Source organism: Sparus aurata, chromosome 18 (assembly GCF_900880675.1).
Source record: "Sparus aurata chromosome 18, fSpaAur1.1, whole genome shotgun sequence".
NCBI classification, from domain to species: Eukaryota; Metazoa; Chordata; class Actinopteri; order Spariformes; family Sparidae; genus Sparus; species Sparus aurata.
The window spans coordinates 33,073,208-33,143,393 of record NC_044204.1 but is presented as its reverse complement, the minus strand read 5'-3'; the positions used below and the strand labels follow the sequence as shown (position 1 = coordinate 33,143,393).

General features: G+C 40.2%; 8 protein-coding genes across 8 annotated transcripts in view; 5 read left to right on the top strand and 3 right to left on the bottom strand.

The window, feature by feature from the left end:
* Window positions 1–2,169: 2,169 nt before the first annotated feature.
* Window positions 2,170–5,298, bottom strand: LOC115568676 (uncharacterized). Its single transcript, XM_030396182.1, has 4 exons — window positions 5,239–5,298; window positions 4,786–5,115; window positions 4,323–4,679; window positions 2,170–2,174 (listed from the first exon to the last, which is right to left on the bottom strand). The coding sequence occupies exons 1-4, from the start codon at window positions 5,279–5,281 to the stop codon at window positions 2,170–2,172; spliced, it is 735 nt and encodes a 244-aa protein (XP_030252042.1). The 5' UTR covers window positions 5,282–5,298.
* A 9,024-nt stretch (window positions 5,299–14,322) lies between these two features.
* LOC115568675 (signal-regulatory protein beta-2-like) lies at window positions 14,323–15,335 on the top strand. Its single transcript, XM_030396181.1, has 3 exons — window positions 14,323–14,365; window positions 14,491–14,826; window positions 14,935–15,335. Exons 1-3 carry the CDS (start codon window positions 14,323–14,325, stop codon window positions 15,333–15,335), a joined length of 780 nt encoding a protein of 259 aa, XP_030252041.1.
* Window positions 15,336–22,635: 7,300 nt separating this feature from the next.
* Window positions 22,636–23,725, bottom strand: LOC115568674 (uncharacterized). Its single transcript, XM_030396180.1, has 3 exons — window positions 23,672–23,725; window positions 23,219–23,548; window positions 22,636–23,075 (listed from the first exon to the last, which is right to left on the bottom strand). The coding sequence occupies exons 1-3, from the start codon at window positions 23,712–23,714 to the stop codon at window positions 22,636–22,638; spliced, it is 813 nt and encodes a 270-aa protein (XP_030252040.1). The 5' UTR covers window positions 23,715–23,725.
* A 4,231-nt stretch (window positions 23,726–27,956) lies between these two features.
* LOC115568673 (uncharacterized) lies at window positions 27,957–29,826 on the bottom strand. Its single transcript, XM_030396179.1, has 4 exons — window positions 29,817–29,826; window positions 28,947–29,276; window positions 28,132–28,491; window positions 27,957–27,970 (listed from the first exon to the last, which is right to left on the bottom strand). The coding sequence occupies exons 1-4, from the start codon at window positions 29,824–29,826 to the stop codon at window positions 27,957–27,959; spliced, it is 714 nt and encodes a 237-aa protein (XP_030252039.1).
* Window positions 29,827–37,385: 7,559 nt separating this feature from the next.
* On the top strand, window positions 37,386–38,982 carry LOC115568734 (uncharacterized). Its single transcript, XM_030396295.1, has 5 exons — window positions 37,386–37,686; window positions 37,787–38,146; window positions 38,356–38,403; window positions 38,505–38,551; window positions 38,639–38,982. The coding sequence occupies exons 1-5, from the start codon at window positions 37,482–37,484 to the stop codon at window positions 38,774–38,776; spliced, it is 798 nt and encodes a 265-aa protein (XP_030252155.1). The 5' UTR covers window positions 37,386–37,481; the 3' UTR covers window positions 38,777–38,982.
* Window positions 38,983–41,367: 2,385 nt separating this feature from the next.
* LOC115568732 (uncharacterized) lies at window positions 41,368–43,141 on the top strand. Its single transcript, XM_030396293.1, has 5 exons — window positions 41,368–41,680; window positions 41,781–42,140; window positions 42,282–42,398; window positions 42,500–42,546; window positions 42,635–43,141. Exons 1-5 carry the CDS (start codon window positions 41,497–41,499, stop codon window positions 42,770–42,772), a joined length of 846 nt encoding a protein of 281 aa, XP_030252153.1. The 5' UTR covers window positions 41,368–41,496; the 3' UTR covers window positions 42,773–43,141.
* A 6,442-nt stretch (window positions 43,142–49,583) lies between these two features.
* LOC115568672 (uncharacterized) lies at window positions 49,584–51,865 on the top strand. The gene is made up of 6 exons (XM_030396177.1): window positions 49,584–49,593; window positions 50,072–50,398; window positions 50,499–50,858; window positions 51,068–51,115; window positions 51,217–51,263; window positions 51,351–51,865. The coding sequence occupies exons 1-6, from the start codon at window positions 49,584–49,586 to the stop codon at window positions 51,486–51,488; spliced, it is 930 nt and encodes a 309-aa protein (XP_030252037.1). The 3' UTR covers window positions 51,489–51,865.
* Window positions 51,866–67,528: 15,663 nt separating this feature from the next.
* LOC115568671 (uncharacterized) overlaps window positions 67,529–70,186 on the top strand; it is a 3,345-nt gene continuing 687 nt past the window's right edge. Inside the window, exons 1-5 of the mRNA XM_030396176.1 lie at window positions 67,529–67,553; window positions 69,014–69,343; window positions 69,488–69,844; window positions 69,934–70,059; window positions 70,161–70,186. The exon at window positions 70,161–70,186 is cut by the window's right edge and continues 21 nt beyond it. Of these exons, the coding sequence (XP_030252036.1) occupies window positions 67,529–67,553; window positions 69,014–69,343; window positions 69,488–69,844; window positions 69,934–70,059; window positions 70,161–70,186 (864 nt within the window). The remainder of the gene's footprint in view (window positions 67,554–69,013; window positions 69,344–69,487; window positions 69,845–69,933; window positions 70,060–70,160) is intronic.

Here is a 70,186-nt window from a genome sequence, read left to right as displayed (position 1 = left end):
TTGAAAATGAGAACTGTATAATAAAATGTACAGCAGACAACAATAATAGAAAATAACAAAGAAAACAACAAGTAAATAAATAAAAAGGATTGAGTGAATTTCACCAAATTAAAGAGTAATTGCTCTGTAGATTGATAATATTCTATAGACTTTCAATGTGAATCCAGTGAAGTTAGCTTTTCCCAAATAGAACAATGTGTAAGTAATGTATCCTTACCTTTGCAATTGTCTCTGGAGTAAATGAGGACAGCTATCACAATCAGACTTAAAGCCAAAGCAGCACTAAGCAGGAACACAATCTTGTTGGCCCACATGTTGAGTGCTGAAAAATAAAAAAATGACAAATAATAAAAACATTAAAAAAAAGTGTAAAATCATCATAAAATGTGAGGACAGCTATTTGTCAAAGTATATCTTATCAGACTTCAAAGTGAACATGCACTGATGCTGACTTCACCAGTATATGAAAATGTTCTCCAGGTACCTTCAGTGTCGGGTTCTGTTCCATTTCCAAATATCTCCTCACATGTGGTCACAGCACAGTCACAAGTCGCTGCATCAGAGGAGCTGATGTTACAGAAGAAGCCATAGATACATTTCTTTGTGGAGAGTCCTTCTGGATTTTCTTGAATATTAAAACTTGGATCAACATCTGATCCGTCTCTGAAACAGCACACACTGTGTCCTCCTGGACATGTTTTGTCATCAGAGTCAGAGAGGACTGAACACTGCAGAGTCACTGAGTCTCCTGGACGGACCGGGTCAGAAGGAGGAACTGCAGTGGTTTCAGGTTCTGATCCTGAGGAATTGAAAATAGATAAAAATAAAAAAACGTACAAAACAAAAATGAAGCTGTTGGTTTTTCTTTTTTTTACTCTCTAACCCTTTCTGTGATGTATTTACCTTGAACTTTCAGGTCCATTCCTTTTAAAAATGTAAAGTTTTTGTTTTCTAATTTTAAACAGTAGTAAACTCCAGTATCACTCTGAGTTGCATTTGTGATGCGCAGGACAAAAGTTCCAGGATCTTCTGTGGTTCGGATGCGAGGATCAAAACTTGTAGAGCTAAATGTTTTATAGAATTCAGGAGGTTTTCCAGAAACAGGTCTGATCCAGAACACGGTATCTAACGGTCCACAGCGACATATCAGAGCCACGTTCTCTCCAACAGCAACAGTCTTTGTCTCAAAGCTCCGCTCCACTGTGCATCCTGAAAAGAGGTTACTTTAAATCAGCAAAAGATAAAGAATGATGTACGCCCTTTTCTAAATACGTCTAAGAGGATGCACAACACTTTAAATGCATATCTGGAGTAAATCTGATACTTCTACTTATACTCACCCACTCCGCTGAGCATCAGCAGTAAATGAAGTAGAATCATTTTCTGCTTATTCCTCTCGAGACTGCAGTCGAATCAGGTGAATTTAAAAGAAGATTCACTTTAATATAATCATATCAGGTGGGAGGCAACAGTGTCAGAGCAATCTGATTGGCTCCCGTTACGTTGGCGTGTCGCTGTACCACCACAGAGGATATAAATATCAACCATCTTTCCAACCTGAACACACGACACAACCCCAGCTGCAAGCTTCTGTTTCATGCTGGGTTTCTATAAGTGACACTGAAACTAGACACAAGGAATGATTTCACCATGTTTTCCACTTCATCTGACGCTCACTTTTGTTCAGCTGTTTAAGAAACACACACACGTCACTAAATGAAATGTAGTTTTAACTTGTTTGGTTTGGTTGTCAGGAGAAAAGAGACACAACACAACACAACACAACACGTTTCTGTGTTGCCCTCAGTCGACCATATTTATTGAGGATGTAGCTCAATTAACAGCAACACTAAAATAGACGAGAGGTGCCAATATTTAGTGATTTATGGGGTGTGATATTGTGTTAACTTGGATGTTGATTAACTTAGTACACTAAAGTGACGAGGCCTGAGTTTCAGCCGAAGTAGGTGTGAAGTTACTGCATATTTTAGATGAGAGACCAACATTTATGAGTTCGATATTCTTAAGAAGGACTCAGGACAATTTCCAGCTGTGCCTATTTGTGACAATAACCTGATATTTTTCATGGGGAGTTGTGCTATCTCCAGCAACGTTTACATTTTAAGCCGGACTATTATATCTTCCTAACCATAACCAAGTGTTTGTGCCTTAACCTAACCAGAGCACAGCGTTGTGACAGGAGAGAAACAGAAAATGGAAAACAACAAACTTGTTTGGTTTAAGTTCTCTGTGGTTTTCACAGAAACATACTTGTATGTAGGAAATGAAATGTGGCTCGATTCTCTGTGGTTTGTTTCAACACAAAACTCTCTGTGTTCAGAGGGCATCAGTGTGATTAGGGAGTGTTCACATGTAACATCTTATCCCAAACTGACAACATATTGACCAGAGGTAGCTGTCTATCAGTCAGACTGTTTACATTCCCAAAAAATATTGATAAGTGTTTCTGTAGAAGAGCTCCAGCTTTTCAGTTGCCTTGGTAATTAACAGCGTTACTAGCCAGTATTTCTGTAAGAGGACATGTTGTCAAGATGTCTGTGGACATTTATATCGTCTTCTATCAGGAACTAACTTCATCTGAACTCAATACAAATACTACATGAAGTGTACACACACTATGCTGTGTTATCCATGTGAAACTGTGAAGGTCAGAAACTTCATAACATTTTGTAAAAGTTAAATACTGGCTGGATTTCAGTGATTCTGGCAAGAGATAGGAAATCAGCAGAATAACCCAAACTTGTTTTACACAGTCTGTTATATTTATTGAAACAGTTTGTTACATATTGTGTTTCCAAGCGCACAAGAACAAGAAAAAGAATAACGACAACAATCAGAAAACAGAACAACAGTCTGATCCAGGATCACTGGCTGGTCCTGAGTACACTGGATCATTTCTGTGCATCCATGCTAACTTTATGCACAATCTTGTACAATTTTACATCTAAAATGTTTCCCACTCTCAATAATACCCTGAACACTGTCCATTTTAACGGAAGGTCTCTGTACTCAGATTGCAATTTAAAGGATAATTCCACCACTTTTACACATTAAAGTGTGTTTACAGGTCTTGGGGAGTGCTATTGCATATGTTCAGAAAAGTAGATTGAGTCTTTGTGGCTCCAGAGGAAGCTGCATGTAATCTGATACATTGCGCCCAGTGACGTCACTCAGTGGCTGTTGCATTTTGGATAATGTTGCCGCCAGGTTTTGAAAAGGAAGAAGAAGAATGAGTTGAATTAAAGAGGCGTTACCCCTCGTTACATTTGTATTGATTTAGATCATTTATTTTAAACTGTCTTTAATGAGTTCAACAGAGTGAAACACTTACATTGCCACTGAGTGATATTAGTGAAGGCAATTTATCTGGTAACATTTCTCTGGAGCTTCAAAAAGCCTTATATGACTTTTCTCACATATGCAGTCCAGATTAAACATGACATGCAACAAAGGCTCCCTGCTGATATCTTCACCGTTACATCCCCAGTTACCCTGTGATGTAACTTTTAACTGTGCACTGAGGCAGTAAGGTGTAATGTGTATATAAGCTTTACCTAATAGTCACTACTAGCTACTGTATATAAACCTGCTGAGCTCTAAATGGACTGACATCAACCAAACACGTCATTTTAAGTCACTGATCCAACCCAAAGGCCTTGACAGCAGTGTAGATCCTCTCTGTCTCTGCTGCTTCTGCATGCTTCATCACACCTCTGTCAGTTTTCATCACAGTGAAAACAACCGCAGAATAAAGTCTCATGTCATCATCTCTCTGTAAAAAGACACCAGAAGTAAAAAAAAAAAACAACAATCACAACTGTTTTAATAATGTTAATCCATCATTTAAATTCCTCACCTGTTGACGTTTTTGACCACCGCTGATTTTCTGCCCGGCAACAGCAGCTGGATTTTGGAAACAGATAATATATATATTCAACAATAAATAAGGATGGATCTTTAATGTTATAGTGTTGTATAGAGAACTGTGAGTAGCTTCTATTACCGTTGTAAAGGTAAATGAGGAAGGCTATAACAACCAGACCAGCCAAGACAGCACACAGCAGATAAACAACTGCATCAGCCATAATGGGTCCTGAAACATTATCAAAATTAAAAAAAAACATAGAAAATTACCAAACGGGGAAATTTGATTGTGTTTCATGTTGCATGGATGTTCCCATTAATTATTTAAAATATAAGAAAAACAAAACTCAATGGTTAATTTTCATATATTTTATTTGACTTACTGTATAACTTGATACTTAAATGTTCAAATGTCCTAAACAACAAAACAAACATACCTTCAATGTCCACTTTAGCTCCATTTCCAAACAGAATCTCTCCACATGTGGCCACAGCGCAGTAATAAGTCCCGGCATCAGAAGAGCTGAAGTTCTTAGAGAAGCTGTAGACACATTTCTGTGGAGATCGAGCCTCGAGACTCGTCTCACATTCAGCACCACTGTTTCCATGAGAGTAAATAAAAGTGGGATCAGATTCTTCTGATCCGGCTCTGAACCAGAACACACTGTGATCTCTGGGACACGGTTTGTTCTGGGAGTCAGAGAGGACTGAACACTGCAGAGTCACTGAGTCTCCTGGATGGACTGGACCAGATGGAGGGAGTTGAATGACGGTGGTGACATCAGGTTCTGGTCCTGGAAAATAAAGATGTTTTACTCACTTTAATGAAAATAAAAGTATTTAAATATGTTAATTAATAGTTTAAGAAAACTGTGACGTCTTTGTCACCTTGAATTTTACCTTGAATTCTTAGAAATGTTCCTTCCATAAATGTCATGTCAAGTTGCTTTTGTTTTAAACAGTAGTAAAGTCCAGTATCACTTAACTGTGCTTCACTAATATGCAGAAGAAATGTTCCATCGCCTTGTTTTGCTGTAATACGAGGAGTTTTGTTCACACCATCATAATCAAAGCTATAAGTTCCTCCCAACAACTCAGGCATGTTTCCAGAAACCAGCCGGATCCAAAACAATTGTGTTGAGAGCCAAGAGTCGTGACGGGCACAGGTCAGAGTCACATCATCTCCAACATCAACAGTCTTCATCTCAAAGTTCAGATCGTCTGTGCATCCTGAGGATAAAATGAAATAGAGCAGTGATCAACAACAGATAGATTCAGATGCTCCCTGCTCTAAACTGATGTGTGAATGTAATAAACCTAAACTGCATGTGGAGAAAAGACTTGACTACTTACGTCCGACTCTGAGCATCAGCAGTGAATAAAACACAATCAGCATTTTGTTGTTGATTCCCTTGAGACAGCAGTTAAATCAGATCGTATTAGAGGAAGATTCATCTTAATGTAACGGCATCGAGGGGGAGGGAATCATTTCAGAGCAGTCTGATTGGCTCCTCGTTACGGTGTAGTTTCAGTGAACCACCACAGTGGAAATGATATCGACCACTTTTCCAACCTTGAAACACAAACAGAACTAACAGCAAGCTTCTGTTTAGAGTTTCGTGGTGGGTTTTGTTGGACTTTGACTTTTAATCTGACACTGACTATACTGATGAAGATGTTGAGGAAACACACTCCCATCACCCTAAATGACATGTATTAAGAGAGTTTTCTGACCACAAGGACAAAGATTGCTTAAATGACACACTTTGGTGTAAAGGTGAGGATGTACATGAAGGTCCACCCACACAGGCGTTTTCACACACGTTGTTTATAATTAGACCTTTGACAGAACTGTGTGAGCATTGACAACCTGCATTTAGCTGACATACCTTCACTCTTCCTTTGCTGGTATACGTATTTATGATCCTCGACAGGACGTTCCGGTTTAATGACATCAATGTGTCTTCATCCAACTTCAGACACGTGTGTTGTTGGGCAGGACCGGGCCTTTAAATAAGGGTGCTACATAAATGACACAGTGCAGTAGTTCAGGAACATTAATCGTGGATGTATCACACCATAATGTGTAACTTGCAAACTCACTTTTGCACTCACCTGCCCCTGAAAGCACCACGGCCTCATTCTGTGTTCAAGTCAGAAATAACAAACGAGCAATGTTTGATTACATTTTTCAAAATAAAAGTACCAAAACTACTAAGTTAGCTTACCAGAAATAATGGTTTGCCTTAAAAGAACAATTTCAACCATCATTAAATGAAGCTCTGGCCAAAGTTGAGACAGGAAGATTTAACTACCATGATGTCATTCACTCAGACACAGTGGAGAACACAGACTTATTTTTTTTGTAGTTTTGGTCACAGACGGCTCTCACATTCATAGATTTCTTGATTATGCGAGGCGTCGTAATACGCATGATTAAACTTCATGTCCACGTTGCACACCTGTGCCTGTGCTCGAGCATGAGCAACCATATTATTTCCAACCTAGCCAGGGTCAAGAAAGTGTACCATGCTTGAGAGAAAGATGTACTCAGCCGTTTCTTTCGGTGATCCACAAAGATCCAGGAGCTATTTTTAAGAAATTCAGATGCTTTACATCATCATCTGCCTGTCACTCACATAGGCAGGAAGAGCACAGCGTCCATCCTCTACACTCGCTTCACTTCTCTTCAGAGGGTGAAAGTCAGCAGCAGAGCGACACTCTAACAGTGTCACAGAAACACATTCAGCTGAAGGCGACTGAGAGTTTCTGAACTATGTTAAACCACAACATAACACACTCCAACACAACACCACACACTGACACACACAATCTTTCTATCTATAGGGTCTGCAGTGTATTTGTTGGACCGGTGTGTTGTGGTCTGTGGTCTTCATCAGGGTCAGTACTGTCAATCTCATAGGTTTTTATAAGAAAAGCTCCAACTGTAAAATAGAGTTTCAAACAGAAGCTCTTCATGTTTGTTTTTCAGCTACGTACTTTCCGAAAACAGACACACAAGAACACACATTCACAGTCACCGCTGAGAAACAAACGCTGCGTGGAAACTGAAGCGTTGTTGTGGTCGGGCTTCAAACTGAGGTGAGACTCTTCTGCCTCTCTCACTCACTATTTCAGCCTCATGAAAGTGGCCTGTAACACTTTAGTGCATTCCTTTTATGGCCAGTGTTTGATATCACAACAACTTTAAAAAGGGGCAGTTACAAGAAGCAGGACGTTTGGAGACACTCCTACCAGGTCACGCTATGTCACCATCGCCTTCAACTCAGTTTTTGGGCCTCCTGATTGGTAGTTCTTGTCAGAGGGGGGAGGTGCTAATCACTCACTGGTACCAACCCTGATCTGTTCAACAAGACTTCTTAAATGAAAGAGAACTTACATGAAGTCTGCCTGATTATCCACAAACAGGTTTCACATGTGTGCTGAAGTCTAAAGTGAATGACAGGAATCAATGAACTCGTATAATGATCATATGTTTCAATACAACTGATATGTACTGTTGTAAATCTGTATTGTTGCGGCTTTAAAAACCCGATTTAGAATCAATAGTTGTACCGTAATGAGCACATTAACCAACAAATAAAACCAAAACTTGTCTTTTGTTCAACTAAAATTAGCCTTCTGAAACCTGTCTCAGCTCCTCCCTCGCTACGTATCCTGTTGAGGCCCGTAGTCAGGTTCTGTTCTGAGTAAACAGCCTTGGTGGTCGGTCAAACGCTCGACCGCAGCCTGTAGCTGTCAGTGCAGCTTGTTGCATGTGGCTTTGCTCGTTCTCACGACACGACGTGCAGAAGAGCTTCACAAAGTGTTGCAGCAACAGAACAAAGGAGGAGTTCATAAAGTTTAGAGGTTTTTCACTCAAGTTAATCATGCAGTGTATTTTCTTATCAGTGCATTTCTCTGAGGAAAGATTCATTGTGACTAAAATAAAAAAAGTTTCCATAAGTGTTTGTCTACAGTTGTGGTGAAAAGACACACAGCAGTTCACTGTCAAAACCTCAAAATGTCGGTCTGACATGTCAGTTAGACTCCAGCACTGCAACACAATGATATATTGATTATGTGTTTTTAAAAAATAATGTGTTACATTTACTGGATTTAGAAGCTGGTATAAATAACTGACACTTTGTTGTAGACAGAGTTTAACTAAGTTTATTAATAGTATCTCTTAACTCAGCTGCTCACTAAACTCTGTGACTTTTTAAGGGAGACTGATTCAACTCATCTTGATGTTTCAGTCTGAATCTCTGACATGTGTCTTTTACACACAAACACTATCATATATCTTGCAGGATAGTGAAGTTGAAGCAGCTAGTGAACGTTGCAGCACTTGATTTGACCACAAGGAAAGTGAAAAGCTGAAAGAGGAGGAGAGAGACGCCGCAAGAGTGTTTGTACTCTGTTGTTAGAGCAGCTCACCACAACCAGCACCACCTTTCTCTACAGGCAGAGTCAGCTGCTCTGCAACTGTGTTCAGAGGACCTCAGTTTGATTAGGGAGTGTTCACAGGTGACGTGTTATCCCCAACAGACAACATATTGACAGAGGTAGCTGTGTATCAGTCAGACTGTGTATATCCCCCAAAAATATTGACTAATGTTTTTGTGGGTGAGCTCGTTTTTGTTCAAGTTAAATACCGGCTGGATTTCACTGATCTGAGACAGAAATCTGCAGAATAACTAAAACTTGTTTGACACAATAACAGATGGAGTCAGTAGTTTGGCACTAGAAAGCACAGAGTTTTGTATTTATTGAAACAGCTTGTTACATATTAGTAGAACTGATCAGAAATCAGTGTTCTTCTCTAATTTCTGATCAGATCCTCTGATATCTGAGCCATGAAACATGTCAGTGCCTTCACTGATACATTGGAGCCTCTGGAGACCCCGAACAGCATAAGAAGGTAAATACAATGATCGGAAGAGTTCAACCACACATTAAATATATTTCTATATACAATATCTATTTCAACTTGTTTCTACAGTTATATGTGTATAATATGTATATAAGCTTTACCTAATAGCCACTACTAGCTACTGTATATAAACCCACTGAGCTCTAAATGGACTGACATCAACCAAACACGTCATTTTAAGTCACTGATCCAACCCAAAGGCCTTGACAGCAGTGTAGATCCTCTCTGTCTCTGCTGCTTCTGCATGCTTCATCACACCTCTGTCAGTTTTCATCACAGTGAAAACAACCGCAGAATAAAGTCTCATGTCATCATCTCTCTGTGAAAATACACCAGAAGACAAAGTTAAAAACACAAACAATCACAACTGTTTCAATAAAGTTAATCCATCATTTAAATTCCTCACCCGTTGACTTTTTTGACCACCATTGATTTTCTGCCCGGCAACAGCAGCTGGATTTTGGAAACAGAAAGTATAGAATTAACAATAAATAAGGATGGAGAAGCTTTAATGTTATAGTGTTGTATAGAGAACTGTGAGTAGCTTCTATTACCGTTGTAACAACCAGACTCTTTTTCCTTCATGGCGTAAATGAGGAAGGCATTAACAACCAGACTTACAGCCAAGACAGCACACAGCAGATAAATAAGAGCATCAGCCGTACTGGTTCCTGAAACAAAAAACAATGTTTAATGTTACCTCCTTGTTACCATTACTTGTTTAATAACAAGAAAAACACTCAGTAGTTGATTTTCATAGATTTTATTCGACTCAATGTATAAGTTGAAACTTAAATGTTCAGATTTCCTAAATAACAGAACAGTGTTACCTTCAATGTCCACTTTAGCTCCATTTCCAAACAGTATCTCTCCACATGTGGCCACAGCACAGTAGTAAGTTCCAGCATCAGAGGAGCTGATGTTCTTAGAGAAGTGATGAACGCAGCTTTTCTGAGTGTCAGATCTGTCTTCACATTCATCACGTCTGTTTCCATCAGTGTAGAGGATGTTTGGATGAGATTTATCTGATCCGACTCTGAACCAAAACACACTGTGATCTCCTGGACATGTTTTAGTGTCAGAGTCAGAGAGGACTGAACACTGGAGAGTCTTCAAGTCTCCTGGACGGACTGGATCAGAGGCTGTCGGCTGCTGAACAACAGTGTAGTTTGATGTCCTCTGAGTGTTTCCTGTGTGATGTTTCAGTGAAGTTAAAGAACATTAACACAATGAAGCTGAAAGTGGTTAAAGTGTCTCCAAAACATTGCAAAAGACAGATCACATATTTACCTTTTAATGACAAATAGGTTCCACTGCAAATATTCTTATTCAAGTCTATGAATGTACAGTGATACATTCCCTCGTCTTCTTCAGTTGTGCTAAAAATGGTCAGATTACTAATATTCTTCTCAACTTTCAGATCCAATCTAGATTCAGGAAACTCTGGTCTGAACACAGGTTTATAATTATTCCTAAGTGCCACAATTAATTTCAGATCATCTCCGACACTCTGCTTGTACCAGTAAATATCACGGCGAAACTCATCAGAAGGCAGAACACATGTGAAGGTCACAGGTTCACCAAGTTGAACTGTGGTCACTGGAACCAGAGCATCTAAAAGAAATTAAAACGTACAATAGATTAATCAGTAAATGACAATTAGAGTATAATGTTAACAAAGATAAAAGATAATCACACTAACCACCATACTCTACATCTAGTTTGCATTAAGATACCTAAATGAGAAAATATAATCGTCTTGATTCGACAGCACTTACATCCTTGATGAAGGAGAAGCAGTGTAACGCAGAACACGATCATCTTGACACACTGACTTTATGAGGAAGCTTGTTTGTATTTCAGAGAGTGAAGATGGTGACGTGTTCAAGACGCTCAGACCATCTAATGCTTCTGATTGGTTATCAAAGAATATACAGTCAAAGTACATTTCCTGCCACAAACATGTTGTCCTGCTCTGTGTGAAACCTGTTACCTCTCTCTCTCACGCACTCACTAAACTCTTTGATGTTTTGACATTTTGCTAATATATCCCTTTCTCAGATACCTGATACCACCTCTCACTCTCCCGTATAGTTTAGTGAACGGAGTGAAGCTGTGCAAGAATCAGACCTGGGGCCTCCAAGACAGAACAACGGTCGGTGGTGGCTATCAGAGCAGAGGGAAAGTTCAGCAGTAATGTTGTCTAGTGGCAGTAAATTAACAGTATGTTTGCCCATAAATAAACTCTTCAGCTCCTCACAAGAAGACTTTATGTTTCAGTGACAGCTAGCATGTAAAAAACACTCGACCCGACCTGAAAAACCCTCAAAATTTAGTAGTGTCCTCTTTTTGGGGATTCAGAATATGGTCACCCTAGCTATCAATGTTAATGATGTTGAGTTTGCTAGAATGGCAGTCTGGTCGCTCAAGTTCTACCCTCGCCAATTTACCATTTTCCAAAATGTTAATAAGCATGGGTAAACGTTCTCTTAAATCTATGATCTGGGCGCTGTATCGGAGGCAGCTGGACTTGTTTAACTTTCTTGAAGACGTGTCACCCCTCATCCAAGAGGCTTCTTCTCTTCTAACTAACTGGAGTGGAGTTGCAAGGTTTTAAACTCTGTGTGGGAGTGTCCTTACAGAGTCGTTAAGGACACGTGAGTTTCAGATTCATTAGGGTCACTTGTTAGTCGTTCAACCAGCCTTCATGTGGGTTGCTACAGCCAGGTGAGTCCAGGTGTGAATGGCTGTTAAGCTGTCTGGAGAGAGAACTCAGTACAGCGTTGTAGGTGATAAGTAATGTCTAAGGTCACCTCCTCTGTTCAAGGACGGTCGTTCCAGTTCGACATCAATGGATTCCTTTACTTCTCTTTCAAACTAACTGTCTTCTCTCGCCAAGATGTTCACATTGTTGTCCTCAAAGGAATACGTTTCTCCTTCAGATGTAAGTGGATCTGCTCTGGATCTTTAAGCGGTCCAGTTTGGGTAACCAACCGTAGTACCTTCAACAGTAGCTGTTCTGCCTCTGTGTCTGCCAGCTTGTTGTTTCTGATGGCTGACTCTGTTGTTCTGATGAGATCTACTACCGGTATCTGTGCTGTGATGTAGATGTACTTATTTTTCTTGGTGAGAGCTTCTGTTCTATGTGAGTTGCTTTGACGTGCCTGTACAGAGATGACCAAGTACCTTGATTTACCATGACCTGGATGTCTGAGAGATTCTTGCACAGCCTCACTCCATTCACTAAACTATACATCCCAACTAATAGATGGATTTAAATTAGGCTGATATTGATCAATTGGCAGTCTCAAATTTGAGAAGTGTCACACTGGAGCGAAATGTAATTGTCCAATCACTGTCTGTTCTACTATAAAGCAAGTGAGAGGTGATAACTAGTATCTGAGAGAGGGATGTATTTGCAGAAATGGATACAAAATGAAAACCATTTCAAGTTGAGAACAAACGTACACAGCTTGACAAAATAAATAACAAAGATTTAGATGTTTTCAGACCTTTTAAAACAGAAATCTACATACATATTTTGTGCCAGTGCAGGAAGTAGTATGCCGTTGTGTACACTGAAGAAGCTGCACTGCTTCACCATGATTTACACTGAACAAAAATGTAAATGCAACACTTTTGTTTTTGCTGCCATTTTCCATGAGCTGAACTCAAAGATCTAAAACATTTTCTATATACACAAAAGACAATTTCTCTCAAATATTGTTCACAATTCTGTCTAAATCTGTGCAAGTGAGCACTTCTCCTTTGCCGAGATAATCCATCCCACCCCACAGGTGTGGCATATCAAGATGCTGATTAGACAGCATCATTATTGTGCAGTTTTATCATCCAGCACAATGCCACAGATTTCGCAAGTTTTGAGGGAGCGTGCATTTGGCATGCTGACTGCAGGAATGTCCTCCAGAGCTGTTGCCGTGAATTGAATGTTCATTTCTCTACCATAAGCAGTCTCCAAGACAATTTGCAGTACATCCAACCGGCCTCACAACCGCAGACCACGTGTAACCACACCAGTCCAGAACCTCCACATCCAGCATGTTCACCTCCAAGATCGTCTGAGACCAGCCACCCAGACAGCTGCTGCAATAATCGGTTTGCGTAACCAAAGAATTTCTGCACAAACTGTCAGAAACCATCTCAGGGAAGCTCCTCTGCATGCTCGTCGTCCTCATCGGGGTCTTGACCTGACTGCAGTTCGTCGTCGTAACCGAGTAGGCAAATGCTCACATTCGATGGCGTCTGGCATGTTGGAGAGGTGTTTTCTTCACGGATGAATCCCGTTTTCACTGTTCATGGCAGATGGTAGACAGCGTGTGTGGCGTCGTGTGGGTGAGCGGTTTGCTGATGTCAACGTTGTGGATCCAGTCGCCCATAGTGGCGGTGAGGGTTGTGGTATGGGCAGGTGTATGTTATGGACAACGAACACTGGTGCATTTTATTGATGGCATTTTGAATGCACAGAGATACCGTGACGAGATCCTGAGGCCCATCGTTGTGCCATTCATCCACGACCATCACCTCATGTTGCAGCATGATAATGCACGGCTCAGTGTTGCAAGAATCTGTACACAATTCCTGGAAGCTGAAAACTTCCCAGTTCTTGCATGGCCAACATGCTCACCGGACATGTCACCCATTAAGCATGTTTGGGATGCTCTGGATACGACACGTATACGACATGTATATGATACGTATACATTAGCGTGTTCCAGTTCCTGCCAATATCCAGCAACTTAGCACAGCCATCGAAGAGGAGTGGATCAACATTCCACAGGTCACAATCAGCAACCAGATCAACTCTAAGTGAAGGAGATGTGTTGCGCTGCGTGAGGTAAATAGTGGTCACACCAGATACTGACTGGTTTTCTGACCCCCCCAATAAAGCAAAACTGTACATTTCAGAGTCGCCTTTTAGCGTGGCTTTTATTGTGTATATAGAAAATGTTTTAGATCTTTAAGTTCAGCTCATGAAAAATGGGAGCAAAAACAAAAGTGTTGCTTTAATTTTTTTGTTCAGTGTAGTTCCCGAGGACAGATACTGTACAAAAACATTGTTTTTTAGACTACTGACATTTAATAGATTTAAACTGTGGTGATGTTGAGGTTAGTGAGGAATGAGTTCACCTCAAGATGAAACTTCAGCAGGACAGGAATGTGAGAAATGAATTTCTTCACAGGAGAAACGCTGTAAACAAAATATGTGTTGTGTTTACTGTTAACAGCCCACTGTAATAACCCATAGTGAGAACCGGACGCGGGAGGGCAAAAGTGTTCTGCTGATGTCGTTTCATGTACGTGAGTTGGAAAGTTTTGGTTGATATATTTCCGCTGTGGTAATACAGTGAAGCATCGACACAATGAGAAGCCAATCAGATTGTCCTGAAATTGTCTCCTCCCATTTTAATTTGGCTACATTAAGGTGACTCATCTTACAGTACAGCCCAAATCAACTCTGGTCTCCGTTGGTAAACCAGAAGATGCTGATCATAGTTCACGTACTGCTCGTGCTCAGAATTGGAGGTAAGTATTTAAGTTACATTTATTCCAGATGTTTTTTTAAATAGATAATTATCTTCCTGCAGTCATGTAGAGGAGGCACATGTGTCTCTGTTGTTAATCACTGCTGTGTTTAATTTTATTTTCAGGATGCACAGATGATCCCATCTTTGAAACGAAGACTGTTGGTGTTGGACAGAATGTGACTCTAACATGTGACCGCCAGACTCGGCATTACACATATTTATATTGGATCCGACTTGTTTCTGGAAACTTTCCTGAATTTTTAGGAGGAACATTTGCCGCTAATGTAGAAGATTTTGTTCAGACTTATCGCATCACGACAAAACAAGAGCCTGGAAAATTTGTTTTGTATATTCCTGAAGCACAGTTGAGTGATACTGCAATCTATTACTGTATAACAGTGAAAACTTTCAAGATGGCATTCATGAAAGGAACATTTCTGACAATTAAAGGGAAATACAGCAAAATAGAGATTCTACTGTTTTCAGAGCTGGTTTGTGCTACAGTGCATTTATAACTTATTATAACTAACCAACTAACTTACTTATTAATTCATTTTTATTTCCCAGGACCAGAACCTGATGTCACCGACATCACCCAAGACTCTCTGTCTGATCCGGTCCATCCAGGAGACTCAGTGACTCTGCAGTGTTCAGTCCTCTCTGACTCTCAGAACAAACCGTGTCCAGGAGGACACAGTGTGTTCTGGTTCAGAGCCGGATCAGATGAATCTAATCCCAGTTTTATTTACTCTCATGGAAACAGCGGTGCTGGATGTGAGACGAGTCTTGAGGCTCGATCTCCACAGAAATGTGTCTACAGCTTCTCTAAGAACATCAGCTCCTCTGATGCCGGGACTTATTACTGCGCTGTGGCCACATGTGGAGAGATTCTGTTTGGAAATGGAACAAAACTGGAAGTTGAAGGTATCTGTATCATTTTATCAACATCATCTCATCTGATAGTGTAAATTATCGATAACTATTTCTTAACCTTGATGTTTCAGTGATCGGCACATGTGACTCAGACAACATAATCGTCCTTCTGTTGTGTGCTGCTGTGTCTGTAAGTCTGATCGTGATAGGCGTCCTCGTGTATGCCTTCAAGAAAAAGTCTTGTGATTGTTGTAAAGGTAAGAGACACTATGCATTTATTGATTTGTTAAACTGTTTTCCTACAGTGTTATACTTGTTTAAAACATCTGCCATTTATGTGTTTTAATAATACAGCTGTTGTCGCACCGCAAACAGGAGCTGCAACAGTCAGTGGTGATCAGCAAAGTCAGCAGGTAAAGAATGTGAAGCCGAGTAAGAAGAGTGATCACTTTGTGTGGAAATCTGTTCGCTCATCTGTAATTTTGCTCTGTATTTTACAGAGAAATGAGGACGCTTTAGTTTATTCTACAGCAACTTTTACCCAGAGGAAACCCCAAAAGTCAGGAAGAAGACGTGCAAGAGAGGAGACGATCTACAGTGATGTCAGGGCTTTTGTAATAGATTAACAATCTCAGCACTGGATTGATTGATTGATCTTTTTTCACTGGATTGGGTTTGAATTTGTTCTGGACATCCAAGAGACCGTAAGGAAACTTGTATTCAAATATGTATTCAATTAAATTGTTGCCGCTGGATTTGTACAGTAATCATATTAATACTAGAAGTATATTTATCAGAACAAATGATCTGTCTTTTTGAAAAAAATATATTTTTCATCAGTTTTCACTTTCTTGTTGTGTAAGGTTGTTTTAATTGGTTCTGTGTTGTGTTAATGTGGTTTTATCGCATCCTGAAGTTATTGGTCCAGCATTAAAAAACGATTACCACAGATTTTGTTAGATTTTGCGCTTGCTTTTTTCCTCCAGTCATTAAAATAAGATAATACAGTGGATAAACTAAAATGTATTGTGTGCGTTTAAATATTTGTGGTGACTGAACATTATTCAACATGCAAACACTGAAATAGAAACAGAAAATCAAATATGGTGCAAAAATACGTTAAAGTCATAAATTTTTTGGTGAAAGCTTTTAATAATTACACCTACATTTTATAAGTGAAGATTCATCCTGCAGAGCTGTGACATGAGCTGCCTTCTGTCTCTTTCATCTGTGGTTTTAAAGCCGTGAACTACCTCTCAAGATTCTCATCTATGCATCTGTGCAAAACAATTATACTGAATAGATTTATTATGTGTGTACATTGTTGTTTCTGTAGTTCATAAACCATCTATAAAGACACACCTCTTTACTTTTTTTATTTAAGTTCTGCACATGTGTGTAACTTTTCAGAGCTTTAACTCAGTCAGATCAATAAACATTATTGAGCACTGAAATAAAAAGCAGGATTAGCAAAGTACAAAATAAAGAGTGAAAGAGCACCAACAAGACAAATCTGTTCCAAGTTTGAAGTCAGGTCGTGGTCAGCTGATTTCCATCTATACTCAAGCTTGAACAGTTACCACTAGATTTGAGTGGATGCATGTATAAGTTCATCATGTTCTGAACCTCTGTAGAAAAGAAAAATATGATATACATCAATTAAAAAAACATCAAAATAATATTGATAATGAAAAAACAGTTAACATATAAACATATATCTTTCTTATATTCATGAAAATCCATCAGCATGTATATTGTCATGTTGTCGTAGTAATAACAATGCAACTGCAATGCAATGTTAACTTGGCGCATACAGAATCTACAGAGAATCTACTGTACAGATATGTGTGCATGTATTTTATTAATGGAGATGAAAAATTAAAAAGTTAAAGTTTGAGTGAAGGATGAAGTGGCCAGATGTTTTTGATGACTTAACCAAAGATTTTTTTAAAAATGGAAGGAGGGTCAAATAATTTAGAACAAACCGTCTTAAACAAATGTTTTGTTTAGCTGGACATCACTGCCTGTCAGGCCTGGAATAAAAAGGAGGACTCAGATGCAGAATTGAGAACAGTTAAGGCAGGCTTTTATTCTGAAGTTCTCTTATCTCTTAAGCCAGAGTGACAAATCAATCAAGCAGAAACAACAGAAACAGAACCGAAAATCACTCCCAAAGGAGGCAAAGGAATGAGGCAGACACTACTCTATTCTATGAGAAAAGACTACGAAAATCTAACAACAGAAAATGCTCCAGAAGGAGGAAAATGCTTGGGCTATAAAATTAAAATACGCTACAAGTAGGCTGAAAAAACTATGAACAAAAAACCACTCAAACAGAGGGAAGAAAAAGGCTACAAAATTAAACTAAGCTTCAAACTGAGCTGAAAAAATGTACAAAAAAAATCCCTCTTCTTAAGAGGAAACAAGAAATCAAAGAATACAGACGTGGGTGCTCTGGGCATGAATCAAGGCGAGGACTGTGGTTGAAGGCTGAAGGTAAACGAATGAACGAAACACTCTGGCACAGGACAAAGGGAGACGCGGACCATAAGACACATGAGGGTGATGGGAAACAGGTGGAAACAATCAGGGATCAGGGAAGACATCAGACCGGTAAAAGACGAGGAAGAGCAAGTTACCTGAAACGAGAGGAGAGTTACTTTTCAAAGTAAACAGGAAATTCACGAGACAAAAAACCCAGGACGAGACACCCCTCACTGTGACACTACATTGCTAATTCAACCCCAAAGCTTTGACAGCAGCGTAGATCTTCTCTCTCCCCGCTGCGTCTCTGGTTTCACCACTGCCTTTTTTCATAACGGTGAAGACGGCAGCAGAATAAACCTGAGAATATATACAGATGATTAACCTGATAAATGCATTTAAAAAGCACAACAGTCCTAACTTTATTTTAGAAGGATAATCTTACCTTTAAATTGCTTAAATTCTGGTTTTGCTGCTCAGCATGTTTTTGCACGCCTGTTAATTAAAAAGGAGAACTGTCTTATAAAATGTACAGCAGATTACAATAATAGAAAATAACAAAGAATACAGCAAATGAATAAATTAAAAGGTTTGAGTGAATTTCACTAAAATAAAGAGTAATGGTTCTGTAGGTTGATTATATTCTATAGACTTTCAGTGTGAATCCAGTTTTGTTAGCTTTTCCCAAATAGAACAATGTGTAAGTAATGTATCCTTACCTTTGCAAATGTCTCTGGAGTAAATGAGGACAGCTATCACAATCAGACTTAAAGCCAAAGCAGCACAGAGCAGGAACACAATCGTATTGGCCCACATGTTGAGTGCTGAAAAATAAAAAAAATGACAAATATTAAAAACTTAGAAAATCATAAAATGTAAAGACAATTATTTGTCAAAGTATATCTTATCGGACTTCCAAGTGAACATACACTGATGCTGACTTCACCAGTATATGAAAATGTTCTCCAGCTACCTTCAGTGTCGGGTTCTGTTCCATGTCCAAATATCTCCCCACATGTGGCAACAGCACAGTCACAAGTCGCTGCATCAGAGGAGCTGAGGTTCCAGAAGAAGCCGTAGATACATTTCTTTGAGGAGAGTCCTTCTTGGTTTTCTTGAACATGATTCAAACTTGGATCAACATCTGATCTGTCTCTGAAACAGCACACACTGTGTCCTCCTGGACATGTTTTGTCATCAGAGTCAGAGAGGACTGAACACTGCAGAGTCACTGAGTCTCCTGGACGGACCGGGTCAGAAGGAGGAACTGAAGTGGTTTCAGGTTCTGATCCTGAGGAATTGAAAATAGATAAAAAGAAAACATACAAAACAAAAATGAAGCTGTTGATTTTTCATTTTTTTACTCTCTAACCTTTTCTGTGATGTATTTACCTTGAACTTTCAGGTCCACTCCTTTCAAAAATGTTTTTGAGTTTTTGTTTTCTATTTTCAAACAGTAGTAAACTCCAGTATCACTCTGAGTTGCATTTCTAATGCGCAGGACAAAAGTTCCAGACTCTTCTGTGGTTTGGATGCGAGGATCAACACTTGTAGAGCTAAATGTTTTATAGAATTCAGGAGGTTTTCCAGAAACAGGTCTGATCCAGAACACGGTATCATACGGTCCACAGCGACATATCAGAGCCACGTTCTCTCCAACAGCAACAGTCTTTGTCTCAAAGCTCCGCTCCACTGTGCATCCTGAAAAGAGGTTATTTTGAATCAACAAAAGATAAAGACTGATGTCACCATGTCCTAAATAAGAGGACATACAACACTTATCACCTTATCAGGAGTAAATCTGATACCTCTACTTATACTCACCCACTCCGCTGAGCGTCAGCAGTAAATGAAGTAGAATCATTTTCTGCTTATTCCTCTCGAGACTGCAGTTGAATCAGATGAATTTAAAAGAAGATTCACTTCAATATAATCATATCAAGTGGGAGGCAACACTGTCAGAGCAATCTGATTGGCCTCCGGTTACGTTGGCGTGTCGCTGTTCCACCACAGAGGATATAAATATCAACCATCTTTCCAACCTGAACACGCAACACAACCCCAGCTGCAAGCTTCTGTTTCATGCTGGGTTTTTTAAAACTGACACTGAAACTGAACACAAGGAATGATTTCACCTTGTTTTCCACTTCATCTGACGCTGTTTAGGAAACACACACACGTTACTAAATGAAATGTAGTTTTACCTTGTTTGGTTGTCAGGAGAAAAGAGACACAACACAACACGTTTCTGTGTTGCCTTCAGTCACGACGATATTTATTGAGGTTGTAGCTCAATTAACAGAAACACTAAAATAGCTGACAGGTGCCAATATTTAGTGATTTATGGGGTGTGATAATGTCTTAAATTGGATGTTGATTAACTTAGTACACCAAAGTGATGAGGCCTGAGTTTCAGCAGAAGTAGGTGTGAAGTTACTGCATATTTTAGATGAGAGACCAACAATTGTAAGTGCGATATTCTTAAGAAGGACTCAGGACATCTTCCAACTGTGCCTATTTGTGACAATAACCTGATATTTTTGATGGGGAGTTGTGCTATCTTCAGCAATGTTTAGATTTTAAGCTGGACTTTTATATCTATAAACCATAACCAAGTGTGTGTGCCTTAACCTAACCAGAGCACAGCCTTGTGACAGGAGAGAAACAGTAAAATGGAAAACAAAAAACTTGTTTGGTTTAAGTTCTCTGTGGTTTTCACAGAAGCGTACTTGTATGTAGGAAATGAAACGTGGCTCGATTCTCTGTGGTTTGTTTCAACACAAAGCCTCTCTGTGTTCAGAGGGCATCAGTGTGATTAGGGAGTGTTCACATGTAACAATTTATCCAAAACTGACAACATATTGACCAGAGGTAGCTCTGTATCAGTCAGACTGTTTACATTCCCCAAAAAATATTGATAAGTGTTTCTGTAGGAGAGCTCCAGCTTTTCAGTTACCTTGATAATTAACAGCATTAATAGCCAGTATTTCTGTAAGAGGACATTTATATGGTATTCTATCAGGAAGTAACTTCATCTGAACTCACCACAAATATTACATGAAGTGTACACACACTTTGCTGTGAGATCCATGTGAAACTGTGAAGGTCAGAAACTTGATAACATGATTTGTTTTTGTTAAAGTTAAATACTGGCTTGATTTCAGTGATTCTGGCAAGAGATAGAAAATCAGCAGAATAACCCAAACTTCTTTTACAAAGTTTGTTATATTTATTGAAACAGTTTGTTACATATTGTGTTTCCAAGCACACAAGCACAAGAAAAAGGATAACGACAACAACCAGAAAACAGAAGAACAGTCTGATCCAGGATCACTGGCTGGTCCTGAGTACACTGGATCATTTCTGTGCATCCATGCTAACTTTATGCACAATCTTGTACAATTTTACATCTCAAATGTTTCCCACTCTCACTATTAACCTGATCACTATCCATTTTAACGGAAGGTCTCTGTACTCATGTTACAATTTAAAGGGTAATTCCACCAATTTTACACATTAAAGTGTGTTTTCAGTTCTTGGGGAGTGCTACTGCATATGTTCAGAAAAGTAAATTGAGTCTTTGTGGCTCTGGAGGAAGCTGCATATAATCTGATAAATTGCCTCTACTGACGTCACACAGTGGCTGTTGCATTTTGGGTAATGTTGCCGCCAGGTTTTGAAAAGGAAGAAGAATGTGTTGAATTAAAGAGGTGGTACCTCTCGTTCTGCTTGTGTTGTTTTAGATTATTTGTTTTTAAACTGTCTTGAATGAGTACAACAGAGTGAAACGCTTTATTTCCAAACCTTAAGCCTACATTTCCCACAATGCAACAGCCACTGAGTGATACCACTAGAGGCAATCTATCTAGTATCATTTCTCTGGAGCTTCAAAAGGCCTTATATGACTTTTCGCACATATGCAGTCCAGACATGAAAACACACTTAAAATGGGTTAAATTGGTGGGGCTGCCCTTTAAGAATTCACCTCGGATGAATGAGGAGGTTTAGAGATCACAAGCAACGAATCTCCGACCTTACATCAGCCCAGTTACCCTGTGATGTAACTTTTAACTGTGCACATTTGTATAAAAGAGACACGACAGTGACTGAGGGACAGATTAGAACTACAAACTGTCCATCACTGTTTACATGTAGAGTGAAACTAAATACTTTCTGAGTTCAGTTTGCATGTTTTCCTCCTGCCTGCAGTAGTTTCCACTCAGAGAGGCAGTAAGGTGTAATATGTATATAAGCTTTACCTAATAGTCACTACTAGCTACTGTATATAAACCCACTGAGCTCTAAATGGACTGACATCAACCAAACACATCATTTTAAGTCACTGATCCAACCCAAAGGCCTTGACAGCAGTGTAGATCCTCTCTGTCTCTGCTGCTTCTGCATGCTTCATCACACCTCTGTCAGTTTTCATCACAGTGAAAACAACCGCAGAATAAAGTCTCATGTCATCATCTCTCTGTGGAAATACACCAGAAGACAAAGTTGAAACTAAACAAAGAGTCACAACTGTTTCAATAATGTTAATCCATCATTTAAATTCCTCACGTGTTGACTTTTTTGACCACTGCTGATTTTCTGCCCGGCAACAGCATCTGGATTTGGAAACAGATGATATATATATTCAACAATAAATAAGGATGGATCTTTAATGTTATAGTGTTTTATAGAGAACTATGAGTAGCTTCTATTACCGTAAATGAGGTAAATGAGGAAGGCTATAACAACAAGACTTATAGCCAAGACAGCACACAGCAGATAAATAAGAGCATCAGCCGTAATGAGTCCTGAAACATCATGAAAATTAAAAAAAAAACATAGAAAATTACCAAACGGGGAAATTTGATCTTGCTACCTTTAATTATTTAAAATATAAGAAAAAAAACTCAATGGTTAATTTTCATAGACTTTATTTGACTTATTGTATAACTTGATACTTAAATATTCAAATGTCCTAAACAACAAAACAAAGATACCTTCAATGTCCAGTTTTGTTCCATTTCCAAACAGAATCTCTCCACATGTGGCCACAGCGCAGTAATAAGTCCCGGCATCAGAAGAGCTGACGTTCTTAGAGAAGCTGTAGACACATTTCTGTGGAGATCGAGCCTCAAGACTGATCTCACATTCAGCACCAGTGTTTCCATGAGAGTAAATGAAAGTGGGATCAGTTTCTTCTGATCCGGCTCTGAACCAGAACACACTGTGATCTCCGGGACACGGTTTGTTCTGAGAGTCAGAGAGGACTAAACACTGCAGAGTCACTGAGTCTCCTGGACGGACTGGACCAGATGGAGGGAGTTGGATGATGGCGGTGACATCAGGTTCTGGTCCTGGAAAATAAAGATGTTTTACTTACTTTAAGGAAAATAAAAGTATTTAAATATGCTAATTCATAATTTAAGGAAACATGACATCTTTTCAAATGAACTTAAAACATCTAAATATGTACATTGCTGTTATAAATGATGTTTACCTTGAATTCTTAGAAATGTTCCTTCCACAAATGTCATGTCAAGGCTCTTTACTTTTACACAGTAGTAAAGTCCAGTATCACTTAACTGTGCTTCACTAATATGCAGAAGAAATGTTCCATCGCCTTGTTTTGCTGTAATACGAGGAGTTTTGTTCACACCATCATAATCAAAGCTAAATGTTCCTCCCAACAATTCAGGCATGTTTCCAGAAACCAGCCGGATCCAAAACAATTGTGTTGAGAGCCAAGAGTCGTGACGGGCACAGGTCAGAGTCACATCATGTCCAACATCAACAGTCTTCATCTCAAAGTTCAGATCGTCTGTGCATCCTGAAGATGAAATGAAATAGAGCAGTGATCAACAACAGATAGATTCAGATGCTCCCTGCTCTAAACTGATGTGTGAATGTAATAAACCTAAACTACATGTGGAGAAAAGACTTGACTACTTACGTCCGACTCTGAGCATCAGCAGTGAATAAAACACGATCAGCATTTTGTTGTTGATTCCCTTGAGACAGCAGTTAAATCAGATCGCATTAGAGGAAGATTCATCTTAATGTAACGGCATCAAGGGGGAGGGAATCACTTCAGAGCAGTCTGATTGGCTCCTAGTTACGGTGTAGTTTCAGTAAACCACCACAGTGGAAATAATATCGACCACTTTTCCAACCTAGAAACACAAACAGAACTAACAGCAAGCTTCTGTTTAGTGTTTCGTGGTGGGTTTTTTTGGACTTTGACTTTTAATCTGACACTGACTCTACTGATGAAGATGTTGAGGAAACACACTCCCATCACCCTAAATGACGTATTAAGAGAGTTTTAGACAAAGATTGCAGAAACGTTACATTTTGGTGTAAAGGTGAGGATGTACACAAAGGTCCACCCACACAGATGTTTTCACACCTGTTGTTTATAATTAGTCCTTTGACAGAACTGTGTGAGCATTGACAACCTGCATTAAGCTGACATACAGTACGTTCACTCTTCCTTTGTTGGTATACGTGTTTATGATCCTCAACAGGACGTCAAGTTTAATGACATCAATGTGTCTTCATCCAACTCCCACCTGGCTGAGGGTCGAATGAAACAGGGTAAAAGATAACACGTGTGTTGTTGGGCAGGACCGGGCCTTTAAATAAGGGTGCTACATAAATGACACAGTGCAGTAGTTCCTGAACATTAATCGTGGATGTATCACGCCATAATGTGTAATACACTCACAAACTCGATTTTGCACTCACCTGCCCCTGAAAGCACCACAGCCTTATTTAGTGTTCAAGTTAGAAATAACAAAAAGGCAATGTTTGATTACATTTTTCAAAATAAAAGCACCAAAACTACTAAATTAGCTTACCAGAAATCATGGTTTGCCTTAAAAGGACAATTTCAGCCATCAATTAAATGAAGCTCTGGCCTCATTTCAAGTTCAGACAAGAAGATTTAACTACCATGATATCATTCACTCAGACACAGTGGAGAACACAGACTTATTTGTTTGTAGTTTTGGTCACAGACGGCTCTCACATTCATAGATTTCTTGATTATGCGAGTCGTCGTAATACGCATGATTAAACTTCATGTCCACGTTGCACACCTGTGCCTGTGCTCGAGCATGAGCAACCATATTTCTTCCAACCGTGCCAGGGCCAAGAAAGTGTACCGTGCTTGAGAGAAAGATGTACTCAGCCATTTCTTACGGTGATCCAAAAAGACCCAAAAGCCATTTTTAAGACATTCATCTGCTTTTCACCGTCGATGATGTCTCGCCCCTCTGCCTGTCACTCACATAGGCAGGAAGAGCACAGCGTCCATCCTCTACACTCGCTTCACTTCTCTTCAGAGGCTGAAAGTCAGCAGCAGACCGACACTCTCACAGTGTCACAGAAACACATTCAGCTGAAGGTGACTGAGAGTTTCTGAACTATATTAAACCACAACATAACACAATCCAACACAGCACCACACACTGACACACACAACCTTTCTATCTATAGGGTCTGCAGTGTATTTGTTGGACCGGTGTGTTGTGGTCTGTGGTCTTCATCAGGGTCAGTACTGTTGACCTCATCGTTGTTTACAAGAAAAGCTCCAACTGTAAAATGAAGTTTCGAACAGAAAGTCTTCATGTTCTTTGTTTTTCAGCTTGGTTCTTTCCAAAACAGACACACAAGAACACACATTCACAGTCACCGCTGAGAAACAAACGCTGCGTGGAAACTGAAGCGTTGTTGTGGTCGGGCTTCAAACTGAGGTGAGACTCTTCTGCCTCTCTCACTCACTATTTCAGCCTCATGAAAGTGGCCTGTAACACTTCAGTATATTCCTTTTATGGCCAGTGTTTGATATCACAACAACTTTAAAAAGGGGCAGTTACAAGAAGCAGGACGTTTGGAGACACTCCTACCCAGTCACGCTATGTCACCATCGCCTTCAACTCAGTTTTCGGTCCTTCTGATTGGTAGTTCTTGTCAGAGGGGGGAGGTGCTAATCACTCTCTGGTCCCAACCCTGATCCGTTCAACAAGACTTCTTAAATGAAAGAGAACTTACATGAAGTCTGCCTGATTATCCACAAACAGGTTTCACATGTGTGCTGAAGTCTAAATTGAAGAACAGGAATCAATAAACTAATATAATGATTGTATGTTTCAATACAACTGATGTGTACTATTGTAAATCTCTATCGTTGTAGCTTTAAAAAACATATTTATAGTCAATAGTTGTACTGTAATGAGCACATTAACCATCAAATAAAACCAAAACTTGTCTTTTGTACAACTAAAATTAGCCTTCTGAAACCTGTCTCAGCTCTTCCCTCGCTACGTATCCTGTTGAGGCCCGTAGTCAGGTTCTGTTCTGAGTAAACAGTCTTGGTGGTCGGTCAAACGGTCGACTGCAGCCTGTAGCTGTCAGTGCAGCTTGTTGCATGTGGCTTTGATCGTTCTCACGACACGACGTGCAGAAGAGCTTCACAAAGTGTTGCAGCAACAGAACGAAGGAGGAGTTCATAAAGTTTAGAGGTTTTTCCCTCAAGTTAATCATGCAATGTATTTTCTTATCAGTGCATTTCTCTGAGGAAAGATTCATTGTGACTAAAATAAAAAAAGTTTCCATAAGTGTTTGTCTACAGTTGTGGTGAACAGACACACAGCAGCTCACTGTCAAAACCTCAAAATGTCGGTCTGACATGTGAGTTAGACTCCAGCACTGCAACACAATGATAGACTGATCATGTATTTTAAAATGTGTTACATTTACTGAATTAAGTAGCTGGTACAAATAACTGACACTTTGTTGTAGACAGAGTTGAACAAAGTTTATTAATAGTGTCTCTTAACTCAGCTGCTCACTGAACTCTGTGACTTTTTAAGGGAGACTGATTCAACTGATCTTGATGTTTCAGTCTGAATCTCTGACAAATGTGTCATTTACACACAAACACTATCATATATCTTGCAGGATAGTGAAGTGGAGGCAGCTAGTGAACGTTGCAGCACTTGATTTGACCACAAGGAAAGTGAAAAGCTGAAAGAGGAGGAAAGAGTCGCCGCAAGAGTGTTTGTACTCTGTTGTTAGAGCAGCTCACCACAACCAGCACCACCTTTCTCTACAGGCAGAGTCAGCTGCTCTGCAACTGTGTTCAGAGGACCTCAGTTTGATTAGGGAGTGTTTACATGTGACGTGTTATCCCCAACAGACAACATGTTGGCAAGAGTTAGCTGTGTATCAGTCAGACTGTGTATATCCCCAAAAAATATTGACCAGTGCTTTTGTGGGTGAGCTCGTTTTTGTTCAAGTTAAAAACCGGCTGGATTTTACGAGACAGGAAATCTGCAGAATAACCAAAACTTGTTTGACACAATAACAGATGGAGTCAGTAGTTTCGCCCTACAAAGCACAGAGTTTTGTATTTATTGAATCAATTTGTTACATATTAGTAGCACTGATCAGAAATCAGTGTTCTTCTCTAATTTCTGGTCAGATCCTCTGATATCTGAGTCATGTAACATGTCAGTGCCTTCACTGATACATTGGAGCCTCTGGAGACCCCGAACAGCATAAGAAGGTAAATACAATGATCAGAAGAGTTCAACCACACATTTAATGTATTTCTATATACAATATCTATTTCAACTTGTTTCTACAGTTATATGTGTATAATATGTATATAAGCTTTACCTAATAGTCACTACTAGCTACTGTATATAAACCCACTGAGGTCTAAATGGACTGACATCAACCAAACACATCATTTTAAGTCACTGATCCAACCCAAAGGCCTTGACAGCAGTGTAGATCCTCTCTGTCTCTGCTGCTTCTGCATGCTTCATCACACCTCTGTCAGTTTTCATCACAGTGAAAACAACCGCAGAATAAAGTCTCATGTCCACATCTCTCTGTGAAAATACACCAGAAGACAAAGTTAAAAACACAAACAATCACAACTGTTTCAATAAAGTTAATCCATCATTTAAATTCCTCACCCGTTGACTTTTTTGACCACCATTGATTTTCTGCCCGGCAACAGCAGCTGGATTTTGGAAACAGAAAGTATAGAATTAACAATAAATAAGGATGGAGAAGCTTTAATGTTATAGTGTTGTATAGAGAACTGTGAGTAGCTTCTATTACCGTTGTAACAAACAGACTCTTTTTCCTTCATGGCGTAAATGAGGAAGGCATTAACAACCAGACTTACAGCCAAGACAGCACACAGCAGATAAATAAGAGCATCAGCCGTACTGGTCTCTGAAACAAAAAACAATGTTTAATGTTACCTCCTTGTTACCATTACTTGTTTAATAACAAGAAAAACACTCAGTAGTTGATTTTCATAGATTTTATTCGACTCAATGTATAAGTTGAAACTTAAATGTTCAGATTTCCTAAATAACAGAACAATGTTACCTTCAATGTCCACTTTAGCCCCATTTCCAAACAGTATCTCTCCACATGTGGCCACAGCACAGTAGTAAGTTCCAGCATCAGAGGAGCTGATGTTCTTAGAGAAGTGATAAACGCAGCTTTTCTGAGTGTCAGATCTGTCTTCACATTCATCACGTCTATTTCCAACAGTGTAGAGGATGTTTGGATGAGATTTATCTGATCCGACTCTGAACCAGAACACACTGTGATCTCCTGAACATGTTTTAGTCTCAGAGTCAGAGAGGACTGAACACTGGAGAGTCTTCAAGTCTCCTGGACGGACTGGATCAGAGGCTGTCGGCTGCTGAACAACAGTGTAGTTCGATGTCCTCTGAGTGTTTCCTGTGTAATGCCAAACTGTGTTAAATGCATGCATTGAAGTTAAATAACATTTACACAATGAAGTGACAAATGATTCCTCTCCAAATACATGACTGCACAGTGATCTTCACAGCACTTCTTTTTCAGTTGTTCTGAAAATTGTCAGATTACTAATGTTCTTCTCAACTTTCAGATCCAATCTAGAGTCAGAAAACTCTGGTCCGTACACAGGGGTTGATTGTTTCCTAAATGTTACAGTTAATTTCAGATCATCTCTGACACTCTGCTTGTACCAGTGAAGACGTTTTACCGCGAAACACTAAATTACAGATCTTGCCAGTTTTACTGTTTCATAACATGTTAAAAGTTCCTTGTAGTGCGTTTAAAAGGTTCTTTTTTGTAAACATCTACATTCTGCAGCTTTTGATCAATGTGAAGCATGAGAAAAACTTTATAAAAGTAGACCACGAGATTACCTTTTAGTAACAGATACGTCCCACTCCATACCGTCTTTATAATCCACTCCGATACTGCACAGTGATACATGCCCTCGTCTTCTTGCCTTGTCCTCAGGATGGTCAGGTTGCTAAAATTGTCATCACTGTTTACCTGGAATCTGGAGGCTGGAAACTCTGGTGCGTACTCAGGCTGTGTAGATTTCTGCCGCGTCACGATTAATTTCAGTAAATCTCCGGCACTCTGCTTGTACCACTGGATGCTTCTACGACTGATCAGAGCGTTAGGAAAAGCACACGTGAAGGTTGCAGGTTCACCGAGTTCAACTGTGGTTACTGGCACCAGTGTATCTGAATGAAATTAAATGTACAATAGATTAATCCATAATTAAGAACTGAAGAATAATGTAAAAAAAAAAAAATAATAAGATAAAAGATAATCACACTAACCACCATACTCTACATCTAGTTTGCATTAAGACACATAAATGAGAAAATATAATGGTCATGATTGGACAGCACTTACATGCTTGATGAAGGAGAAGCAGTGTAACGCAGAACACGATCATCTTCACACTGACTTTATGAGGAAGCTTGTTTGTATTTCAGAGAGTGAAGGTGCTGACGTGTTCAAGATGCTCAGACCATCTAATGCTTCTGATTGGTTATCACAGAATATATATTCAAGGTGTATTTCCTGCCACAAACAAGTGAAGTCTGTTACCCCGCTCTCTCTCATGCACTCACTAAACTATTTGATGTTTTGACAGATTCTCATTTGTTTGACTTTCAGGAATTATGCAACATTTGTTCTCAACTTGGAATGGTTTTCAATTTTCATCCATTTCTGCTGATATATCTCTCTCTCACATACCAGATACCACTTCTCACTTTGCTTCATAGTAGAACAGACACTATTACATTTCGCTCCAGTGCGACACTTCTCAAATGGGAGGCTGCAGATTTATCAACATCAGCACAATTTAAATCCATCTACTAGTTTGGGCGTATAGTTTAGTGAGTGGAGTGATGCTGTGCAAGAATCAGACCTGGGTTCCTAGTCCTTTGGATCTCTGATAAAGCCCCATCCCTTAATCAGTGGTTACAAATTGTGTCCAATATTATTCCATTTGAAGCTTTCTCTACAGCATTAAAGGACAGACCCTTTTTGTTTTTCCGTACTTGGGATCCTTACTTTGATTACTTAGGCTTTAATGCCCCTCAAAGGATGAGATCTGGACTCACTGACCTGGCCTGGGTACGAGACACTGGCTCGTTATCATCAATTTAGTGGTAAACAGATGATAGAATTGCCTCGGATGCTCTCTCCCCCATATTTCTTTTTTTTTCTCTCTCTCTCTCTTCTTGTCTGTTTATCTTGTATTTTGTATAAGCACCTTGTTGATCATGTCTTGTTTATGTTTCTGTGCTGTCTGTTATTGCTTTGCGGAGTTCAATAAAAATATTGTTTAAAAAAAATAAAAAAGAATCAGACCTGGGGCCTCCAAGACAGAACAACGGTCGGTGGTGGCTATCGGAGCAGAGGGAAAGTTCAGCAGTAACGTTGTCTAGTGGCAGTAAATGAACAGTATGTTTGCCCATAAATAAACTCTTCAGCTCCTCAGTACACAAGAAGACTTGTAACATTATCCGTGTTATAGCTATCAATGCTAATGATGTTGAGTTTGCTAGAAGGGCAGTCTGGTCGCTCAAGTTCTACCATCGCCAATTTACCGTTTCCAAAATGTTAATAAGCATGGGTAAACGTTCTCTTAAATCTATGATCTGGGTGCTGCATCGGAGGCAACTGGACTTGTTTAAGTTTCTTGAAGACGTGTCACCCCTCATCCAAGAGGCTTCTTCACTTCTAACTAACTGGAGGGGAGTTGCAGGGTTTTAAACTCTGTGTGGGAGTGTCCTTACAGAGTCATTAAAGACACGTGAGCTCTGAGTTTCAGATTCATCAGGGTCACTTGTTAGTCGTTCGACCAGCCTTCATGTGGGTTGCTACGTCCAGGTGAGTCCAGGTGTGAATGGTTGTTAAGCTGTCTGGAGAGACAACTCAGTACAGTGTTGTAGGTGATAAGTAATGTCTAAGGTCACCTCCTCTGTTCAAAGACAGTCGTTCCAGTTCGACATCAATGGATTCCTTTACTCCTCTTTCAAACTATCTGTCTTCTCTGGCCAAGATGTTCACATTGTTGTCCTCAAAGGAATACGTTTCTCCTTCAGATGTAAGTGGATCTGCTCTGGATCTTTTTGCGGTCCAGTTTGGGTAACCAACCGTAGTACCTTCAACAGTAGCTGTTCTGCCTCTGTGTCTGCCAGCTTGTTGTTTCTGATGGCTGACTCTTTTGTTCTGATGTGATCTACTACCGGTATCTGTTCTGAAGCTACTGCAATGTTCAGTCACTTTGGCAACGACATCCTTCTCTGGTTGAGTGAGCTCTCTGTTGGACAAGTTTTTCACACACTCCTCTTGTATGTCCAGATGGGCTGTGATGTAGATGTACTTATTTTTCCAGGTGAGAGCTTCTGTTCTATGTGAGCTGCTTTGGCGTGCCTGTACAGAGATGATAAAGTACCTTGATTTACCATGACCTAGATGTCTGAGAGATTCTTGCACAGCATCACTCCATTCACTAAACTATACATCCCAACTAATAGATGGATTTAAATTGTGTTGATGTTGATCAATTGGCAGTCTCTGATTTGAGAAGCGACGCACTGTAGCTAAATGTAATTGTCTAATCACTGTCTGTTCTACTATGAAGCGAAGTGAGAAATGGTGTCTGGTGTCTGAGAGAGAGATATATCAGCAGAAATGGATAAAAACTGAAAGTTTAGAGAGTGCATGAGAGAGAGCGGTAACATGCTCCACATAGAGCAGGACAACATGTTTGTGGCAGGAAATGCACTTTGACTGTATATTCTGTGATAACCAATCAGAAGCATTAGATGGTCTGAGAGGCTTGAACACGTCACCACCTTCACACTCTGAAATAGGACAAGTTTCCACATAAAGTCAGTGTGTCAAGATGATCGTGTTCTGCGTTACACTGCTTCTCCTTCATCAAGGATGTAAGTGCTGTCGAATCAAGATGATTATATTTTCTCATTTAAGTATCTTAATGCAAACTAGATGTAGAGTATGGTGGTTAGTGTGATTTTTCAAGATTGCACTCTACTTGTTATTTACTGATTAATCTATTGTACATTTTAATTTCTTTTAGATGCTCTGGTTCCAGTGACCACAGTTCAACTTGGTGAATCTGTGACCTTCACATGTGTTCTACGTTTAGATGAGTTGGGCAGTGAACCTTTTTACTGGTACAAGCAGAGTGTCGGAGATGATCTGAAATTAATTGTATCATCAAGGTTACATTCAAAACCTGTTTTCGAACCAGAGTTTCCTGCTTCTAGACTTGATCTGAAAGTTGAGAAGAATATTAGTAAACTGACAATTTTGAGAACAACTGAAGAAGACGAGGGAATGTATCACTGTGCAGTCATAGACTGGGATAAGAATCTTTGGAGTGGAACCTATTTGTCATTAAAAGGTAAATATGTGATCTGTTTTTTGGAATCACTTTAACCACTTTCAGCTTCATTGTGTTGATGTTCTTTACCTTCACTGAAACATCACACAGGAAACACTCAGAGGACATCGAACTACACTGTTGTTCAGCAGCCGACAGCCTCTGATCCAGTCCGTCCAGGAGACTTGAAGACTCTCCAGTGTTCAGTCCTCTCTGACTCTGAGACTAAAACATGTCCAGGAGATCACAGTGTGTTCTGGTTCAGAGTCGGATCAGATAAATCTCATCCAAACATCCTCTACACTGATGGAAACAGACGTGATGAATGTGAAGACAGATCTAACACTCAGAAAAGCTGCGTTCATCACTTCTCTAAGAACATCAGCTCCTCTGATGCTGGAACTTACTACTGTGCTGTGGCCACATGTGGAGAGATACTGTTTGGAAATGGAGATAAAGTGGAAATTGAAGGTAACATTGTTCTATTATTTAGGAAATCTGAACATTTAAGTGTCAAGTTATACAATAAGTCAAATAAAATCTATGAGAACATGATCAACATTTACCCTTTAGTAATGTTACTTTTTTTTTCATTTTGATAATGTTTCAGGAACCAGTACGTGTTCACCGACAGCTGATGCTCTTATTTATCTGCTGTGTGCTGTCTTAGCTGTAAGTCTGGTTGTTATAGCCTTCCTCATTTACGCCATGAAGGAAAAAGAGTTTGGTTGTTACAACGGTAATAGAAGCTCCTCATAGTTCTTTATACAACACTATAACATGAAAGCTACTCCATCCTTATTTATTATTAATTCTATACTTTTTGTTTTGAAAATCCAGCTGCTGTTGCCGGGCAGAAAATCAGTGGTGGTCAAAGAAGTCAACAGGTGAGGAATTTAAATGATGGATTAACTTTATTGAAACAGTTGTGATTGTTTGTGTTTTTAACTTTGTCTTCTGGTGTATTTTCACAGAGAGATGATGACATGAGACTTTATTCTGCGGTTGTTTTCACCGTGATGAAAACTGACAGAGGTGTGATGAAGCATGCAGAAGCAGCAGAGACAGAGAGGATCTACACTGCTGTCAAGGCCTTTGGGTTGGATCAGTGACTTAAAATGATGTGTTTGGTTGATGTCAGTCCATTTAGAGCTCAGTAGGTTTATATACAGTAGCTAGTAGTGGCTATTAGGTAAAGCTTATATACACATTATACACATATAACTGTAGAAACAAGTTAGATTGAAAAAGGTGCATAGAAATACATTGAATGTGGAGTTGAACTCTTCCGATCGTGGTATTTACCTTCTTACGCTGTTTGGGGTCTCCAGAGGCTCCAATGTATCAGTGAAGGCACTGACATGTTAAATGGTTCAGATATCAGAGGATCTGATCAGAAAATAGAGAAAAACACTGATTTCTGATCAGTTCTACTAACATGTAACAAACTGTTTCAATAAATACAAAACTCTGTGCTTTGTAGTGCCAAACTATTGACTCCATCTGTTATTGTGTCGAACAAGTTTTAGTTATTCTGCAGATTTCCTGTCTCAGAATCACTGAAATTCAGCCGGTATTTAACTTTTACAAAATGTACATAGTGTGTGTACACTTCATGTAGTTTTTGTAGTGAGTTCAGATTACGTTTTTTCCTGATAAAAGACAATATAAATGTCCACAGACTTGTTGACAACAAGTCCTCTTACAGAAATACTGGCTGGTAATGCTGTTAATTACCAAGACAACTGATAAGCGGGAGCTCTCCACACAAACACTGACAAATATTTTTGGGGGACATACATAGTCTAAGATGTTACATGGGAAAACTCACTAATCAAACTGAGGTCCTCTGAACACAGAGAGGCTGCGTGTTAAAACAAACCACAGAGAATCAACCTACATTTCATTTCCTACATACAAGTATATTTCTGCAAAAACCACAGAGAACTTTAACATCGGCTCGAGTGTATCTGAAGTTAACCCTTATGTTGTGTTCCGGTCAAATCTGTCCGATTTAAAAGTTTTATCTCTGAAAAATGTACTTAATTTGATCAGACTGACCTAAGAGTCCATGACTTTGTCCACAAAGAGGATTTCAACACACAAAATAAATAGTATTTATTTGCATACAATTTTGTGTATTTTATTCAACTTTTGTACACTCTTGGTGTTCCCGGTCAAAAATGACAAGTCATTAGAAATGAATGGGGGAGACTACAATTAGTGTAAAAAACTGATCTCAGGTACATCCTCATTTGTCATATGGACAAACACACACACACACACACACACACATGCACACACACACACACACCTTGGTTCCCAGGCAACCACCACGGGAACATTAGCCCAGTAGAGTCTCTCTCCCGCGGGAACAACACCCGTTCTCAGAAAGTTGTTGGAACATTGTTTCAATAATATTGAACTTTTCTCGCAGCTTTGGTAGCCTATAAAAATGCTTTTTTGAGGCCTTGCTCACAGTTCATCGTGTGGCAGCACCATGGCACATCGATATACCATAAGAGAGGCTATTGATTACATATGTGATCACCACACTGGTGAGGAGGAGAGAGGCCAGGAAACTGACAGTGAGGATGGATTAGAGGAGGAAGTGTCAGAGGATGAAGACGACACAGAATATAATCCAGACCAAGAATTAACTGATGGGGAGAAATCCAGTGATGAAGAGGATGGCCATGCTGAGGCTGCTGTCACATTCAGGTCAAAGAATGGGAACTTATCCTGGTCTTCATCCCCACCTGAGACTCACCTAACCCTTAGACCGGGAACACCACAAGTGTTACTTTATGTGACTGTATAAAAGAATGAAATGGTTTAAAAACAAATGTCCTTGGTAACTTTTACCCTAAGTAGTCTGTAACAAACAATATACTATGTTTCATCTGATTATTTTTTATAGTCAAAATAATCCAGAAATTATGCTTTTTAGAACTCGAATTCAAGATGTATACGCTCAGATCAGTGAGGTATACAGGCCATACATAACAAATAGAAGTTCAAAACTTGTAATGTTCACAAGAACTGAAGTTGATAAAAAGATCTAACACAACAAGTAGTGATAATATATGTATTATACAGTTTTTATGATGAGTTTAAATGGAACGGTCATTTTTGACCGGGAACACAAAATTGTTTAACATGAAACGAACACAACATGAGGGTTAAAAGAGTAGCGTGGCTCCTCAGAGAACATGGCAGTGCATGGTGTGTGTGTGGTTGAGTAAGAGGGAGACAGAACAACGGTCGGTGGCTGCTCAGAGCAGGCAGGTGTTGGCTATCAGAGCAGAGGGAAAGTTCAGTGGTAAAGTCGTCTGGTGGCAGTAAATGAACAGTATGTTTGCCCATAAATAAACCCGTCAGTCTTGAGGACCTGAGGAGTTGGTCCTCCTGAGTTGTGCCATTCCTTTATGGAATGGTTGCTTTGTCTCCCCAATCTACAAATCTGTGCAGTCATGGCTGCATTCAACAGCATAAACTACATTACTCTGTTTATGCCTGGGTGATTTGTCCTGAGGATGGACAAGTTTCTGCCTCAGCATGTTGCCAGGTTTAAAGTGAACCAGGGTTTGATGCTAACGGAAGATCCATCTGAGTTTCTCAGATGTTCCTGCAACATAAGGAATGATGATGTTTTTACATTTTCTCATCTCCTCCTCTCCGTCTGTTCTGAATCTTTTAGGGGTCTTGACAAAGGTCCAGTTTGGGTAGCCACAGGTTTAAGGTGCTGCCCTGATGTGCTTCTTTTCCTTCTTGTTCCGCTTTGACTTTGTGGGTCCGGTCTCAGCCCGATGGTTTAGAGTTCTGATGAGCCCCAGCTTGTGCTCCATTGGGTGATGAGAGTCAATTAGCAAGAGTTGATGTGTGTGTGTAGGTTTTCTGTACACCTTATTGTTGAGGCTTCTTCTTCAGTGTGTACTGCACAGTCCAAGAAGGGCAGACGGTCTCCTCTGGCATCATCCTGTGTGAACTTGGTGTCATTGTATAGCTTTAAGTTTACTTCATGATTTGAGTGTTTATATTGAGTATGTATAGGTTTTCATTTGTAGTCTCTGTTCAGATTATGTTTTGTCTGCATTAAGTAAGTAGTGGTTTATGTCTGTGTTGGCTAGCCAGAGTCTATATAACCCCACATATTGTCTCATTTGGGAGGTCAGGTATGTTGAGTTAAGTCGCTGTTTATTTAAGTTGACCTCAGTTTAAGTTATCAGGGCCTTTATTTAGAGTTGTTATTTTCCTAATTTTTGTATTTGTGCCAGCATACTTTTTGATATTGTTTCTTGAATTGAGTTTATGAATAATTTTTTTTTTTTGGGACATTTACACCTTGTGTTCTTGAGCCTTTCCTGTTTGGTTCCTGACAAGCCTCCAATTTGAAAAGTGATACCATGAAGCAAAGTGAGAGGTGGTACAAATGTTGCACAATTCCTGAAATTCAAATAAATAAGAATCTGTAAAAATATCAAATAGTTTAGTGAATGCAGGAGAAACAGAGAGGTAACAGGTTTCACATAGAGCAGGACAACACCCATGTGGCAGGAAATGTACTTTGTATGTATATTCTGTGATAACCAATCAGAAGCATTGGATGGTCTGAGCGTCTTGAACACGTCACCACCTTCACTCTCTGAAATACAAACAAGCTTCCTCATAGAGTCAGTGTGTCAAGATGATCGTGTTCTGCGTTACACTGCTTCTCCTTCATCAAGGATGTAAGTGCTGTCCAATCATGACCATTATATTTTCTCATTTAAGTGTCTTAATGCAAACTAGATGTAGAGTATGGTGGTTAGTGTGATTATCTTTTATCTTTGTTAACATTATACTCTAATTGTCATTTACTGATTAATTTATTGTACGTTTCAATTTTCTTTTAGATGCTCTGGTTCCAGTGACCACAGTTCAACTTGGTGAACCTGTGACCTTCACATGTGTTCTGCCTTCTGATGAGGCGGGCGGTAAACGTCTTTTCTGGTACAAGCAGAGTGTCGGAGATGATATGAAATTAATTGTATCATTTATGAAACATTCAACCCCCGTATTCAAACCAGAGTTTTCTGACTCTAGATTGGATCTGAAAGTTGAGAAGCATATCAGTAAACTGACCATTTTGAGAACAACTGAAGAAGACGAGGGAATGTATCACTGTGCAGTCATAGACTGGAAAGACGGTTTTTGGAGTGGAACCTATTTGACATTAAAAGGTGAATATGTGATCTGTTTTTTGCAATGTTGGGGAGTCACTTTAACCACTTTCAGCTTCACTGTGTCAACTTTCTTTACCTTAACTGAAACATCACACAGGAAACACTCAGAGGACATCGAACTACACTGTTGTTCAGCAGCCGACAGCCTCTGATCCAGTCCGTCCAGGAGACTTGAAGACTCTCCAGTGTTCAGTCCTCTCTGACTCTGAGACTAAAACATGTTCAGGAGATCACAGTGTGTTCTGGTTCAGAGTCGGATCAGATAAATCTCATCCGAACATCCTCTACACTGATGGAAACAGACGTGATGAATGTGAAGACAGATCTGACACTCAGAAAAGCTGCGTTCATCACTTCTCTAAGAACATCAGCTCCTCTGATGCTGGAACTTACTACTGTGCTGTGGCCACATGTGGAGAGATACTGTTTGGAAATGGAGATAAAGTGGAAATTGAAGGTAACATTGTTCTATTATTTAGGAATTCTGAACATTTAAGTGTCAAGCTATACAATAAGTCAAATAAAATCTATGAGAACATGATCAACATTTACCCTTTAGTAATGGTAGTGTTTTTTTTCATTTTGTTAATGTTTCAGGAACCAGTACGGCTGATGCTCTTATTTATCTGCTGTGTGCTGTCTTGGCTGTAAGTCTGGTTGTTATAGCCTTCCTCATTTACGCCATGAAGGAAAAAGAGTCTGGTTGTTACAACGGTAATAGAAGCTACTCATAGTTCTCTATACAACACTATAACATTAAAGCTGCTCCATCCTTATTTATTGTTAATTCTATACTTTTTGTTTTGAAAATCCAGCTGCTGTTGCCGGGCAGAAAATCAGTGGTGGTCAAAAAAGTCAACAGGTGAGGAATTTAAATGATGGATTAACTTTATTGAAACAGTTGTGATTCTTTGTGTTTTTAACTTTGTCTTCTGGTGTATTTTCACAGAGAGATGTGGACATGAGACTTTATTCTGCAGTTGTTTTCACCGTGATGAAAACTGACAGAGGTGTGATGAAGCATGCAGAAGCAGCAGAGACAGAGAGGATCTACACTGCTGTCAAGGCCTTTGGGTTGGATCAGTGACTTAAAATGATGTGTTTGGTTGATGTCAGTCCATTTAGAGCTCAGTGGGTTTATATACAGTTGCTAGTCGTGACTATTAGGTAAAGCTTGTATACATACTATACACATATCACTGTAGAAACAAGTTAGATTTAATAGATGAATAGAAATATATTGAATGTGAGGTTGAACTCTTCTGATCATTGTATTTACCTTCTTACGCTGTTCGGGGTCTCCAGAGGCTCCAATGTTGCAGTGAAGGCACTGACATGTTACATGACTCAGATATCAGAGGATCTGATCAGAAAATAGAGGAAAACACTGATTTCTGATCAGTTCTACTAACATGTAACAAACTGATTCAATAAATACAAAACTCTGTGCTTTGTAGTGCCAAACTACTGACTTCATCTGTTATTGTGTCAAACAAGTTTTAGTTATTCTGCAGATTTCCTGTGACAGAATCACTGAAATTCAGCCGGTATTGCACTTTTACAAAATGTACATAGTGTGTGTACACTTCATGTAGTTTTTGTAGTGAGTTCAGATTACGTTTTTTCCTGATAAAAGACAATATAAATGTCCACAGACTTGTTGACAACAAGTCCTCTTACAGAAATACTGGCTGATAATGCTGTTAATTACCAAGACAACTGAGAAGCGGGAGCTCTCCTACAAAAACACTGACAAATATTTTTCGGGGACATACACAGTCTAAGATGTTACATGGGAAAACTCACTAATAAAACCGACGGTCCTCTGAACACAGAGAGGCTGCGTGTTATAACAAACCAAAAAGAATCAACCTACATTTCATTTCCTATGTACAAATACATTTCTGCAAAAACCACAGAGAACTTTAACATCGGCTCGAGTGTATCTGAAGTTAAAAGAGTAGCGTGGCTCCTCTGAGAACATGGCAGTGCATGGTGTGTGTGTGGTTGAATAAGAGGGAGACAGAACAACGGTCGGTGGCTGCTCAGAGCAGGCAGGTGTTGGCTATCAGAGCAGAGGGAAAGTTCAGCGGTAAAGTCGTCTGGTGCAGTAAATGAACAGTATGTTTGCCCATAAATAAACTCTTCAGTCTTGAGGACCTGAGGAGCTGGTCCTCCTGTGTTGTGCCATTCCTTTATGGAAAGGTTGCTTTGTCTCCCCAATCTACAAATCTGTGCAGTCATGGCTGCATTCAACAGCATAAACTACATTACTCTGTTTATGCCTGGGTGTTTTGTCCTGAGGATGGACAAGTTTCTGCCTCAGCGTGTTGCCAGGTTTAAAGTGAACCAGGGTTTGATGCTAATGCAAGATCCATTTGAGTTTCTCAGATGTTCCTCCAACATAAAGAATGATGATGTTTTTACATTTTCTCATCTCCTCCTCTCCGACTGTTCTGGATCTTTTACGGGTCTTGACACAGGTCCAGTTTGGGTAGCCACAGGTTTAAGATGCTGCCCTGATGTGCTTCTTTTCCTTCTTGTTCCGCTTTGACTTTGTGGGTCCGGTCTCAGCCCGATGGTTTAGAGTTCTGATGAGCCCCAGCTTGTGCTCCATTGGGTGATGAGAGTCAATTAGCAAGTGTTGATGTGTGTGTGTAGGTTTTCTGTACACCTTATTGTTGAGGCTTCTTCTTCAGTGTGTACTGCACAGACCAAGAAGGGCAGACTGTCTCCTCTGGCATCATCCTGTGTGAACTTGGTGTTATTGTATAGCTTTAAGTTTACTTCATGATCTGAGTGTTTATATTGAGTATGTATAGGTTTTCATTTGTAGTCTCTGTTCACATCATGTTTCGTTTGCATTATGGAAGTAGTGGTTTATGTCTGTGTTGGCTAGCCAGAGTCTATATAACCCCACATATTGTCTCATTTGGGAGGTCAGGTATGTTGAGTTAAGTCGCTGTTTATTTAAGTTGACTTCAGTTTAAATTATCAGGGCCCTTATTTAGAGTTGTTATTTTCCTAATTTTTGTATTTGTACTAGTATACTTTTTGATATTGTTTCTTGAATTGAGTTTATGAATAATTTTTTTTTTTTTTGGACATTTACACCTTGTGTTCTTGAGCCTTTTCTGTTTGGTCCCTGACAAGCCTCCAATTTGAAAAGTGTTACTAAGAAGCAAAGTGAGAGGTGGTACAAATGTTGCACAATTCCTGAAATTCAAATAAATAAGAATCTGTAAAAATATCAAATAGTTTAGTGAATGCATGAGAGAGAGAGAGGTAACAGGTTTCACATAGAGCAGGACAACACCCGTGTGGCAGGAAATGTACTTTGTATGTATATTCTGTGATAACCAATCAGAAGCATTGGATTGTCTGAGCGTCTTGAGCACGTCACCACCTTCACTCTCTGAAATACAAACAAGCTTCCTCATAGAGTCAGTGTGTCATGATGATTGTGTTCTGCGTTACACTGCTTCTCCTTCATCAAGGATGTAAGTGCTGTCGAATCATGACCATTATATTTTCTTATTTAAGTATCTTAATGCAAACTAGATGTAGAGTATGGTGGTTAGTGTGATTATCTTTTATCTTTGTTAACATTATACTCTAATTGTCATTTACTGATTAATTTATTGTATGTTTTAATTTCTTTTAGATGCTCTGGTTCCAGTGACCACAGTTCAACTTGGTGAACCTGTGACCTTCACATGTGTTCTGACTTCTGATGAGGCGGGCGGTAAACGTCTTTACTGGTTCAAACAGAGTGTCGGAGATGATCTGAAATTAATTGTAACATTTATGAAACATTCAACTCCTGTGTTTGGACCAGAGTTTTCTGACTCTAGATTGGATCTGAAAGTTGAGAAGCATATTAGTAATCTGACCTTTTTGAGAACAACTGAAGAAGACGAGGGAATGTATCACTGTGGAGTCATAGACTGGAAAGACGGTTTTTGGAGTGGAACCTATTTGACATTAAAAGGTGAATATGTGATCTGTTTTTTGCAATGTTGGGGAGTCACTTTAACCACTTTCAGCTTCACTGTGTCAACTTTCTTTACCTTAACTGAAACATCACACAGGAAACACTCAGAGGACATCGAACTACACTGTTGTTCAGCAGCCGACAGCCTCTGATCCAGTCCGTCCAGGAGACTTGAAGACTCTCCAGTGTTCAGTCCTCTCTGACTCTGAGACTAAAACATGTCCAGGAGATCACAGTGTGTTCTGGTTCAGAGTCGGATCAGATAAATCTCATCCAAACATCCTCTACACTGATGGAAACAGACGTGATGAATGTGAAGACAGATCTGACACTCAGAAAAGCTGCGTTCATCACTTCTCTAAGAAGGTCAACTCCTCTGATGCTGGAACTTACTACTGTGCTGTGGCCACATGTGGAGAGATACTGTTTGGAAATGGAGCTAAAGTGGAAATTGAAGGTAACATTGTTCTATTATTTAGGAAATCTGAACATTTAAGTGTCAAGTTATACAATAAGTCAAATAAAATCTATGAGAACATGATAAACATTTACCCTTTAGTAATGTTACTTTTTTTTTTTCATTTTGATAATGTTTCAGGAACCAGTACGGCTGATGCTCTTATTTATCTGCTGTGTGCTGTCTTGGCTCTATGTCTGGTTGTTATAGCCTTCCTCATTTACGCCATGAAGGAAAAAGAGTCTGGTTGTTACAACGGTAATAGAAGCTCCTCATAGTTCTCTATACAACACTATAACATTAAAGCTGCTCCATCCTTATTTATTGTTAATTCTGTACTTTTTGTTTTGAAAATCCAGCTGCTGTTGCCGGGCAGAAAATCAGTGGTGGTCAAAAAAGTCAACAGGTGAGGAATTTAAATGATGGATTGACTTTATTGAAACAGTTGTGATTGTTTGTGTTTTTTAACTTTGTCTTCTGGTGTATTTTCACAGAGAGATGTGGACATGAGACTTTATTCTGCGGTTGTTTTCACCGTGATGAAAACTGACAGAGGTGTGATGAAGCATGCAGAAGCAGCAGAGACAGAGAGGATCTACACTGCTGTCAAGGCCTTTGGGTTGGATCAGTGACTTAAAATGACGTGTTTGGTTGATGTCAGTCCATTTAGAGCTCAGTGGGTTTATATACAGTAGCTAGTCGTGACTATTAGGTAAAGCTTGTATACATACTATACACATATCACTGTAGAAACAAGTTAGATTTAATAGATGAATAGAAATATATTGAATGTGTGGTTGAACTCTTCTGATCATTGTATTTACCTTCTTATGCTGTTCGGGGTCTCCAGAGGCTCCAATGTATCAGTGAAGTTACTGACATGTTTCATGACTCAGATATCAGAGGATCTGATCAGAAAATAGAGGAAAACACTGATTTCTGATCAGTTCTACTAACATGTAACAAACTGATTCAATAAATACAAAACTCTGTGCTTTGTAGTGCCAAACTACTGACTTCATCTGTTATTGTGTCAAATAAGTTTTAGTTATTCTGCAGATTTCCTGGCTCAGAATCACTGAAATCCAGCCGGTATTGAATTTTACAAAATGTACATAGTGTGTGTACACTTCATGAAGTATTTGTAGTGAGTTCAGATGAAGTTATTTACTAATAGAAGACAATATAAATTTCCACAGACTTGTTGACAGAAATACTGGCTGATAATGCTGTTAATTACCAAGACAACTGAGAAGCGGGACCTCTCCTACAAAAACACTGACAAATATTTTTCGGGGACATACACAGTCTAAGATGTTACATGGGAAAACTCACTAATAAAACTGAGGTCCTCTGAACACAGAGAGGCTGCGTGTTATAACAAACCAAAAAGAATCAACCTACATTTAATTTCCTATGTACAAATACATTTCTGCAAAAACCACAGAGAACTTTAACATCGGCTCGAGTGTATCTGAAGTTAAAAGAGTAGCGTGGCTCCTCTGAGAACATGGCAGTGCATGGTGTGTGTGTGGTTGAATAAGAGGGAGACAGAACAACGGTCGGTGGCTGCTCAGAGCAGGCAGGTGTTGGCTATCAGAGCAGAGGGAAAGTTCAGCGGTAAAGTCGTCTGGTGGCAGTAAATGAACAGTATGTTTGCCCATAAATAAACTCTTCAGTCTTGACCTGAGGAGTTGGTCCTCCTGTGTTGTGCCATTCCTTTATGGAAAGGTTGCTTTGTCTCCCCAATCTACAAATCTGTGCAGTCATGGCTGCATTCAACAGCATAAACTACATTACTCTGTTTATGCCTGGGTGTTTTGTCCTGAGGATGGACAAGTTTCTGCCTCAGCATGTTGGTAGGTTTAAAGTGAACCGGGGTTTGATGCTAACGGAAGATCCATCTGAGTTTCTCAGATGTTTCTGCAACATAAGGAATGATGATGTTTTTACATTTTCTCATCTCCTCCTCTCCGTCTGTTCTGAATCTTTTAGGGGTCTTGACAAAGGTCCAGTTTGGGTAGCCACAGGTTTAAGATGCTGCCCTGATGTGCTTCTTTTCCTTCTTGTTCCGCTTTGACTTTGTGGGTCCGGTCTCAGCCCGATGGTTTAGAGTTCTGATGAGCCCCAGCTTGTGCTCCATTGGGTGATGAGAGTCAATTAGCAAGTGTTGGTCTGTGTGTAGGTTTTCTGTACACCTTATTGTTGAGGCTTCTTATTCAGTGTGTACTGCACAGACCAAGAAGGGCAGACTGTCTCCTCTGGCATCATCCTGTGTGAACTTGGTGTAATTGTATAGCTTTAAGTTTACTTCATGATTTGAGTGTTTATATTGAGTATGTATAGGTTTTCATTTGTGGTCTCTGTTCACATTATGTTTCGTTTGCATCATGGAAGTAGTGGTTTATGTCTGTGTTGGCTCGCCAGAGTCTATATAACCCCACACAGGGATGGACTGGCCATTGGGCAATGTGGGCAAATGCCACTGCGGCTGCCAAAAAAATAAATAATTAATTGAATGAATAAACATATGGATTGAAATAAAACAAATCTACCTGCATTTTTTTTTTTTTTTTGAATAGTTGTTTGCAAAAGTTAAAATGAAGCAATGCCTTCTGGGAATTTCAAGACTGAATCGAGTGGACGTCTGAGTGTGGTTGTTGGAGGTTGGAAGTTGGAAGTTGACTGAGTTTAAGCTTGCAAAAACATGAATTGAAGTATCAAGCGACACAAGGTGGGTGCGGAGAAAAGGACAGAAATCTCTGAGAGCACTGTTGGTCGACGGTGAAAAATGCTGTAAACCAGCTGATTTTTTTTTAAATCAAGTGCAGCTTCAGCTTGCACTAGCGCTAATACTGTTAGCACCAGCACACCAGGGAGAAAGACAGGACAGTGAGGAATATGAGCAAGAGGAGGATGAAGAGGTAGACATGGATGACTGCGTGACGGTAAGACACGTTTGTATTATGGAGCGGCTGGCTCTGATGATTTATTAATGCGTTTTATGTATTGGGGTGCAGTTGTTTATAGCTTGGGAATTTACGTTCACTATCACCGGGGCTATCAAAAGTGCCTGTTCTTTATGTGCGTCAAAAATTGCGCGTGGGCGCGCGCACTCCTCTTCCGTGGGCCGCTGGTGGGTGCAAATGCCAGGGCCGTTTTTTGTTCCCAGTTCGTCACTGACCCCACATATTGTCTCATTTGGGAGGTCAGGTATGTTGAGTTAAGTCGCTGTTTATTTAAGTTGACCTCAGTTTAAGTTATCAGGGCCCTTATTTAGAGTTGTTATTTTCCTATTTTTTGTCTTTGTATCAATATACTTTGGGATATTGTTTCTTGAGTTGAGTTTATAAATAAATTAATATTTTTTCGGACATTTACACCTCGTGTTCTTGAGCCTTTTCTGTTTGGTTCCTGACAAGCCTCCAATTTTAAAAGTGTTACTATGAAGCAAAGTGAGAGGTGGTGCAAATGTTGCACAATTCCTGAAATTCAAATAAATACGAATCTATCAAAACATCAATTAGTTTAGTGAATGCATGAGAGAGAGAGAGGTAACATGCTTCACATAGAGCAGGACAACATGTTTGTGGCAGGAAATGTACTTTGACTGTATATTCTGTGATAACCAATCAGAAGCATTGGATGGTCTGAGCGTCTTGAACACGTCACCACCTTCACTCTCTTAAATACAAACAAGCTTCCTCATAAAGTCAGTGTGAAGATGATCATGTTCTGCGTTACACTGCTTCTCCTTCATCAAGGATGTAAGTGCTGTCGAATCATGACCATTATATTTTCTCAACTAAGTATCAATATAAAACTAGACAGACTAGTAGAGTATGTTGGTTCGTGTGATTATGTTTTATCTTATTCATCTTTTTACATTATACTCTAATTGTCATTTACTGATTAATCTACTTTACATTTGAATTTCTTTTAGATTCTCTGGTTCCAGTGACCACAGTTCTCCATGTTTCAGGAACCAGTCCGTCGTCACTTCCAGCTAATGTACTTATTTATCTGCCGTTGGCTGCCTTGGCTTTAAGTCTGGTTGTTATAAACATCCTCATAGTCTGTTCTACTATGAAGCAAAGTGAGAAGTGGTATCTGGTGTCTGAGAGAGAGATATATCAGCAGAAATGGATAAAAATTGAAAACCATTCCAAGTGGAGAACAAATGTTGCATAATTCCTGAAAGTCAAACAAATGAGAATCTGTCAAAACATCAATTAGTTTAGTGAGTGCATGAGAGAGAGAGGGGTAACAGACTTCACTTGTTTGTGGCAGGAAATACACCTTGACTGTATATTCTGTGATAACCAATCAGAAGCATTAGATGGTCTGAGCGTCTTGAACACGTCACCACCTTCACTCTCTGAAATACAAACAAACTTTCTCATGAAGTCAGTGTGAAGATGATCGTGTTCTGCGTTACACTGCTTCTCCTTCATCAAGGATGTAAGTGCTGTCCAATCATGACCATTATATTTTCTCGTTTAAGTATCTTAATGCAAACTAGAGGTAGAGTATGGTGGTTAGTGTGATTATCTTTTATCTTTTAACATTATACTCTAATTGTCATTCACTGATAAATCTATTGTACATTTTAATTTCTTTTAGATGCTCTGGTTCCAGTGACCACAGTTCAACTTGGTGGAGAGATACTGTTTGGAAATGGAGCTAAAGTGCACATTGAGGGTAACATTGTTCTATTAATTAGACATTTTTAACAATTAACTATCAAGTCAAATAAAATCCATGAAAATTAACTATTGAGTGTTTGTTCTTATATTTTAAATAATTAATGGTAACAATGAGGTAACATTAAAGATGATCAAATTTCCCCCTTTGGTGATTTTCTTTGATTTTTCCTTTTGATTATGTTTCAGGACCCATTATGGCTGATGTACTTCTTTATCTGCTGTGTGCTACCTTGGCTTTAAGTCTGGTTGTTAATGTCTTCCTCCTTTACTGTTACATCGGTAATAGAAGTTACTCATAGTCCTCTATACAACACTATAACATTAAAGCTACTCAATCTTTATCTATTAAATATATACTTTCTGTTTCAAAATCCAGCTGCTGTTGCCGGGCAGAAAATCAGTGGTGGCCAAAGAAGTCAAAAGGTGAGGAATTTAAATGATGGATTAACTTTATTGAAACAGTTGTGATTGTTTGTGTTTTTAACTTCATCCTCTGGTGTATTTTCACAGAGAGATGTGCACATAGACTTTATTCTGCGGTTGTTTTCACTGTGATGAAAACTGACAGAGGTGTGATGAAGCATGCAGAAGCAGCAGAGACAGAGAGGATCTACACTGCTGTCAAGGCCTTTGGGTTGGATCAGTGACTTAAAATGATGTGTTTGGTTGATGTCAGTCTATTTAGAGCTCAGTGGGTTTATATACAGTAGCTAGTAGTGGCTGTTAGGTAAAGCTTATATACACATTATAGACATATAACTGTAGAAACAAGTTAGATTTAAATAGATAATAGAAATATATTGAATGTGTGGTTGAACTCTTCCGATCACTGTATTTACCTTCTTTTGCTGTTCGGGGTCTCCAGAGGCTCCAATGTATCAGTGAAGTTACTGACATGTTTCATGGCTCAGATATCAGAGGATCTGATCAAACATTAGAGAAGAACACTGATTTCTGGTCAGTGTTACTAATATGTAACAAACCGTTTTAATAAATACAAAACTCTGTGCTTTCTAGTGCCAAACTACTGACTCTATCTGTTATTGTGTCAAACAAGTTTTAGTTATTCTGCAGATTTCCTGTGACAGAATCACTGAAATTCAGCCGGTATTGCACTTTTACAAAATGTACATAGTGTGTGTACACTTCATGTAGTTTTTGAAGTGAGTTCAGATGAAGTTATTTCCTGATAGAAGACAATATAAATTTCTACAGACTTGTTGACAACAAGTCCTCTTACAGAAATACTGGCTGATTAATGCTCTTGAATTAACAAGACAACTGAGAAGCGGGAGCTCTCCTACTAAAACAATGACAAATATTTTTCGGGGACATACACAGTCTAAGATGTTTCATGGGAAAACTCACTAATAAAACTGAGGTCCTCTGAACACAGAGAGGCTGCGTGTTAAAACAAACCAAAAAGAATCAACCTACATTTCATTTCCTATGTACAAATACATTTCTGCAAAAACCACAGAGAACTTTAACATCGGCTCGAGTGTATCTGAAGTTAAAAGAGTAGCGTGGCTCCTCTGAGAACATGGCAGTGCATGGTGTGTGTGTGGTTGAATAAGAGGGAGACAGAACAACGGTAGGTGGCTGCTCAGAGCAGGCAGGTGTTGGCTATCAGAGCAGAGGGAAAGTTCAGCAGTAAAGTCGTCTGGTGCAGTAAATGAACAGTATGTTTGCCCATAAATAAACTCTTCAGTCTTGAGGACCTGAGGAGTTGGTCCTCCTGTGTTGTGCCATTCCTTTATGGAACAGTTGCTTTGTCTCCCCAATGTACAAACCTGTGCAGTCATGGCTGCATTCAACAGCATAAACTACATTACTCTGTTTATGCCTGGGTGTTTTGTCCTGAGGATGGACAAGTTTCTGCCTCAGCGTGTTGCCAGGTTTAAAGTGAACCGGGGTTTGATGCTAACGGAAGATCCATCTGAGTTTCTCAGATGTTCCTGCAACATAAGGAATGATGATGTTTTTACATTCTCTCATCTCCTCCTCTCCGTCTGTTCTGAATCTTTTAGGGGTCTTGACACAGGTCCAGTTTGGGTAGCCACAGGTTTAAGATGCTCCCCTGATGTGCTTCTTTTCCTTCTTGTTCCGCTTTGACTTTGTGGGTCCGGTCTCAGCCCGATGGTTTAGAGTTCTGATGAGACCCAGCTTGTGCTCCATTGGGTGATGAGAGTCAATTAGCAAGTGTTGGTCTGTGTGTGTAGGTTTTCTGTACACCTTATTGTTGAGGCTTCTTCTTCAGTGTGTACTGCACAGTCCAAGAAGGGCAGACTGTCTCCTCTGGCATCATCCTGTGTGAACTTGGTGTTATTGTATAGCTTTAAGTTTACTTCATGATTTGAGTGTTTATATTGAGTATGTATAGGTTTTCATTTGTAGTCTCTGTTCAGATTATGTTTCGTCTGCATTAAGTAAGTAGTGATTTATGTCTGTGTTGGCTAGCCAGAGTCTATATAACCCCACGTATTGTCTCATTTGGGAGGTCAGGTATGTTGAGTTAAGTCGCTGTTTATTTAAGTTGACCTCAGTTTAAGTTATCAGGGCCTTTATTTAGAGTTGTTATTTTCCTAATTTTTGTATTTGTGCCAGCATACTTTTTGATATTGTTTCTTGAATTGAGTTTATGAATAATTTTTTTTTTTTTGGGACATTTACACCTTGTGTTCTTGAGCCTTTTCTGTTTGGTTCCTGACAAGCCTCCAATTTGAAAAGTGATACCATGAAGCAAAGTGAGAGGTGGTACAAATGTTGCACAATTCCTGAAATTCAAATAAATAAGAATCTGTAAAAATATCAAATAGTTTAGTGAATGCAGGAGAAACAGAGAGGTAACAGGTTTCACATAGAGCAGGACAACACCCGTGTGGCAGGAAATGTACTTTGTATGTATATTCTGTGATAACCAATCAGAAGCATTGGATGGTCTGAGCGTCTTGAACACGTCACCACCTTCACTCTCTGAAATACAAACAAGCTTCCTCATAGAGTCAGTGTGTCAAGATGATCGTGTTCTGCGTTACACTGCTTCTCCTTCATCAAGGATGTAAGTGCTGTCCAATCATGACCATTATATTTTCTCATTTAAGTGTCTTAATGCAAACTAGATGTAGAGTATGGTGGTTAGTGTGATTATCTTTTATCTTTGTTAACATTATACTCTAATTGTCATTTACTGATTAATTTATTGTACGTTTCAATTTCTTTTAGATGCTCTGGTTCCAGTGACCACAGTTCAACTTGGTGAACCTGTGACCTTCACATGTGTTCTGCCTTCTGATGAGGCGGGCGGTAAACGTCTTTTCTGGTACAAGCAGAGTGTCGGAGATGATATGAAATTAATTGTATCATTTATGAAACATTCAACCCCCGTATTCAAACCAGAGTTTTCTGACTCTAGATTGGATCTGAAAGTTGAGAAGCATATCAGTAAACTGACCATTTTGAGAACAACTGAAGAAGACGAGGGAATGTATCACTGTGGAGTCATAGACTGGAAAGACGGTTTTTGGAGTGGAACCTATTTGACATTAAAAGGTGAATATGTGATCTGTTTTTTGCAATGTTGGGGAGTCACTTTAACCACTTTCAGCTTCACTGTGTCAACTTTCTTTACCTTAACTGAAACATCACACAGGAAACACTCAGAGGACATCGAACTACACTGTTGTTCAGCAGCCGACAGCCTCTGATCCAGTCCGTCCAGGAGACTTGAAGACTCTCCAGTGTTCAGTCCTCTCTGACTCTGAGACTAAAACATGTTCAGGAGATCACAGTGTGTTCTGGTTCAGAGTCGGATCAGATAAATCTCATCCGAACATCCTCTACACTGATGGAAACAGACGTGATGAATGTGAAGACAGATCTGACACTCAGAAAAGCTGCGTTCATCACTTCTCTAAGAACATCAGCTCCTCTGATGCTGGAACTTACTACTGTGCTGTGGCCACATGTGGAGAGATACTGTTTGGAAATGGAGATAAAGTGGAAATTGAAGGTAACATTGTTCTATTATTTAGGAATTCTGAACATTTAAGTGTCAAGCTATACAATAAGTCAAATAAAATCTATGAGAACATGATCAACATTTACCCTTTAGTAATGGTAGTGTTTTTTTTCATTTTGTTAATGTTTCAGGAACCAGTACGGCTGATGCTCTTATTTATCTGCTGTGTGCTGTCTTGGCTGTAAGTCTGGTTGTTATAGCCTTCCTCATTTACGCCATGAAGGAAAAAGAGTCTGGTTGTTACAACGGTAATAGAAGCTACTCATAGTTCTCTATACAACACTATAACATTAAAGCTGCTCGATCCTTATTTATTGTTAATTCTATACTTTTTGTTTTGAAAATCCAGCTGCTGTTGCCGGGCAGAAAATCAGTGTTGGTCAAAAAAGTCAACAGGTGAGGAATTTAAATGATGGATTAACTTTATTGAAACAGTTGTGATTCTTTGTGTTTTTAACTTTGTCTTCTGGTGTATTTTCACAGAGAGATGTGGACATGAGACTTTATTCTGCAGTTGTTTTCACCGTGATGAAAACTGACAGAGGTGTGATGAAGCATGCAGAAGCAGCAGAGACAGAGAGGATCTACACTGCTGTCAAGGCCTTTGGGTTGGATCAGTGACTTAAAATGATGTGTTTGGTTGATGTCAGTCCATTTAGAGCTCAGTGGGTTTATATACAGTTGCTAGTCGTGACTATTAGGTAAAGCTTGTATACATACTATACACATATCACTGTAGAAACAAGTTAGATTTAATAGATGAATAGAAATATATTGAATGTGTGGTTGAACTCTTCTGATCATTGTATTTACCTTCTTACGCTGTTCGGGGTCTCCAGAGGCTCCAATGTTGCAGTGAAGGCACTGACATGTTACATGACTCAGATATCAGAGGATCTGATCAGAAAATAGAGGAAAACACTGATTTCTGATCAGTTCTACTAACATGTAACAAACTGATTCAATAAATACAAAACTCTGTGCTTTGTAGTGCCAAACTACTGACTTCATCTGTTATTGTGTCAAATAAGTTTTAGTTATTCTGCAGATTTCCTGTCTCAGAATCACTGAAATCCAGCCGGTATTGAATTTTACAAAATGTACATAGTGTGTGTACACTTCATGTAGTTTTTGTAGTGAGTTCAGATTACGTTTTTTCCTGATAAAAGACAATATAAATGTCCACAGACTTGTTGACAACAAGTCCTCTTACAGAAATACTGGCTGATAATGCTGTTAATTACCAAGACAACTGAGAAGCGGGACCTCTCCTATAAAAACACTGACAAATATTTTTCGGGGACATACACAGTCTAAGATGTTACATGGGAAAACTCACTAATAAAACCGACGGCCTCTGAACACAGAGAGGCTGCGTGTTATAACAAACCAAAAAGAATCAACCTACATTTCATTTCCTATGTACAAATACATTTCTGCAAAAACCACAGAGAACTTTAACATCGGCTCGAGTGTATCTGAAGTTAAAAGAGTAGCGTGGCTCCTCTGAGAACATGGCAGTGCATGGTGTGTGTGTGGTTGAATAAGAGGGAGACAGAACAACGGTCGGTGGCTGCTCAGAGCAGGCAGGTGTTGGCTATCAGAGCAGAGGGAAAGTTCAGCGGTAAAGTCGTCTGGTGCAGTAAATGAACAGTATGTTTGCCCATAAATAAACTCTTCAGTCTTGAGGACCTGAGGAGCTGGTCCTCCTGTGTTGTGCCATTCCTTTATGGAACAGTTGCTTTGTATCCCCAATCTACAAATCTGTGCAGTCATGGCTGCATTCAACAGCATAAACTACATTACTCTGTTTATGCCTGGGTGTTTTGTCCTGAGGATGGACATGTTTCTGCCTCAGCGTGTTGCCAGGTTTAAAGTGAACCGGGGTTTGATGCTAATGCAAGATCCATTTGAGTTTCTCAGATGTTCCTGCAACATAAGGAATGACAATGCTGCTACGTTTTCTCATCGCCTCTTCTTCGTCTGTTCTGGATGTTTTAGGGGTCTTGACAAAGGTCCAGTTTGGGTAGCCACAGGTTTAAGATGCTGCCCTGATGTGCTTCTTTTCCTTCTCCTTCCACTCTGTCTTTGTGGGTCCGGTCTCAGCCCGACGGTTTAGAGTTCTGATGAGACCCAGCTTGTGCTCCATTGGGTGATGAGAGTCAATTAGCAAGTGTTGGTCTGTGTGTGTAGGTTTTCTGTACACCTTATTGTTGAGGCTTCTTCAGTGTATACTGCACAGACCAAGAAGGGCAGACTGTCTCCTCTGGCATCATCCTGTGTGAACTTGGTGTTATTGTATAGCTTTAAGTTTACTTCATGATTTGAGTGTTTATATTGAGTATGTATAAGTTTTCATTTGTAGTCTCTGTTCACATTATGTTTCGTTTGCATTATGGAAGTAGTGATTTATGTCTGTGTTGGCTAGCCAGAGTCTATATAACACCACATATTGTCTCATTTGGGAGGTCAGGTATGTTGAGTTAAGTCGCTGTTTATTTAAGTTGACCTCAGTTTAAGTTATCAGGGCCCTTATTTAGAGTTGTTATTTTCCTAATTTTTGTATTTGTGCCAGCATACTTTTTGATGTTTTTTCTTGAATTGAGTTTACAAATAAATTAATATTTTTTTGGACATGTACACCTTGTGTTCTTGAGCCTTTTTTGTTTGGTTCCTGACAAGCCTCCAATTTTAAAAGTGTTACTATGAAGCAAAGTGAGAGGTGGTACAAATGTTGCACAATTCCTGAAATTCCAATAAATGAGAATCTGTCAAAACATGAAATAGTTTAGTGAGTGCATGAGAGAGAGGGGTAACATGCTTCACATAGAGTAGGACAACATGTTTGTGGCAGGAAATGTACTTTGACTGTATATTCTGTGATAACCAATCAGAAGCATTAGATGGTCTGAGCGTCTTGACCACGTCACCACCTTCACTCTCTGAAATACAAACAAGCTTCCTCATAAAGTCAGTGTGAAGATGATCGTGTTCTGCGTTACACTGCTTCTCCTTCATCAAGGATGTAAGTGCTGTCGAATCATGACCATTATATTTTCTCAACTAAGTATCAATATAAAACTAGACAGACTAGTAGAGTATGTTGGTTCGTGTGATTATCTTTTATCTTATTCATCTTTTTACATTATACTCTAATTGTCATTTACTGATTAATCTACTGTACATTTGAATTCCAGTGACCACAGTTCACCATGTTTCAGGAACCAGTCCGTCGTCACTTCCAGCTAATGTACTTATTTATCTGCCGTTGGCTGCCTTGGCTTTAAGTCTGGTTGTTATAAACATCCTCATAGTCTGTTCTACTATGAAGCAAAGTGAGAAGTGGTATCTGGTGTCTGAGAGAGAGATATATCAGCAGAAATGGATAAAAATTGAAAACCATTCCAAGTTGAGAACAAATGTTGCATAATTCCTGAAAGTCAAACAAATGAGAATCTGTCAAAACATCAAATAGTTTAGTGAGTGCATGAGAGAGATCGGGGTAACAGACTTCACTTGTTTGTGGCAGGAAATACACCTTGACTGTATATTCTGTGATAACCAATCAGAAGCATTAGATGGTCTGAGCGTCTTGAACACGTCACCACCTTCACTCTCTGAAATACAAACACGCTTCCTCATGAAGTCAGTGTGAAGATGATCGTGTTCTGCGTTACACTGCTTCTCCTTCATCAAGGATGTAAGTGCTGTCGAATCATGACGATTATATTTTCTCGTTTAAGTATCTTAATGCAAACTAGAGGTAGAGTATGGTGGTTAGTGTGATTATCTTTTATCTTTTAACATTATACTCTAATTGTCATTCACTGATAAATCTATTGTACATTTTAATTTCTTTTAGATGCTCTGGTTCCAGTGACCACAGTTCAACTTGGTGGAGAGATACTGTTTGGAAATGGAGCTAAAGTGCACATTGAAGGTAACATTGTTCTATTAATTAGACATTTTTAACAATTAACTATCAAGTCAAATAAAATCCATGAAAATCAACTATTGAGTGTTTGTTCTTATATTTTAAATAATTAATGGTAACAATGAGGTAACATTAAAGATGATCAAATTTCCCCCTTTGGTGATTTTCTTTGATTTTTCCTTTTGATTATGTTTCAGGACCCATTATGGCTGATGTACTTCTTTATCTGCTATGTGCTACCTTGGCTTTAAGTCTGGTTGTTAATGTCTTCCTCCTTTACTGTTACATCGGTAATAGAAGTTACTCATAGTCCTCTATACAACACTATAACATTAAAGCTACTCAATCTTTATTTATTAAATATATACTTTCTGTTTCAAAATCCAGCTGTTGTTGCCGGGCAGAAAATCAGTGGTGGCCAAAGAAGTCAAAAGGTGAGGAATTTAAATGATGGATTAACTTTATTGAAACAGTTGTGATTGTTTGTGTTTTTAACTTCATCCTCTGGTGTATTTTCACAGAGAGATGTGCACATGAGACTTTATTCTGCGGTTGTTTTCACCGTGATGAAAACTGACAGAGGTGTGATGAAGCATGCAGAAGCAGCAGAGAAAGAGAGGATCTACACTGCTGTCAAGGCCTTCGGGTTGGATCAGTGACTTAAAATGATGTGTTTGGTTGATGTCAGTCCATTTAGAGCTCAGTGGGTTTATATGCAGTAGCTAGTAGTGACTATTAGGTAAAGCTTATATACGCATTATACACATATAACTGTAGAAACAAGTTGAAATAGATATTGTATGACGAAATAAATGTGTGGATGAACTCTTCTGATCATTGTATTTACCTTCTTATGCTGTTCGGGGTATCTAGAGGCTCCAATGTATCAGTGAAGGCACTGACATGTTTCATGGTTCAGATATCAGAGGATCTGACCAGAAAATAGAGGAAAACACTGATTTCTGATCAGTTCTACTAATATCTAACACAGTGATTCAATAAATACAAAACTCTGTGCTTTGTTGTGCCAAACTACTGACTTCATCTGTTATTGTGTCAAATAAGTTTTAGTTATTCTGCAAATTTCCTGTCTCAGAATCACTGAAATCCAGCCGGTATTGAATTTTACAAAATGTACATAGTGTGTGTACACTTCATGTAGTTTTTGTAGTGAGTTCAGATTACGTTTTTTCCTGATAAAAGACAATATAAATGTCCACAGACTTGTTGACAACAAGTCCTCTTACAGAAATACTGGCTGGTAATGCTGTTAATTACCAAGACAACTGAGAAGCGGGACCTCTCCTACAAAAACACTGACAGATATTTTTGGGGGTCATACATAGTCTAAGATGTTACATGTGGACACTCCCTAATCAAACTGAGGTCCTCTGAACACAGAGAGGCTGCGTGTTATAACAAACCACAAAGAATCAACCTACATTTAATTTCCTACATACGAGTATATTTCTGCAAAAACCACAGAGAACTTTAACATCGGCTCGAGTGTATCTGAAGTTAAAAGAGTAGCGTGGCTCCTCTGAGAACATGGCAGTGCATGGTGTGTGTATGGTTGAATAAGAGGGAGACAGAACAACGGTCGGTGGCTGCTCAGAGCAGGCAGGTGTTGGCTATCAGAGCAGAGGGAAAGTTCAGCGGTAAAGTCGTCTGGTGCAGTAAATGAACAGTATGTTTGCCCATAAATAAACTCTTCAGTCTTGAGGACCTGAGGAGTTGGTCCTCCTGTGTTGTGTTATTCCTTTATGGAAAGGTTGCTTTGTCTCCCCAATCTACAAATCTGTGCAGTCATGGCTGCATTCAACAGCATAAACTACATTACTCTGTTTATGCCTGGGTGTTTTGTCCTGAGGATGGACAAGTTTCTGCCTCAGCATGTTGGTAGGTTTAAATTGAACCGGGGTTTGATGCTAACGGAAGATCCATCTGAGTTTCTCAGATGTTCCTGCAACATAAGGAATGACAATGCTGCTACGTTTTCTCATCGCCTCTTCTTCGTCTGTTCTGGATCTTTTACGGGTCTTGACAAAGGTCCTGTTTGGGTAGCCACAGGTTTAAGTTCCTCCCCTGATGTGCTTCTTTTCCTTCTCCTTCCACTCTGTCTTTGTGGGTCCAGTCTTAGCCCAATATTTTAGAGTTCTGATGAGCCCCAGCTTGTGCTCCATTGGGTGATGAGAGTCAATTAGCAAGTGTTGGTCTGTGTGTAGGTTTTCTGTACACCTTATTGTTGAGGCTTCTTCTTCAGTGTGTCCTGCACAGACCAAGAAGGGCAGACTGTCTCCTCTGGCATCATCCTGTGTAAACTTGGTGTAATTGTATAGCTTTAAGTTTACTTCATGATTTGAGTGTTTATATTGAGTATGTATAGGTTTTCATTTGTGGTCTCTGTTCACATTATGTTTCGTTTGCATCATGGAAGTAGTGGTTTATGTCTGTGTTGGCTCGCCAGAGTCTATATAACCCCACACAGGGATGGACTGGCCATTGGGCAATGTGGGCAAATGCCACTGCGGCTGCCAAAAAAATAAATAATTAATTAAATGAATAAACATATGGTTTGAAATAAAACAAATCTACCTGCATTTTTTTTTTTTTTTTTTTAATAGTTGTTTGCAAAAGTTAAAATGATCGAGTGGACGGTCTGAGTGTGGTTGTTGGAGGTTGGAAGCTGGAAGTTGACTGAGTTTAAGCTTGCAAAAAAATGAATTGAGGTATGAAGCGACACAAGGTGGGAGCGGAGAAAAGGACAGAAATCTCTGAGAGCACTGTTGGTCGACGGTAAAAAATGCTGTAAACCAACTGATTTTTTAAAAAAATCAAGTGCAGCTTCAGCTTGCACTAGCGCTAATACTGTTAGCACCAGCACACCAGGGAGAAAGACAGGACAGTGAGGAATATGAGCAAGAGGAGGATGAAGAGATAGACATGGATGACTGCGTGACGGTAAGACACGTTTGTATTATGGAGCGGCTGGATCTGATGATTTATTAATGCGTTTTATGTATTGGGGTGTAGTTGTTTATAGCTTGGGAATTTACGTTCACTATCACCAGGGCTATCAAAAGTGCCTGTTCTTTATGTGTGTCAAAAATTGCGCGTGGGCGCGCGCACTCCTTTTCCGTGGGCCGCTGGTGGGTGCAAATGCCAGGGCCGTTTTTTGTTCCCAGTCCGTCACTGACCCCACATATTGTCTCATTTGGGAGGTCAGGTATGTTGAGTTAAGTCGCTGTTTATTTAAGTTGACCTCAGTTTAAGTTATCAGGGCCCTTATTTAGAGTTGTTATTTTCCTATTTTTTGTCTTTGTATCAATATACTTTGGGATATTGTTTCTTGAGTTGAGTTTATAAATAAATTAATATTTTTTGGGACATTTACACCTCGTGTTCTTGAGCCTTTTCTGTTTGGTCCCTGACAAGCCTCCAATTTTAAAAGTGTTACTATGAAGCAAAGTGAGAGGTGGTACAAATGTTGCACAATTCCTGAAATTCAAATAAATAAGAATCTGTCAAAACATCACTTAGTTTAGTGAATGCATGAGAGAGAGAGAGGTAACATGCTTCACATAGAGCAGGACAACATGTTTGTGGCAGGAAATGTACTTTGACTGTATATTCTGTGATAACCAATCAGAAGCATTAGATGGTCACCACCTTCACTCTCTGAAATACAAACACGCTTCCTCATAAAGTCCATAGTGACTCCATAAAGTCAGTGTGAAGATGATCGTGATCTGCGTTACACTGCTTCTCCTTCATCAAGGATGTAAGTGCTGTCGAATCATGACCATTATATCTGAAGTTAAAAGAGTAGCGTAGCTCCTTTAAAAACATGGCAGTGCATGGTATGTGTGTGGTTGAATAAGAGGGAGACAGAGCAATGGTCGGTGGCTGCTCAGATTAGGCAGGTATTGGCTATCAGAGCAGAGGGAAAGTTCAGTGGTAAAGTCGTCTAGTGGCAGTAAATGAACAGTATGTTTGCCCGTTCACTCTTCAATACACAAGACAACCTTATGTTTTAGCCTTCCTTTCTATTGCTCCATGCTATTATCCATGTTATAGCTGTCAATGCTAATGATATTGAATTTGCTAGGATGGCAGTCTGGTCGCTCAAGTTCTACGGTTGCCAATTTACCCTGTTTCCAAAATGTTAATAAGCATGGGTAAACGTTCTCATGAATCTACAATCTTAGTGCTGTATTGTATGCCACTGGACTTGTTTAAGTTTCTTGAAGATGTTTCATGTCTCATCCAAGAGGCTTCTCCAGTTGTAACTAACTGGAGGGGAGTTACAGGCCTTTAAACTGTGTGGGAATGTCCTTATAGAGTCCTTAAGGAAACTTGTGAGCTCTGAGTTTCAGATTCGTTAGGGCCACTTGTTGGTCGTTGGTCCAACCAGCCCTCATGTGATCCCAGGTGTGAATGGTTGTTAAGCTGCCTGGGGAGGGAACACAGTGCTGCATTGTAGGTGGGTGATAAGTAATGACTTTGGCCACTCAGCTGTTCGAGGACAGTCGTTCCAGCTTGACATCAATGGATTCTTTTACTCCTCTTTCAAACCATCTGTCTTCTCTGGCCAAGATATTTACATGGTTGTCCACAAAGGAATGATTTTTCTCCTTCAGACGTAAGTGGACGGCAAAGTCTTGACCTGAGGAGTTGGCCCTCCTGTGTTGTGCCATTCCTTTATGGAGAGGTTGCTCTGTCTTCCCAATGTACATTTAGAGATCCAGAGCAGACAGAGGTTTGACAAAGGTCCAGTTTGGGTAGCCACAGGTTTAAGGTCCTCCCCTCATGTGCCTCTGTTCCTTCTCCTTTTGCTCTGTTTTTGTGGGCCAGTCTCAGCCTGATGGTCAAGGATTCTGATGACAACTATGATGACTAACTTGTGCTCCATGGGTGATGAGTCGATGAGCAAGTATTGATCTGTGTGTGTATGTTTTCGCTAGACCTTAATGTTGAGGTCTCTGTCTTCTTCGGTATGTACTGCACAGTCCAAGAAAGGAAGACTGTCTCCTCTGACATCATCTTGTGTGAACTTGGTGTTACTGTCCACAGCATTTATATGTTCTGTGAAGGCTTCCACTTCCCTTGGTCTGATTGGACCCAGGTGTCGCCCACATACCTGAATCAATGGCTTGGAGCAGTTCCTGTGAAGGTGATCAAAGTTCTGCTCTCAACTTCTTCCATGTAGAGATTGGACACTATTGGCAACACCTGTGAGCCCATGATACAGCCGACCCTCTATATGTAGAAACTTTCACTGTAGTAGGTGGTCAACAGACAGAGGGTCCAGTTAGGCACAAATGGGATTTCTGGTAAAGTTGGTTCTGCCAGACAAAGTGCTGTCCTGTAGCAGACGTATCTTCAGCATCCTAACAGCTTCTTCACTGGGAATGCATAGAAATCCTGATGTGACATCATAAGTAACCATTGTTTCGTCTGGGTCCAGTGTTATCTCTCTCACCTTGTTGGCCAAATCCTGTGAGTTTTTGATTTGGTGTTTCGTTTTATCAACCAAAGGAGCTTGGATGCTGTTGGAGTGCTTGGATATGTTATAAGTAACTGAGTTAATGCTGCTGCTGATGGGTCCGAGTGTTCCTTCCTTGTGTGTCTTGGGGGTCCATAGATACATGGAATGGATTCCCCAGGGTACAGTCTGTAATATAATGGCCTCTTAATGGCTTTGTCCTTCTTTTTGAAGTTACTGGTATGATTTCGCCTCAGAGTCTCATTGGTGTTAGTATCACTAAGCAGATCAGTGACTTTGGTGTGGTAGTCCGCTGTGTTTGTCATCTCCCTTTGTCGGCCAGCAAGATAGTGATGTTCTGGTCTCTTTTGAGTTATGCCAGGGCCTTCCTTTCCTCAGTAGTGAGGTTGGAGGGGGTCGCTTTTGCATTAGCGGCTGATACCTTCAACCGTAGCTGTTCTGCCTCTGTGTCTGCCAGCTTGCTGTTTCTGATGGCTGACTCTGTTGCTCTGATGAGATTTACTACCGGTATCTGTTCTGGAGCTTCTGCAAAATTCAGTCACTTTGGCAAGGACATCCTTCTCTGGTTGGGTCAGCTCTCTGTTGGAGAAGTTTTTCACCCACTTCTCTTGTATGTCCGGATGTGCTGTGTTGAAGATGTACTTATTAATCCAGGTAAGAACTTCTGTTCTATGCGAGTTGAATTGACGTGCCTGTAAAGAGATGATGAAGCACCTAGATTTACCATGACCTGGATGACTGAGAACCTTCATCAACATAAATCTACTATATTTCCTTGTCAAGTATTTTTTGTAAATCCCAATTAAAGCTGAGGAAGTGGCGTAGGCACATTTTATGCCCCCTTTTTTTGTCATAATGCAGTGGTTACAAATAAAGCCCCAGGTCTGATCTTGGACAGCATCACTCCATTCACTAAACTAAATGCCCAGACCAATAGATGGATTTAAATTGTGCTGATGTTGATCAATCTGCAGTAGAGAAGATACCTCTGTATCCTTACCGCTGAAACTCTGACCCAAACAGGTGATCTGCGAGCAGCAAAATACAGTGCAAGACCCAGTTGCGCTAATGCATAGGGATACGGAGGTTCTACGGTTGAGAAAAAGTAGTGCCAAAAGAAAGGGAGGTCTGACGGCGATGTAAAGCGGTGTGAATTTTCTCTATATAACGTACACTTGAACTGATATAAATTTTTTTAGGTGGGCCTTGTTTTAGGTGGTTAAAATTTGCTTTGCATCTGGACTCCGTTCACTACAGTACAAAGCTGAGCATCTGGGCTGGAGTGGCTCGCTACTTCTCCAAACTGAGGCAATTATGGTAGGAAACAGATCGACTATAGATATGTGCTTTATATGACCCCACTTCAAAAAACCTGAACTATCACTTTAAGTGAGTGCATGAGAGAGAGAGAGAGGTAACGGACTACACACAGAGCAGGACAACATGTTTGTGGCAGGAAATGAACTTTGTATATATATTCCGTGATAACCAATCAGAAGCATTAGATGGTCTGAGCGTCTTGAACACGTCACCACCTTCACTCTCTGAAATACGAACAAGCTTCCTCATAAAGTCAGTGTGAAGATGATCGTGTTCTGCGTTACACTGCTTCTCCTTCATCAAGGACGTAAGTGCTGTCGAATCATGACCATTATATTTTCTCATTTAAGTATCTTAATGCGAACTAGATGTAGAGTATGGTGGTTAGTGTGATTATCTTTTATCTTATTCATCTTTTTACATTATACTCTACTGTCATTTACTGATTAATCTATTGTACATTTTAATTTCTTCTAGATGCTCTGGTTCCAGTGACCACAGTTCAACATGTTTCAGGAACCAGTATGTGGTCACTGCTAGCTGATGTACTTATTTATCTGCCGTTGGCTGCTTTGGCTTTAGGTCTGGTTGTTTTAAACTTCCTCATTTGCTGTTGGATCGGTAATAGAAGTTACTCACATATCTATATAGAACACTATAACATTAAAGCTGCTCCATCCTTATTTATTGTTAAAAACATACATTCTGTTCCTAATCCAGCTGCTGGTGCCAGTGGTCAAAAAAGTCAAAAGGTGAGGAATTGAAATGATGGATTAACTTTATTGAAACAGTTATGATTGTTGTTTTGTTTTAACTTTGTCTTCTGGTGTATTTTCACAGAGAGATGTGGACATGAGACTTTATTCTGCGGTTGTTTTCACTGTGATGAAAACTGACAGAGGTGTGATGAAGCATGCAGAAGCAGCAGAGACAGAGAGGATCTACACTGCTGTCAAGACCTTTGGGTTGGATCAGTGACTTAAAATGATGTGTTTGGTTGATGTCAGTCCATTTAGAGCTCAGTGGGTTTATATACAGTAGCTAGTAGTGACTATTAGGTAAAGCTTAAATACATATTATACACATATAACTGTACAAACAAGTTGAAATAGATATTGTATATAGAAATACATTAATTGCGGGGTTGAACTCTTTCACTGTATTGAACTCTTCCAATCATTGTATTTACCTTCTTATGCTGTTCGGGGTCTCCAGAGGCTCCAATGTATCAGTGAAGTTACTGACATGTTACATGACTCAGATATCAGAGGATCTGCTCAGAAATTAGAGAAGAACGATGATTTCCGATCAGTTCTACTAATATGTAACAAATTGATTCAATAAAAATACAAAACTCTGTGCTTTGTAGTGCCAAACTACTGACTCCATCTGTTATTGTGTCAAACAAGTTTTAGTTATTCTGCAGATTTCCTGTCTCAGAATCAGTGAAATCCAGCCGGTATTTAACTTGAACAAAAACGAGCTCACCCACAAAAGCACTGGTCAATATTTTGGGGGGATATGCACAGTCTGACTGATACACAGCTACCTCTTGTCAATATGTTGTCTGTTGGGGATAACAGGTCACCTGTGAACACTCCCTAATCAAACTGAGGTCCTCTGAACACAGTTGCAGAGCAGCTGACTCTGCCTGTAGAGAAAGGTGGTGCTGGTTGTGGTGAGCTGCTCTAAAAACAGAGTACAAACACTCTTGCGGCGACTCTTTCCTCCTCTTTCAGCTTTTCACTTTCCTTGTGGTCAAATCAAGTGCTGCAACGTTCACTAGCTGCCTCCACTTCACTATCCTGCAAGATATATGATAGTGTTTGTGTGTATGTATCTTCATATTTCAGAGCTTAAGTTTGAAACATCAAGATGAGTTTAATCAGACTCCCTTAAAAAGTAACAGAGTTTAGTGAGCAGCTGAGTTAAGAGACACTATTGATAAACCCTGTTAAACTCTGTCTACAACAAAGTGTCAGTTATTTGCTCCAGCTTCTAAATTTGGTAAATGTAAAATACATTATCAATACATCATTGTGTTGCAGTACTGGGGTCTAACTGACATGTCAGACAGACATTTTGAGGTTTTGACAGTGAACTGCTGTGTGTCTGTTCACCACAACTGTAGACAAACACTTAGGGAAATGTTTTTGTTTAAGTCACAATGAATCTTTCCTCAGAGGAATGCACTGATAAAAAAAATACATTGCATGAATAACTCTCTTCGTTCTGTTGCTGCAACACTTTGTGAAGCTCTTCTGCACGTCGTGTCGTGAGAACGATCAAAGCCACATGCAACAAGCTGCACTGACAGCTACAGGCTGCGGTCGACTGTTTGACCGACCACCAAGACTGTTTACTCAGAACAGAACCTGACTACGGGCCTCAACAGGATACATAGCGAGGGAAGAGCTGAAACAGGTTTCAGAAGGCTAATGTTAGTTGAACAAAAGACAGGTTTTGGTTTTATTTGCTGGTTAATGTGCTCATTATAATACAACTAATGACTTTAAATTTGTTTCTTAAAGCTACAACAATAGAAATTGACAATAGTACACATCAGTTGTATTGAAACATACGATCATTATACTAGTTCATTGATTCCTGTCATTCACCTTAGACTTCAGCACACATGTGAAACCTGTTTGTGGATAATCAGGCAGACTTCATGTAAGTTTTCCTTCATTTAAGAAGTCTTGTTGAACAGATCAGGGTTGGGAGCAGAGAGTGATAAGCACCTCCCCCCTCTGACAAGAACTACCAATCAGAAGGACCAGAACTGAGTTGAAGGCGATGGAGACATGGCGTGACCTGGTAGGAGTGTCTCCAAACGTCCTGCTTCTTGTAACTGCCCCTTTTTAAAGTTGTTGTGATATTAAACACTTGCCATAAAATGAATGCACTAAAGTGTTACAGGCCACTTTCATGAGGCTGAAATAGTGAGCGAGAGAGGCAGAAGAGTCTCACCTCAGTTTGAAGCCCGACCACAACAACGCTTCAGTTTCCACGCAGCGTTTGTTTCTCAGCGGTGACTGTGAATGTGTGTTCTTGTGTGTCTGTTTTGGAAAGTACATAGCTGGAGAACAAACAACATGAAGAGCTTCTATTTAAAACTCTATTTTACAGTTGGAGCTTTTCTTATAAAAACCGATAAGGTCAACAGTACTGACCCTGATAAAGACCACAGACCACAACACACCGGTCCAACAAATACACTGCAGACCCTATAGATAGAAAGGTTGTGTGTGTCACTGTGTGTGTGGTGTTGTATTGGATTGTGTTATGTTGTGGTTTAACATAGTTCAGAAACTCTCAGTCGCCTTCAGCTGAATGTGTTCTGTGACACTGTGAGAGTGTCGCTCTGCTGCTGACTTTCACCCTCTGAAGAGAAGTGAAGCGAGTGTAGAAGATGGACGCTGTGCTCTTCCTGCCTATGTGAGTGACAGGCAGAGGGGGTCATCATAATTTTTTTTAAATAGCTCCTAGGAGCTATGTTGTCCGGGGCTTAATGACCCTGGTAGGGTATCCCAAGGCAAATAGGTTCTAGGTGACGGGTCAGACTAAAATCGGTTCAAAAGCCCCTAATGAAAGATAGAACATCGAGGAAGTTTACGTCGCCCGGATTGGCATCACCGGGGCCCCAACGTGGAGCCAGGCCTGGGGTTGGGGCTCGCAGGTAAGCGCCTGGTGACTAGGTCTTTGCCCACGGGACCCGGCCGGGCGCAGCCCAAATGAGCGACGTAGGCCCACCCTCCAGTGGGCTCACCACTCGCAGGAGGGTTCAGAAGGGGCTGGTGCAGTGTGATTTGGGTGGCAGTCGTGGGTGGGGGCCCCGGCGACCCAATCCCTGGACGGTGACTCTAGCCATGGGGACATGGAATATCCCCTCACATGTTAGTTAACGTCAAAGACTGCGGTGGAAGAGGACGGTAAAATATTATTTGTCTCTAACACTGGATTTATTTATGCCTGAATTTTTAAGGTGTGGCGGCTTTTATTTTGCCGTGGCGGTGCGCCACAGTCAATTACATGTAGAGGAAACCCTGCATATGTGCACGTGGCACCAGGACACCCTAGGCCGGAGGTCAATGATCGACTTTGTCATCTGACATCCGGCCGTATGTCTTGGACACTTGGGTGAAGAGAGGGCTGTCAACAGATCACCACCTGGTGGTGAGTTGGATCCCCTGGCAGGGGAGGAAGCTGGACAGACCTGGCAGACCCAAACGTATTGTGAGGGTCTGCTGGGAACTTCTGGCGGATCCATGAGGCAGCTGACGGGTCCCGGCAGGCCAAGCGTGCGGCAGCACAGGCAGTCGCAGAAGCAAAAACTCGGGTCTGGGAAAAGTTCAGGGTGGGCCATGGAGGAGGACTACTGGTCGGCCTCGAAGAAATTCTGGCAAACCATCCGGCGCCTCAGGAGGGGGAAGCAGTCCTGCATCAACACTGTTTACAGTGATGGGGAGCAGTTGACCTCGACTGGGGACATTGTCGGGCGGTGGAAGGAACACTTAGAGGATCTCCTCAATCCCACTGACACGCCTTTCATAGAGAAGGCAGAGGCTGGGACTCAGAGGTTGACCCATTCATCACCCAAGCCAAAGTTACTGAGGTAGTCCGGAAGCTCCTCAGTGGCAAAGCACCAGGGGTGGATGATGATGATCAGTACTGAGTACCTCAAATCTCTGGATGTTGTGGGGCTGTCTTGGTTGACACGTCTCTGCAGCATCTCGTGGCAGTCGTGAACAGTGCCTCTGGACCGGCAGACAGGGGTGGTGGTCCCCCTATTCAAAAAGGGGGACCGGAGGGTGTGTTCCAACTATCGGGGATCACACTCCTCAGCCTCCCTGTGAAAGTCTATTCCAGGGTACTGGACAGGAGAATTCGGCCGATAGTCGAACCTCAGATTCAGGCAGGAGGAACAATGCGGTCTTTGTCCGGGCCGCAGAACACTGGACCAGCTCTATACCCTCTACAGGGTGCTCGAGGGTTCATGGGAGTTTGCCCGACCAGTCCTCATGTGTTTTGTGGACTTGGAGAAAGCATTCGACCGTGTCCCTCTTGGCATTCTGTGGGAGGTGCTCCGGGAGAACGGTGTCGGAGGCCCTCTCTTAAGGGCTGTACGGTCCCTGTACGACCAGAGCAGGAGCATGCCGGCAGTAAGTCGAACCTGTTCCCGGTGCATGTTGGACTCCGGCAGGGCTCCCCTTTGTCACCGGTTCTGTTCATTATCTTTATGGTCAGAATTTCTAGGCGCAGCCACAGGCCGGAGGGGGTCTGGTTCGGGAGCCACTGGATTTCATCTCTGCTTTTCACGGATGATGTGGTCTTGTTGGCTCCTTTGAGCCAGGACCTCCAGCATGTCCTGGTGCGGTTTTCAGCCGAGTGTAAAGCAGCTGGAATGAGAATCAGCACCTCCAAGTCTGAGGCCATGGTTCTCGACTGGAAGAAGGTGGCTTGCTCCCTGCAGGTTGGAGAAGAGTTCCTGCCTCAAGTGGAGGAGTTTAAGCATCTTGGGGTCTTGTTTACGAGTGAGGGAAGGATGGAACGGGAGATTGATAGGTGGATCAGCGCAGCGGCCACAGTAATGCGGTCACTGTCGTGGTGAAGAGAGAGCTGAGTCGAAAGGCGAAGCTCTTGATTTACCGGTCAATCTACGTTCCTACCCTTACCTATGGTCATGACGGAAAGAAGAAGATTCCGGATACAAGCGGCCGAAATGAGTTTTCTCCGCAGGGTGGCGGGGCGCTCCCTTAGAGATAGGGTGAGGAGTTCTGTCACCCGGGAGCAGCTCGGAGTAGAACCGCCACTACTCCACATCGAGAGGAGCCAGCTGAGGTGGCTCGGGCATCTGTTTCGGATGCCCCCAGGATGCCTCCCTCGGGAGGTGTTCCTGGCATGTCTCGCCAGGAGGAGACCCTGAGTAAGACCCAGGACATGCTGGAGTGACTATGTCACCCAGCAGGCAGCTGCCCCTGCGACCCAGCCCCAAATAAGCGGACGAAAATGAATGGATGGATGGAGCTCCTGGGTCTTTATGTATCAACTTGTAAAACGGCGGACTACATCTTTCTCTCAAGCACGGTACACTTTCTTGGCCCTGGCATGGTTGGAAAAAATATGGTCGCTCATGCTCGAGTGGACATGAAGTTAAATTGTGCGTATTTTGACGCCTCGCATAATCATGAAATCCAGGAATTTCAGAGCCGTCTGAGACCAAACCCTCACAAAATAAGCCACAAAAGTCTGTGTTCTCCACTGTGTCTGAGTGAATGATATCACGGTAGTTAAATCTTCCTGTCTCAACTTTAGCCAGAGCTTCATTTAATGATGGTTGAAGTTGTTCTTTTAAGGCAAACTGTGATTTTAAACTCAACTTAGAAGTTTTGTGCCTTTATTTTGAAAAATGTACGTTTGTTATTTCTCACAGGCCGTGGTGCTTTCACAAGCAGGTGAGTGCAAAAGTGAGTTTCCTAGTATATTACACATTAAAGCATGATACATCCACAATTAATGTTCAGGAACTACTGCACTGTGTCATTTATGGAGCACCCTTATGTAAAGGCCCGGTCCTGCCCAACAACACACATGTTATCTTTTACCCTGTCAAATAAGATCTCCAGTCAGGTGGTAGTTGGATGAAGACACGTTGATGTCATTAAACTTAACGTCCTGTTGAGGATCATAAACATGTATACATACAGACATGTATAAGGAGGAGTGAGGGTATGTCAGCTTGATGCAGGTTGTCAATGCTCACACAGTTCTGTAAAAGGTCTAATTATAAACAACATGTGTGAAAACGCCTGTGTGGGTGGACCTTCGTATACATCCTCACCTTTACACCAAAGTGTGTCATTTATGCAATCTTTGTCCTTGTGGTCAGAAAACTCTCTTAATACGTCATTTAGGGTGATGGGAGTGTGGTTCCTCAACATCTTCATCAGTAGAGTCAGTTTCAGATTAAAGGTCAAAGTCCAATGAAACCTACCACAAAAAGCTGAACAGAAGCTTGCCGTTAGTTCTGTTTGTGTTTCAAGGTTGGAAAAGTGGTCGATATCATTTCCACTGTGGTGGTTCACTGAAACTACACTGAAACGAGGAGCCAATCAGACTGCTCTGAAATGATTCCCTCCCCCTTGATGCCGTTACATTAAGATGAATCTTCCTCTAATACGATCTGATTTAACTGCTGTCTCAAGGGAATCAACAACAAAATGCTGATCGTGTTTTATTCACTGCTGATGCTCAGAGTCGGACGTAAGTAGTCAAGTCTTTTCTCCACATGTAGTTTAGGTTTATTACATTCACACATCAGTTTAGAGCAGGGAGCATCTGAATCTATCTGTTGTTGATCACTGCTCTATTTCATTTTATCTTCAGGATGCACAGACGATCTGAACTTTGAGATGAAGACTGTTAAAGTCGGAAATAATGTGACTCTGACCTGTGCCCGTCAGGAGTCTTTGCTTTCAACATTTAATTTGTTTTGGATCCGGCTGGTTTCTGGAAACATGCCTGAGTTGTTGGGAGGAACTTATAGCTTTGATTTTGATGGTGGGAAGAAAACTCGTATTACAGCAAAACAAGGCGATGGAACATTTCTTCTGCATATTAGTAAAGCACAGTTAAGCGATACTGGAATTTACTACTGTTTAAAAGTAAAGAGCCTTGACATGACATTTGTGAATGGAACATTTCTAAGAATTCAAGGTAAATACAATTTATGACAGCAATTTACAAATTAAGATATTTAAACTTTACATGAAAAAATGTCACGTTTCCTTGAATTATAAATTATCATATTCAAATACTTTTATTTTCACTAAAGGGTGTAAAAAGTCTTTATTTTTCCAGGACCAAAACCTGATATCACCACCATCATTCAACTCCCTCCATCTGGTCCAGTCCTTCCAGGAGACTCAGTGACTCTGCAGTGTTCAGTCCTCTCTGACTCCCAGAACAAAACGTGTCCAGGAGATCACAGTGTGTTCTGGTTCAGAGCCGGATCAAAAGAATCTGATCCCACTTTCATTTACTCTCATATAAAAAGTGGTGCTGAATGTGAGACGAGTCTCGAGGCTCGATCTCCACAGAAATGTGTCTACAGCTTCTCTAAGAACTTCAGCTCCTCTGATGCTGGAACTTATTACTGTGCTGTGGCCACATGTGGAGAGATTCTGTTTGGAAATGGAACAAAACTGGACATTGAAGGTAAAGATTTCCCCCAAAAAATCTATAATAATCATTCATTCTGATCTCTTCAAGACTCTTATCATTTTCTCCTTGTCATATTGTCTCAGCACTGTGGGATTTGCAGACGGCCAATACAGTTGTGTTTCTGCTCTGTGCTGCTCTGGCGATAAGTCTGATTGTGATTTCCTACCTGAGTTACACCATTAAGAAGAAATCTTGTGGTTGTTGCAACGGTAACACAAGTTTCTCATACTTCATACTTCATAAATAAATCTAAATCAACAGACATCATCTTTGTATCTAATATATATTTTTATTTTGTTTTTTAATACAGATGCTATCGTGGAAACAAATTCCAGA

Coding starts and splice junctions, on each gene's coding strand:
- LOC115568676 (XM_030396182.1), bottom strand. CDS start 5,281: ATGCTGATTGTGTTTTATTCACTGCTGATGCTCAGAGTCGGAC. Junction 5,116..5,238: donor GCTGATGCTCAGAGTCGGAC/GTAAGTAGTCAA, acceptor TTTTATCCTCAG/GATGCACAGACGATCTGAAC. Junction 4,680..4,785: donor AACATTTCTAAGAATTCAAG/GTAAAATTCAAG, acceptor TTTATTTTCCAG/GACCAGAACCTGATGTCACC.
- LOC115568675 (XM_030396181.1), top strand. CDS start 14,323: ATGCTGATCATAGTTCACGTACTGCTCGTGCTCAGAATTGGAG. Junction 14,366..14,490: donor GCTCGTGCTCAGAATTGGAG/GTAAGTATTTAA, acceptor TTTTATTTTCAG/GATGCACAGATGATCCCATC. Junction 14,827..14,934: donor GACAATTAAAGGGAAATACA/GCAAAATAGAGA, acceptor TTTATTTCCCAG/GACCAGAACCTGATGTCACC.
- LOC115568674 (XM_030396180.1), bottom strand. CDS start 23,714: ATGCTGATCGTGTTTTATTCACTGCTGATGCTCAGAGTCGGAC. Junction 23,549..23,671: donor GCTGATGCTCAGAGTCGGAC/GTAAGTAGTCAA, acceptor TTTCATCTTCAG/GATGCACAGACGATCTGAAC. Junction 23,076..23,218: donor AACATTTCTAAGAATTCAAG/GTAAACATCATT, acceptor TTTATTTTCCAG/GACCAGAACCTGATGTCACC.
- LOC115568673 (XM_030396179.1), bottom strand. Junction 28,492..28,946: donor GACGTATCTGTTACTAAAAG/GTAATCTCGTGG, acceptor GGCATTACACAG/GAAACACTCAGAGGACATCG.
- LOC115568734 (XM_030396295.1), top strand. CDS start 37,482: ATGAAATTAATTGTATCATTTATGAAACATTCAACCCCCGTATTCAAA. Junction 37,687..37,786: donor AACCTATTTGACATTAAAAG/GTGAATATGTGA, acceptor AACATCACACAG/GAAACACTCAGAGGACATCG. Junction 38,147..38,355: donor AGATAAAGTGGAAATTGAAG/GTAACATTGTTC, acceptor TGGTTGTTATAG/CCTTCCTCATTTACGCCATG.
- LOC115568732 (XM_030396293.1), top strand. CDS start 41,497: ATGAAACATTCAACTCCTGTGTTTGGACCAGAGTTTTCTGACTCTAGA. Junction 41,681..41,780: donor AACCTATTTGACATTAAAAG/GTGAATATGTGA, acceptor AACATCACACAG/GAAACACTCAGAGGACATCG. Junction 42,141..42,281: donor AGCTAAAGTGGAAATTGAAG/GTAACATTGTTC, acceptor ATAATGTTTCAG/GAACCAGTACGGCTGATGCT.
- LOC115568672 (XM_030396177.1), top strand. Junction 50,859..51,067: donor AGATAAAGTGGAAATTGAAG/GTAACATTGTTC, acceptor TGGTTGTTATAG/CCTTCCTCATTTACGCCATG. Junction 51,116..51,216: donor AGAGTCTGGTTGTTACAACG/GTAATAGAAGCT, acceptor TTGAAAATCCAG/CTGCTGTTGCCGGGCAGAAA.